The sequence below is a fragment of the Acinonyx jubatus genome, chromosome X (genome assembly GCF_027475565.1).
Source record: "Acinonyx jubatus isolate Ajub_Pintada_27869175 chromosome X, VMU_Ajub_asm_v1.0, whole genome shotgun sequence".
Lineage (NCBI taxonomy): Eukaryota > Metazoa > Chordata > Mammalia > Carnivora > Felidae > Acinonyx > Acinonyx jubatus.
The window spans coordinates 114770879-114842967 of record NC_069389.1 but is presented as its reverse complement, the minus strand read 5'-3'; the positions used below and the strand labels follow the sequence as shown (position 1 = coordinate 114842967).

Genomic DNA, 72089 nt, shown 5'->3' with positions numbered 1-72089 from the left:
GCATGACAGGAAGAGATAGCCAATAAAAAGCAGGTAAGAAGAACACAACTGAAATTTTAATGAATTCTTAAAGGTCTACTTTGGGCGAGTGATTGCTTTATACTACTTGAAAGACCTAGACAAAAGAGGAGTCTTCACTTAATTGCAGGCTCTCTTCCCAGGCCTCAACTGCTGCACACTAGAGAGATTGGAGGCACTGGCACCTGGGAGAGTTCCCTTTGTTCAACTGCAGGCATGCCTACTTCCCTGGACTCTTCTCTCATCCCAAACACAAGCCATCTGCCCCGGGGGGAAGGGGAGGAAACTCTCCTGCTCTCAGGACACAGGCAAAGTGGCACCGCTTCTGGAGGAGTGGGAGATCCAAACCCCATCTGCCTTTGGAGGAAGACTAGGAAACTTTCAGGCCCGGAAGATCAGCTCCCACTAGAAGAGGAGCCGAAAGCCCTCTTCTGTCCGATACACCAAGCAGATACATGACAGACCTTGACTGTCACCAGGAGAAGTAGGAACATGGTGAAATCCCTCCCCCTGAGGTCCAGGTGCACAGTGTCTGCCTGAGACTGGGGCTGGAATTGGAGAACCAAGGTCACCCTAGCCCACAGCACGAGCTCTCACTGAGTAACAGGGAGACTCCTCTGTTGTACAGGCACACGAGTTCCACCAAAAGCTGGGGGTAGAGCACTGAGAAAAGGCTCCCGATCCCCTAGAACCTGCAAGGAAGCGACCATCACCAAAGAAATGTGTCTGTGCCTTTAGGCATATGTAAACACTGAAGGTAACTATAGCAACAATAAAACCTAAACCGAGCCCAGGCCCTGACTAGATTGACTCACCTTCACGCTAACAGCCTGACAGAAGTGGCATGCACATTTTTGAGCATAAATACTGTTGTCTTATTAAGGAAATTCAAGTTAAAACCACAATTAGCTATCACGACATACCTACTAGAAAGGCTATCAATATGAGGCCCGACATGCCAAATGCTGCTGAAGATGCAAAGTGGGCAGATCTCTCATAGATTGCTGGTGGGAATGCAAAATGGTACAAGCTACTTTGGAGAACAGTTAGGCATCTTTCTTATAAAATGAAATATGTTATTATCGTATGACCCAACAATCCCACTCCCAGGCAAAGGAAGTGAAAAACATTCACACGAAAATGTCTATATTACTGGTTATAGTAGCTTTACTCATAATCACACACACACACACACACACACACACGCGCGCGCGCGCGCGCACACACAAAACCTGGAAGCGATCGAGATGTCCATCAGCTGGGGAAAGGATAAGGAAAATCTGGTATATTCATACAATGGAAAAATACTCAACATTGAAATAATACACTACTGACGTACTCAACAACATGGATGGATCTCAAAAGTATTATGCTAAGTGAAAGAAGCCAAACACAAAATACTACATAATGTATTATTCCAGGTATATGAAAATCTAGAAAAAAACAGAACAGTAGTTGATAGAAAGTATATCAGTGCTTGCCAGGGTCCAGAAGGCAAAAGAATGGAACCTGACTTCAGTGAGACATGAGGGACTCTGAGGGGTGGGGAGATGCCGGTGGTGGATATAATCTCTACCATAACTGTAGTGATTACATGACATTTGTCAAGACTCATCAAACTATATGCACTAAAATGAGGTGATTTTTACTGTAGGTGAACTATACCGCAATAAACCTAAGGATATTTTCAAAGGAAATAAGAAGGGAGTCAGGAGGAGAAAAGTAAAGAGTTGAGACGTAAAGAGATAAAGTTTTATGGGATTTACAGCAGACAGAAAAGAGTCTAGAAGAATGCCCTATACTGTAGTTCAGAGATTCGCAGCGGCTTTTTAGGTGGTACTATTGACTCCTGTAGAACCACACTAGGAGCAGTTACCAGGGCTGTCAGCAGGGTCAGTTAGAGCCACAATAACAATGAAGTACGGGGCGAACGTTTATGATCTCATCCATCCCCGAATCCCTGTCATGTATGTACATTTGTATGTGTCATTCATGGCATTCAGTTTATATGTATGGCCACGAGACATTCCCCAGTGCCCTGTCAATGTCATACACTTTTAGTTATTTTAATTGAGAGAACTCTATAAATGCACAAGAGAATCTAATTTTTATGCAGTCATACGAATTTTCCCATAAATAAATGCACAAATCTGAAAAAAGTCTTTTCTCATACACTGCCTCCTGATTTGTGGTTTGAGAAAACAGAGTCACAAGCTCCCATGCTCTCGTAATTCTCTTATGAGATCTTTCTTGATCTCCTCAATGAAATGGTAACTTGCTTGAATTTCAGTAGAGCTACCGTAAGGTTTACTAGGAGATTGACATGAACCATCTTATAATAATACTTTGAAGTATACTCACCTTTCAAATGAGGAAATAGAGGTTATTCAATATTAAATAACTTTTCAATGTTCATGTAGGGAGTAAGTGGTAAAGCCACGCTAGGCTTCCATTTTTATTTGCTACCTCAGCCCATGTTCTTTCTGCTTTGCCATTGAGCTCCCACATGAGGCAAGGAGGAGGCTAGCCACTTTAATAAACTGCTGTGATTCCCTCAGTAATGCCATGATATTTCGGGAGAGAAAAAAGACTTCATTCATCAACTGATCCAACTCCTTCTTTTGACAGATGAGATACTTAAGTTTGACAAGGGGTTGGCAACCTGGCCAAAGTCACGGGTCACATATCAGAACCACTCAATTAGAACCCAGATTTCATAACTCACAATCTACTACTCTTTCCAATTTCTGTCATTGGAAACCAATGACCACTCAACAAGGTGCTGGTTGGATCACGGGGAAAAGCTTGATTCCAGTGTAGCCATGGAGCTGCTCCCCTGGCAAAAAATATTGAAGGGATTCTGGTCACCAGGGGCACTAGGTCAGAAAATACAACCAGACAAATACATGTTGTAGAAAGAAGCTCTGTATTCATCCCCTGCTGAGCACAGGTCAGTGAAGCCATCTTCCCCATGGAACCACCTCTGGCTACCTAACAATTACACTTAAAAGAGACCTTTTGGCAGTAAGAACTCTAAAAAGGCCCAAAGAAGGGATGTAACTAGTGGCTCATAATGGTTACCTTCCTCCTAGCATGTTAAATAAAGAAACCACAGGAGAAGCCACTTGGTTGGCTTCTAATCTCTAGAAAGTAGGAGGCTTCTCTTTGTGAGAAGCAGCTCCCTAAGTTTTGAAGCAAGACAAGCGGCTCCATTGAAAACAATAATAATAATAATAATAATAATAATAATAATAATAGCTACATGTATTGACCTCTTATCATGAGTCATACACTGTTCTAAGGACTTTACATATATTAGTTCATTTTATCCTTTCCATGATTCTATGAAGCTGGCACCGTTACTACTCTAATTTTACTGTTGAGGAAATTGAGGCAAAAAGAATCCAAGTAGCTTACCCGAAGTCACACAGTGACAACAGATGGAGAGTCAGGCAGCGACTTCAGATTTCGCATTCTTAACCACCACACCCCACCTGAAACCCTTTGCCATAGCTGTAGTACATTTGAAGGGAGCTTCAGTTGAATTTCAGATCCATTCTGCTCATTGAAATCTGCTCAGATTTCTAGTTTCCCTGTGGATATGGCTAACAGGCTGTAGCTTATGTAACCAGCCTCAAGTAAAAGAAAGAGCCAATGTTTGAAAGTTAAAAAAAAAATTACTTTGGTTTGATTTCTAGCTCTGTCACTTGCTGATTGGAATCATGGTCAAGATTCGATTCTCCAGCAACAAAACCAACAGAATTCTATTGACCTTACAGAATTACTAGGTATCATTCAGAGTCCCTACTATGGTTCACCCTCAAAAGGAATGATGGGAGAGGTTCAATAAAGAGACTTTTTACAAGGTGTGGGCAGAGTCTAGGGGAGCTAGCAGGGGCTTCCAGCAATAGTGGGCAAACATTGTCACTCTTAGGCCTGAAGAATCAAAGTGAAGGAGGAGTTATAGGAACCAGAAGAAGTATCTGTGATTGCAGGTAAGATAAGGCTACCTGAGAGGATCTGGAAGCTTGAGTTGGTGGACACTTCCAGTTCTTGGTGACCATATGGGAGGAAGCCAGGGGAATAAATCAGCTGCCTTTTCACTCCTCCCTTGCTCCGATTTCTTATTCACTGAGCCCAACAGAAGCCAGAGGGCAAAGGACTCAAGTTGTAGCCCATTCAAGGGCAGATGTCTGGGGCACCAGGTAGAGAAGGGTGAAGAATGGATTCATAGGGCACACTGATAACATAACAGGATGGATGATATATATGAAAATGCCTGGCATGAAACATGGGCTTAATAATTACTAATTTGTTGTTTTCCTCTGGTGGTCATGTGTTGTTTTTGCCAGCTCACTGTTGCTTCTCTCTTCTGGAAACATTATTTTCGGTAAACACACGAACCCCAGGATAATAAGAGATGGGATGTGAAAATGTATCAGTGTTTGAAAAATCCATTTTTAGAGAGAGCTTCTGTAGCAGAGTGATTAAAAGCATGAACTTTAGAACAAGACTGCCAGGGTCTGAATCACAGTTCTTTCATTTACTAGCTGTGACCTTGGACAATTTTCTTAACCTGGATGATCTTCTGTTCTTATTTCTATGTAAAGGGGGTGTAATACTAATAGTCATTTAATTGGATGATTTTAAAGATTCAATCACTCAATAAATGTAAAGCACTTAGCACAGTGACTGGTACAGACTAAACGAGCCTGTGTGCTAGGCTTAGCTATTATTATTATTACACGTCGTCTTGTTAGTAGACAACCAGGGCACTTGCCCACTGCCTCCACTCGCATTGGGTAGGCCTGTAGCTCATGCTAGATCACTCTGACTTTTTCTCCTGAAAAGTTGAATTCTGTACTGAATGGTAACAAGATTTAAAAAAAAAAAAAAAAACACGTTGATGTTAAAGTCACTCTGAAAGCAAGATCCTTAAGAGATTGCCAAATACTTCTGGCTACCTAATCCCTGGAACTCCGTGGGTTCTATACTTCCAGATTGATCAAGTCTTCCTTTGATTTTTAACAGATTATTATTTTGTAAAAATTTTAACAGCTTTATTGAGATAACTGTCATATGGTACAATTCACCCATTAAAGGCATGCATTTCAATGGTTTTTATATATTCGCAGAATTGTGCAAACAACGCTACTGTCTACCTTTAGACCACTTTGGCTACCCGCCCCCCAGAGAAACACCCTACCCTTTAGCAGTCACTTCGCATTCCTCCAAACCCCTTCTCCTCAGCATCCGACAACCACCAATCCACTTTCTCTCTCTAAAGATTTTTGACAGGGGTGCCAAGAGAATTCACTGGGGAAAGGGTAGTCTTTTTATCATAAGGTGTTGAGACTACTGTATATCCAGATGCAAAAGAATGAAGTTGGAACCCTACCTCACCTACTATGCAAAAGGTAATTCCACATGGATCAAAGACCTAAGTAAAGGAAGTAAAACTATAAAACTCTTAGAAGAAAGCATAGATGTAAATTTTCTTCCTTTGATATTTGGAGCCACCCACTGTCCTTTCAACAATTTCCTTATGGAGCTTAGATTTGTCTGAAGTTTTGTTTTGGTTTGGTTTGTTTTGGTTGTTTGTTTGCTTGCTTACAAGCACAGAACTCTACCTGATAGCCCTTCTTCCCTGACCCTCTTGCAGTTAGAATAGAATATTCCTGATAAAAGCAATGGATCGTTTTCTTCCTTAATGCCCTCCTCCACATTCCCACACTCCCACTCAGGCCACCTAAATACAAATTTATGGCATGAGTTAGTTAGAATATGTTCTCCTACGATGCAGTTGGTTGTATTTGAGAAGACTATGGGTGGCTTTACCTACTAAATGGTAACTGACTAGGTCCTTTGGGTAAAAGACCACATTGCCAAGAATGTTCATCAAAGTTTTCATTTTACAATTTGACTGTCCTGTTCTTGCCTACTACTCTGAACAGGAACATTCTTCTGCCCTCTGGGGAAGCAGACCAATCTTTCAGAGTTGTTGGCTCTAGGTTATCACCCTTATTGACATGCTAAATTTAGGCTTAAACTGAAGGACAGTTTCGCTCTGGGTTTGACTGCCTCTACAATGCTAACCTCTGTGGTATTTAGCTAGCCAATCTCTGGCAGTGTTTCAGCATGTGTTTTTGCAGGGCTAAATTAAGTTGCAATGAAGTTAAAATAAAAAAAGAAATAAAAGTTAACGAGTTGTTCAATTGGCTCTGTGGCCATCAAACTCCATGTGAGGAAGCAGACAAGGCTGCTATGAATTATAGAATATTACTGAAGAATAGAATAAGAGAATTCATCACACACAACACTAGTGACTTGCCATTGAGTGATAGTCTGTTTCTCCGGCATTCTAGTTTTACCTCCGTGTGAATTTTAATTTTCCAAACAAACCAAATAAAAATATAAAAACCCTTTCGTAAAAAAGTAAACCAATGTGTGTGTGTGTGTGTGTGTGTGTGTGTGTGTGTGTGTCTGTTTGGTGGAGGGAGGAGGAAGGTTTGGAGGAGGAAAGCCATCTGTTACTCCCAGCAGTAATGTGACATTCTTACTTCAAGAGGGTCAAGGGAGAATACACACACACACACACACACACACACACACACACACACACACATAGATCTACAATGAACTGGACAAATGATGATGATGCTTGCTACTTTGCTCCTTTAATCATGAATGCTGACATTCTTTAACTTTACGCCTTTCCACAGTTCATTATATTAAATAAAAGAAAAGGCAAATTGCCATCCCCATAAAGTGAACGCAAGAGTGTCCTCAAGGTTAGACCATCTTGCTGAGAAAGTATACGACAACTGACGAATTGAAGTAATAAGAAAGTAACAGTCACGATGCCTTCTGTTGTATAGGGTGGAAGATGCAGTTTCAGCCATTTGCAGGGATCCTTTGTTTCTCTTAGCGAGCCAAGGATACTACCTGCCTCAGAAAACGTCTCTGTGATATTCCAGAGGAATGAATACAAAGTGTTCAAGTAAGAAAAATGCAGATGAAAAGGACAGCAATGAGTGCACCAATATCCATCTGAAACAGAGGACAAGCTTGTTGGCATTGAGTCCAGGCAGTAGGGTAGCTAAGGATGTCAGGTAATGCATCAACACATGTGGTAAAAGAGAAGTATGTAAAACTAAGAAGCAAACCAACCTTCCTCGTCTTCTAGATCTTCCTCAGATCCGTTGCTGCTCCTGCACTGATTCATTTTCTTCGACCTAAACACACAATGCTGCAATTCCTCATACCCAGTCCTAGATCCTCTTACTTTGAGTCTATGTGCTTCTTAGATCATTCATTCCACTCCTATGGCTTCACTTAGGATTCATACACAGCTAACATCCACATGTATGACTCCAGCTCAGATATTTCTTGTGAACTCCAGGAAGTCTCCATCCGTTGCCTGAATATCTCTACTTGGGAACCTCAAAGGGATATCGCATTCAGCATGCCCCAAACTAAACTCGTGATCTTCTTCCTCTAACCTGCCCCTCTAGCAACCCCGTCTCAGTAACTGACACCGCGACCCAGACATCTGCACCCTCAGGTTCCCCCTTGGTACTTCCCTCGCGTTCATTATCGACAGGTCATTACTGGCGGAAGCGCCATTTGAACCAATATGTTGACTTTAGGTCTAGCACCACTTCGCTGTTCCACAGAGCAATGAGAGCCCCAGAGTCTAAGAAGCAAACGTTTCATGAGTTTAAACTTATTAGACCTATTTTCTCTATATTTAGTCACCGGTATTTGTTCATAATATATTCCCAGGGGGAGGGGAAGGAAATATGTGCTGAAGTAAAAGTGTGAAAACTGGGCAGTATTCCCAGAGAGCTAATTAAAAAATGTACAAAGTTCCTAATTACCTCTCACCTCGAAACCAGATTTTTTATCATGATGTTAGAGGACATTGAGTGAGACTTTTCCTGTTACCCCAGAAAGACGACCCGGAACCTAGAGCTGAGGACAAAGAGGCACTAAGTACCCTGTCTTCTTAAGATACCTGCCAACAGCTGTGGCTGGACACTTCTGCAAGGGCTCATCAAATGGCAGCAAGTCTTGTCCTGGTGCCTCCAACCATCATCTCAAAACATATCCTGTCCCAAGCTTCCCAGAATGTTCATGAGGACTGGGAAAGGGAGAGCAAGGGAATCAGAATCAAGAATACCTGTGGCAAGGATGATTGGGCTTGTGTGCGGGCATCATCCAACCAGAATGGACTCTGGCCTTGATGGGGAATCAGGGTCCCGGGGAGACCCTGCTGTGCCAGACATTGTCCCGATACTTACTAGACTGTGGAGGATATGGGGCTGGGGGCTGAGTTGGCCACTGCAGAGGACCACTGAGGGGGCAGGGGGTGAGGGGGGAGATGTCAGGTTAGTGGTTATTTGCTAGTGAATAAAGAAGTACTTTAGTATTTCAACAGTGTTTCTCAACGTGGTGGAGGCACTGACATTGAGGTATCTCTATTCTCCAGGGAATGTTCATGCGCTGCACGCGTTGTTCTTGACTCCGATTTCTTTGCGCATTACATTCAATATCTTAGGTCCCAAGAACATAGACCCACAAAGGAACCAGCGATCCAGTGCCTTTCTTGCAGAGAATCTTGATGGCCAGGAGAAGATAACAGAGAAGTGGCAGTAACCAAAAAAAGAGAAAAAAAAGGGAATACAGTCACAGCAAGGAAAGGAGGAAAGAGAGATGTGTTCATGTGTCCATTTTCCCCACTTCCTATTCACTTCAACACCCTGGAAGAGTTAAACTTTGAAGAAGGAGGAAAGGAGGAGAGAAGAAGTATCTCCTTCAGACCCTGTCTTGCCACCCCTAAATTATCAGGGTCCCAGTTCAAGCCTATGCCAAAGGAGAAGGGAAGACAAATGCAAGTTAAATAGAGGTTGAGATTGAAACTGTAAACTGGGCTGAGTTTTAATAACCAAAAGTGACCAGATACTTATGGAATCTGTCCAAGACTTTATTAAAGGACAGGAAGGAGAGATTCAATAGAGCGTGGGTGAAGGCAGTGACTGGAGAAAAAAATAAATCCACTTCATGTTTATATCCCACTGAGTCCAGACTCCACAAAAACATGATTGCAATTGCAATGCATCTTTATCATTTCATGTATTCTAATTTTGTCCTTCTCCTTCATATTTGAGTACACATTTATTGAGTTGAAGTTTGATTGAAGTCAAAGATTTACAGCTGTGAGAGGCTACCAGGTTTTCTTTTCTCTCACTTACACTAAGTGTATGAGACCTATGCATCAGCGTATTTGATTTTCTATTTTCCCCTCGTTTTATTAGCTAATAAGGCCAAACTAAAAGAAATGTAAAACATCCAAATAACGATACAATAAACCCTGATGTTCGCTAAGAACTGCAACACTGCTCAAGTTGAACTGATATCTGGCTGGAAACACCTCTGTGCAATAGCTCAAAATATATCGTACAGTACTCATTTCTTGGCTGTTTTATAACAACTCAGAATTTGATATATGATGGACAGTTTAGGGACTTAAGAGTAGAATGTGTTCGCGTGTGAATGAGGCAAAAGTTGGGCCATGAAATATGAATGTCATATACTGTTATTAATGCGCCCGTGTGGTGCTTCGAGGGGAAGGAGCAGGGGCTCTGCTTCATCAGCTATCTGCACACAATTCGTTGAGTCCTAAAAATCCACCTGAAGGCCTTTATTCCTATAAATTAATATTTGAATCCCCTTATCATAGAATCCGCACCCTTCCAAGAGATGACATAGAATTATGAGTCACTTAAATCGTAAAGTTTTTAAAGTTTATGTTTTCTGACTGTTTCAAAAAACTTTGTTTATGTTGATTTTTGAGAGATGGCGTGTGAGCACGGGAGGGGGAGAGAGAGAGGGAGGCACAGAATCGGAGGCAGGCTCCAGGCCCCGAGCTGTCAGCACAGAGCCCGACGCGGGGCTCGAACTCACGAGCAGTGAGATCATGACCTGAGCCGAAGTCGGACGCTCAACCGGCTGAGCCACCCAGGGGCTCCTGTGTTTTTTGACCTTTTGGCAAATGGACACCATTATGAATCTGATCAAAACTACAGACCCTCTCCTCAAAATAATGAACACATATTCAATTTTGACCACAGTTGCAGTTCATGAATTAGCTCCCAGATTATTCAGTGACCCCAGTTAGGACAGGCTGTACTCTACAAATAATGCTGCGTGCTCTTCTTTTGATGTGTGGTTGATGCTCTGCCATTGGGAGACTGGGGCTGTGTTCCCTCCCTTTAAACCTGGGCAGACCGTTGTAATGGCCTTAAGGAGCAAAAGATGAATCTGGAAACCTACCTTTCTGTATATACAAAATTAACAGAAAATAAATCAAAGACCTACAGGCAATAGCCAAAGCTATAAAACTTTTAGAAAAAAAGCATAGCTGTAAATATATGTGACCTTGGGTTAGGCAGTAGTTTCTTAACAACTAAAGCACAAGTAACCAAAGAACATAAATGGGCCTTCATCAAAATTTAAAGATTTTGTGCTTTAGGGACACCTGGGTGGCTCAGTCGGTTTAGCGGCCGACTTCGGCTCAGGTCATGATCTCGTGGTTCATGGGTTTGAGCCCCATGTAGGGCTCCGTGCTGACAGCTCAGAGCCTGGAGCCTGCTTCGGAGTCTGTGTCTCCCTCTCTCTCTGTCCCTCACTTGCTCCTGCTCTAGTGCTCTCTCTCTCTCTTTCTCTCTCTCTCACTATCAAAAATAAAATAAACATTAAAAACTTTAAAAAAAAAAAAAAAGACTTTGTGCTTTAAAGGACACCATCAAGAATGTGAAAAGACAACCCAAAGAATGGGAGAAAAATTTGGCAAATCATGTGTCTTCTAAGGGACTATTATCTAGAATAATTAGAAAATTCTTACAGCTCAGTAATAAAAAGACGAATAGCCCAATTTTTAAAGCTGGGCAAAGAATTTGAATAGATATTTCTCCGAAGATGATATATAGGTAAATGACCAATGAGAACACGAAAAATGTGTTAAAATATAAAAAATACAGATAATAATAAGAATTGGTGAGGATGTGGAGAAATTGGAACCCTTCTGCATTGCTGCTGGGAATGCAAAATGTTACAGCTACTTTGGAAAATAGTTTGTAAGAAAAAAGGACAGCAAAATAAACTCAAGGAAAGTGAGCATAAAGTATAATAATAATAATAATAATAATAATAAATGTTACAAGCAGACATAAGTGAAATTAAAAATTTATTATAGAGAGGATCAACACAATCAAGTTTGTTTTTAGAAAACAAACAATAAAATTGACAAATTTCTGGTGAGATTCATTAAAGAAAAAACGTCAGGAAGAAGAAGGGGACAAATTCTATAGATAAAGCAATATTTTGATTAATCTCATGCCAGTATCTTTTTTGAAAAGTAGATCAAATTTTTACATTCCTAGAAGAACACAAAACATAATATGGACTCAGACAAGAATAGAAAACCTGAATTTTTCTTAAATAATCGAAAATATTGAATTTGCAGCCCACTAAAGAGTAAAGGAAGAAATAATTCTAATCTTCCACAAACTCTTCTAGAAAACAGATAGTAAAAGGAGCACATCCCAACTCTTTTTTATGTGAGTAGCATATAACAGTTACCAAATCCTAACGAGGAGAGGCGAAAGAAAAAAATTTTGTCAGTTTCACTCGTTAACATAATATAAAAATCATAAGCAAGATATCAGCAAAGTGAATAAAGCAATATCTACAAAGGATAATACATCACATCTAAGTTGCATTTATCACAGAAACTCACATAATGTAAAGCAACATATTAACACATGAACAGATGAAAACTGAACTTATGACCCTTTCGGTAGATGAAGAAATAACGTCTGGTAAGATGTAACATCCATTCATGATTTCAAAAATAATAATAAACTCGGCAAATCAGGAATATAAGAAAATCCTCTTCGTCTGACAAAGGGATGTTCAAACAACCGAAGGAAACATATACTTGTTAGTAAAAGTTGAACTGCTTCCTCTTGGAGGACAGGATTAAGATACCCATGCATAATATGGGTATTATCACCCATATTCAAGATTGTATTGGATGTTCTAGCCAGTACAGGATGCGATCAAAAAGAAAGATTTGATGAGGAGTGTAGAAAAAGGAACTAATATTGGGTTTAGAGAATTGGGTTTAGAGAATCCTAATGATTGGGTTTAGAGAATCCTAATGAATCTCCAGATAAATTATTAGAATGAATGGGAGTGTTGCAAGGTTGTGGGGAAAAAAAATAAATATTCCAAAATTAATTGTATCGGGGCACCTGGGTGGCTCAGTCAGTTAAGCCTCTGACTGTTGCTATCAGATCAAGGCATGACGTCACAGTTGGTGAGTTCGAACCCCTCATCGGGCTCTGCGCTGACAGCACGGAGCTTGCTTGGGATTCTGTCTCCCTCTCTCTCTGCCCCTCCCTGCTCACTCGCTCTCTCTCCGAATAAAGAAATCAACATCAGAAAAACTTTTTTAAATTAATTGTATCCTTCCCTCTCCCCTTCTCCCGTCTTCCCTCCCCATTTCGTCCCTATGTGCAGAGTAGAATACTACACAGACTGCAGCCACACATCAAAGTTAATGAATCATTTCACATACCAAATGGAGGGTGAAAAAAGTAAGACAATTTATGCACCACTCCATTTAAATAAGCGCAAAAAACTAGCAAAACTAAACCATATATTTAGAAGCACAAACATAGGAAGTTAGACCATAAACAAAAACAAAAAATCATATCTATATAATATTTATGCTTCTCTCTAAGTGTACATTATATTACAATAAAAGCAAAAAGTCTCGAAACAATTTATGCATGAGACAGGGTGGCAATGGTGACGAGGCTCTTTTGCATGCGGCTCTGTATATTTCTATGTTGTTTGAGCCTATTACAAAGAGAATACAGTTTCCATGTATCATATGTGTAATTTATTTTTATTTATTTTTTACATATATTTTAAAGTTTATTTATTTGGACAGAGAGAGCGAGCATGAGCATGAGCATGGGAGGGGCAGAGAGGGAGACAGAGAATCCCAAACAGGCTCTGCATCGACTGTGCGGAGCCCTATGTGGGGCCTGAACTCACGAACAGTGAGATCATGACCTGAGCCGAAATCAAGAGTCGGCCGCCTAACCAACAGAGCCACCCAGGCGCCCTTATTTTTAAATATCAATAGGGATTTTTTGAAACTGCAAAAATCTCAAAACGTATGTGCATGGATTTTAGGTGGAAAGAGTGCTTCTCTCGCGCGGAGGCAAAGCAAACGAAGAGCTGAAACATCGAGGGCCTTCCGGTAGTTTGCTTTGGCTGGGCAACAGGTGCACGTGTGGGAATGAATCCGAGCTCTACTAGAATCTGATCTCTGAAGAGCTAGGGCTGTAACCGTTTAAATGTGGCTTGAGGTCACGCATTGAATCACATGACCGTATTCTTTTTACTTTGACCCTGGTGCACAGACGATGACCCAGTCCCCATCAGAGCTGGTAATAAATTCCACGATTATTAGCAAGTCTAACTACGGAGAGCCACAGAATTGATGAGGCCTGGGAGGAAAGGTCTGCCCTTTAACCAGAAGCTATACATTCGAGTGACCTTCAAGGCAATTTTCTGGGGCCAACCACTGCCCATGCATTTATATGTGGTTAATGAGTAGTGAAAAACCCTTTTGAATGTTCAGAGACCCTTTTCATTTGCACACAATTAGGATAAAAATGAAATGTGCAGATTAACATTGAATGACATTCTTCTGTTATCTTTTTTCTATCACATCATGCATGAAAACCAAAGGTCTCTTTGTCATAATAGGGTCTAATTTGCTTAATGCCCAAATTTATAAACTTGAATGTTTTTTCCCTGCCGAGAATTTGCCATGGTTTCTGAGCTCTTGAATATCTCAGAAATTGTTCATGCGAAGAATCGCACATATAAAGTCGGAATTCAGAGCAGAAGACTGGTAGGGAAATCTCTGTTCGGAGGAGGAAGTTTGAAAGGTAAGTGGTAAATGTTTAATGTGGCAATTGAACTTTAGAAGATATGTGTTTCCCGAGGGTATAGGCAGTGGACAAACTTTCTAAGCACATTTTAGCCTTACGTCAGCTTGCAAATTACTGTGGATAGATGATGGTATGTAAAGCCATCTCGCCCAGGAAAGATATGGAAGCACACAGGTGGTGAGCTTGTTCGTAGAAGGTAAATTCTAGCAACTCTGATAGCACATCTCCATTCCCTTCTGTATGAGCAGCCCGCATCATTAGTGTTTGCACACCTATTGTGACACATAGAAGGAAGTAAGTTTTAAGTCACAAGAAGATAGAGTTCTTTTTAAAACTGTTTCTTCAGCACGGTTTCACATGTGGTTCCAGTTAATGGAGTGTTAAATGATTTGCTTCCCTAACCGTCTGTTCTGCATCCGCCCTTTTAAGTGCTTCCGGGTCACCCACGCTGAGGCCAGGAGCTGCACATAAAAAGTTTCATGAATCCCTCATGGAATTCCTCCTCTATCCGTCTGCACTTTTTGAACCACTCCGCGCAGTCTCAGCCTGTCTCTGCATCTTTGACGGTGGAGCTGGCCTGCAGACCTCTCGGATGCTGCCTTTGCCAGCAACGTCCTCTCAACACCCCAGGACTCAAAAGAAGGCTGCGGTGCCCCTAACCCACAACCCTGCCCGGGCTTCCGAGGGAACAACACTGCCAGTCAGACCCACAGCCTCACTGGTCCCCGCTCTGCCATTCCCACCCGCAATGGTCCGCCATGACTTCAAACCACTGTCTTCTCAAATGGAGGTCCTCCGACTAGGCCCCAAGGCCAAAACCCAGCCCTTTGCGTGTTTTTGTATGGTGCTTGAGATGACAATGGTTGTAACCTCTTCAAAAGAGTTGTAAAGGGAGGAGGAGGAGGAGATACAAGAGAAGGAAGGAGAGGAAAAGGAGGAGAAGGAGAAAAAAGAGGAAAAAGAAAAAGAATACGCACCAGGGACCGTAGATGGCCCTCAAAGCCTAAAATGTTGATCATCTGGCCTTTTACAGAAAACAGTTTCCTGACCCCCGTTCTAAAGCCCGTATGTCATCTTTTCAAGCCTTTGCTGAAAATCCTTTGGTGGTTCCCCGTCACTCTCAAGATGAAGTCGTATTCCATCGCCCGACCCTGCCCTTACGAACTTGGCCTCTACATGCACTCTCCATCCAAGGAGCCCTAAACTCCTTAACTTTCCTGAATACCCCATCCATTGTCATTCCCCATTGACGGGCACCTGGGTGGCTCAGTCGGTTAAGCGTCTGACTTCATGATCTCTGACTTCCGTCATGATCTCACGGTCCATGAGTTCGAGCCCCACGTCGGGCTCTGTGCTGTCAATTCGGAGCCTGGAGCCTGGAGCCGGCTTCGGATTCTGTGTCTCCCTCTCTCTCTGTGCCCCTCCCCCACTCGTGCCCTGTCTCTCAAAAAATGAATAAATGTTAAAAAAAAAAAAAAAAAGAAAGAAACATCGTCAAGAATGTAATCCAGGTCCAGAAAATGATTTGAGAAATAATTGAAACATTACATGCGGTTCTAAGACACCTTAAAAGATATTCTTGGGAGAAAATGAGCCTTCATCTTACAGATATATGAGGCCCTCCAGTCCAAGAAAAATGATGCTGTTTGAGAGAGTCTCCTCCCTGGAGTTCTTATATGATTTAAGGGATAAAGGGGAAATGGACAAAGATAAAAATAAGTGGCTAGTGAATGGAGGGAAATGAAAAACTCCACATGAATGGCTATAATGCTCTAAATGACATGATTATTCATTCTTAAAGATCAATTAATTAAATAAATTACAGTACATGCGTACTATTCACTTCTGTGGAAAATTAAATAGGATGAGATATTAATATAGGAAAAGGTTTATAGGGGAAAATATGCTGAAAGTCTATATACACTATGACTTATGTCATTTACGCCTAATACAAGACAACACACCCCTTTGTGTGTGTATTTGTGTGTGTAAATGTATTTAAAAATGTGCAGAGTGGGGCGCCTGGGTGGCTATCGGTTAAGCGTCCGACTTGGGCTCAGGTCATGATCTCACGGTTCGGGGGTTTGAGTCCCGCATCGGACTCTGTGCTGACAGCTCGGAGCCTGGGGCCTGCTTCAAATTCTGTCTCCTCTCTCTCTGCCCCTCTCCAGCTCGCACTCTCTCTCTCTCTCTCTCTCTCTTTCTCAAAAATAAATAAACATTTAAAAAAAATTTTTAATGTGCAAGGTATGTCTGATTAGTAAAACAATTTCCTCTGTGAGAAAGGGAGGGGCAGGGAAATGATGTGGTACTGGGAATCCAGGACAATCAAAGGGCACTTTAATTACCACCTCTATTTGTGAATTGCTTGGATTTTCTAAATTAACAAGCACATTTGCCTCTTGTCAATTTATTTATTTATTTATTTATTTATTTAATTTTTAAGAATTAAAAAAAAATTTGTTAACGTTTATTTATTTTTGAGCAAGAGCATGAGTGGGGGAGGGGCAGGGAGAGCGGGAGACCCAGAATCCGAAGCAGGCTCCAGGCTCCCAGCTGTCAGCACAGAGCCCCACGCGGGGTTCGAACCCACAAACTGTAAGATCATGACCTGAGCTGAAGTCGGACACTCAACCAACGGAGCCACCCCTCCTTTTGCCAATTTAAATTGGCAAACTACTAAAATATCCATTCAAATCACATCCGGCTCCTGCAATGGATAACATCTCGATACGGCCTAGAAATATAGGTGACAAACTCTAATTCGGTTATCTAAAAAAGTAATCCAAAAAAAATTGTTCAAGTTAAAAATGAAAGAAAATTGTAAGTGTGGAAATGGGGAGTCTGGGTCTCAAAGACAAGTTGAGCGAATCAGAATTAAACCAGACAGACTAAAGCAATGTCTATGAAAGTTGCATGTGAAAGGCAGGTGTCCATGGAAGCAATAGAAATGAACACACGGACAGAAAGAGGCGGGGGGTGTTATGATTGGCCACAACTAGAGATACCAGCTTAGACTGAATCGGCAGAACTATCCTATTTTTTATCTCTGAGAATTACTAAAGCTGTATGGTTCACTTCAGTGCCGCCTAAATTGAAACACAAAGCGATTTTCTCCTCTGTGATTCATTCATTCACCTATTCATCCATTCATCAAAACTGTGCTGAATGTCTATGATGGGCCAGGACTCAGGGAAGAAGTGACTTGTGCTCTTTCTTGCACTTACAAAGTCCAGAGTCTAGTCATGGCCTTATGTTGAGCCTCTACGGGAGGTCGACGTCGGTCTCGATCATTCCTCTAAGAGTTGCTAGAGATCCCCCTAAATATACCAGAGAGCTAATTCCTCTCATGTAGCAAAGACTGGCGATGTGGAATGAAGCTGTTCACGACCTGTCTACCAGCTCAGCTCTCTTAAGTTCTGGCACGGGGAGCAAACTTTGCCTGTAAAGGACCAGATGGAAGATATGTTAGCTTTTGTAAGCTAAGAGGTAAAACATGGGCGTTACGTAACCATTTGAAATGTCAAAACCATCCTCAGCTTGTGGGCCATACGAAAACATGGCAGGACTTGATCCATAAATTTCCAGCCCCTGTTCTAGCAGAAACATCGGGATGGCAGAGGGGGACTCTGGCCGCTCTTCCTCTCACTTAAGGCCAGGTGGTTGGCTCAAGCTTTGATTATACAGTGGAGAGAGAGCAAAACAGTCATGGCCCTGGCCTTTACAAAGTTTACAGACTAGACACATTGCCCGCCCCATAAGGGTGGTCCTTGTAGGTCGTAGCAACTCCAGTGCCTTGCAAAGCATTTCTTATACTTCTCCCATCATACCAAATGAACTGTTGTCATGCCTGCGTTCCCAATAGGTGCAAACCTGTGATGAGCCAAGAAGCATGGTTTATTCATCTCTGTATTCTTAGCGCCTTGCCTTACCTGCCCCTCGTCCATGTCACGCACTCGATAAATGCTTGTCAGGATGAATGGAATTTAACTGCTTTTTATCACGTTATTTGGGCGCCTTTTGAGGTGACCATTTTTCCTTTGCTACATTTAACTGTGTTGTAAGAAAGGCTTTGAATTCAAAGCTTTCATGTTTGAGAATGGAAGGGGGCGTATTTTCACTGCAGTTGACATCATCATAAGGTCTAAAAAAAATCCTTGTGACATCCTATATTTTCAGCTGGAGTTTGCAGCAAACTATTGTTTTCCTCTTCTCTGACAAAAACTCTACCAAAACCACAATGTTCTCGCTGGTTTCACCAGGAGGCTGTTTGTTTGCACACCCCTCTTGTGAGATCAATCGTGTCTTACGTCTTTTTTATCCTTTATTATTTCATAAAGAGAAGGGACAGCTTTTTCTGATGTTGGCTGTTCTGCCTTTGTGTCCTGTGGGTAGAACTGAAGACACAGACGGTGACTACTCGGATGCCCATCTGGATGGCTGAAGCTGACACTTGTCGTCTCTACGAGCAGGTGCGAGGCTGAACGTGTGTCCCAGTCAGCATGAAAGATGCGAAAGCTTTTAAAAGCATACTCTATTTTTACCAGTATAAAAGGGAGGCATGTTTATAATAGAAAATTTGAAAATCTAGAAAAATGGAAAATAAGAGAGTATCCCCACCATCTAAATGCATCTGTTATATATAACCTTTTATGCCGGTGTTTCTTCGCCTACAGAATGGACTTGTAACAATACCCACGGAAGGGTAGCAGAATATGCCACCCCAAAATACGCCACTTTGACATATTGATTCTTTTGGGCTGCAGGCACTTGAGAACAGCAAGTGCAAGAAGAGGCTTTCCCTGACCTTCCCTTACGTGCCTAAAGACAAGATCATCCGAAAGGAACTCAGTTGTCATAGACCCTCTCCCTGGGAGTTTCATCAACCAGGGAAGATCGGCTCTGATCACAGGAGAGGAGACTAGAAGTCAACGCTACACCCAGATAAACTTTGTCACAGACTGTCATACCTTCCATCTATTCTTCTTCTTCTGTTTTTTAATAAGAAAGTCCTATTTTTTTAATTTTTTTTAATGTTTTATTTATTTTGGAAACAGAGAGAGAACATGAGCAGGGGAGGGGCAGAGAGAGAGGGAGACACAGAATCCGAAACAGGCTCCAGGCTCCGAGCTGTCAGCACAGAACCCGACGTGGGGCTCGATCTCACACACCATGAGATCATGACCTGAGCCAGTCAGAGGCTTAACCGACTGAGCCACCCAGGCGCCCCGCCATCCATTCTTCTTCTGAGGACCTAGCCAGCTTTCCTAAATATTATTTACCCTCTTCTGAAAGGCCTATATTCCCCCCTCCTCTTTCCCTGTTAAGATGGTATTAATCCTGAATTCTAAAGGCATCCCTTTGACCTACTCATTTTTCCTGGATATCTATCTCTCCTGTATGCCTGAAGTATACATGCTAATAAATTTGTTTGTTTTTCTCTGTAAATCTGTCTCTTTTTTTTATAATGTTTAGTTGTTTTTGAGACAGAGAGAGACAGAGACAGAACACGAGTGGGGCAGGGGCAGAGAGAGAGGGAGACACAGAATCCGAAGCAGGCTCCAGGCTCTGAGCTGTCAGCAGAGAGCCCGATGTGGGGCTCGAACCCATGAACGCGAGATCATGACCTGAGTCGAAGTCGGACACTCAACCGACTGAGCCACCCAAGTGCCCCAAATCTGTCTTTTACTATAGGGAATCTCAGCCCATAACTGAAAAGGGTAGAGGGAAAATTATTTGCCCCCCCCCAACACTACTTTGTAGCGCTGGGATGAGTATTAAAAAAATTAACACATGCACAATGCCTAGTGCTCATCACACTGGATATTATCTTTAAGCATCTTAACTTGTTTACATATCATTATAATACATATTTTATATGTAATTCCATTTTTTTAGTTAACATAATCATGACCCAATGCCTCCGACATATTATTACTCTTAGTAGTAGTATAAGATATTCTGTAGAAAAGAATCCCCAACTCTTACACATTTTATAAAGTAACCTGAAGTCAGTCTACAAAATCCACGAATATTAACGTTATTTGAAATCTTAACTGGCCCTATCCAACCACAATTGCCAAGACAGCCACGAAAAGTCTGTTCATGAAATATTCGCAGCCAACATCCGTGCTTTCAATTATACCTACATGACTCTAAAAACACTTACAGAGGGCATGCTTTGAAATTGTCCAAAGAAATCTTCATTTGAGCTAAGCTTCAAATAAGTAATTGAATATTTGAATGTTTCCGGAAACTGAATCTGAATATTCAGCTCTACAGCGGTCCATCCCAGTTGCTATAGTAACGTCATAATTATTTACACTGTTGCCATAATATCCCTTTGTTTTCTTGAATCACAAAAGGTCGGTGATTACTGTTCCTCACTTATTAACTTCCTTAATGATGGCGTTTTTTTTTAAGTCTACACCCTTCTACTTCTTTCCTTTCCGCAAATGACTTGCTTAATGGGCAACAGTAGCCAGTGGAGAATAGACATGCATCAAACCGTGTCTGTGAATGCAAAGTATACTGGATAACTGTGGTAACTACCCAGACGAGAGCCATATGGATGAAGACAGGTAGGCAGTGACCCCCAAATCTCAGGCCAATAAATTATCAATTGACCTGAAGGGTCAGTTCTCACAAGAAATACAAAAAGCAAATATACGTAAAATGTAAGTTCAACTTGGCTAAGGAGTTAGAGAAATGCAAACTTTAGGGGCGCCTGGGTGGCTACGTCAGTTAAGCATCTGACTTCAGCTCAGGTCATGATCGCGTGGTTCGTGAGTTTGAGCCGCATGTCGGGCTCTGTGCTGACAGCTCGGAGCCTGGGGCCTCCTTCAAATTCTGTGTCTCTCTCTCTCTCAAAAATAAATAAACATTTAAAAAAAAGAAATGCAAACTTTAACCAAATGAGACTCACATATAATAAAAAAGGAAATCCATGATATTTTTGATCTAATAAAAAAGGAAACATAAATATAATGATAAATCCCAGCACTGGGCAGGCTGTGAGAAGTGTGCTCATTTATGGCCAGCACCATGTGAATGCGGCCCTTTCAGTGGAGAATGTGTGGCGCCTGTCAAGAGACACAGAATATTCCTACCCGTTTGCCCAACGATTCGGCATGTGGAAATTTATTCTAAGCGACTAATCAGAAAAACAAAGTTGTAGAAGTTTGTTTTATTAAAATGTCTATGGTCACCTTTTTTATTAATGGAACAAAACCCGTAAACAACTTAAATGTTCAGCCAGAGATTTCAGCATATGGCAAGAATTGTATTGGTATGGCATAAGATTAAGCACTTATCATAAGGAATACATCTGAGAATGATGTGAAAGCTTGGAAAATAACTTGAAGTTAATATTTGGTGAGACACAGAGGGACACAAAATTGGGTTACAATGGACCTTTGTACATTTCGGAGGCATCAGGTCTAAGACTTAGTGTATTCCAACTATGCGAGAAGCCATTATTGTAAATACTTTCCCTCTTAACATGCTGTAAAACATCTAGCTGGAAGTTAAATGCTATTTTTAAAATTTTCACTGAATTGTTAATGGGGTGCCGATGAGTAGTTCTTTGAATTACTTTTTCTTGTTCCCGTCTTGAGCATTCACTGGGCCTATTTATGCCATAAGTTCAAACGGCTACTAAATTCTACATACCATTAATTATTTTTGCTCACAATTTCTGTTTTTGGACTAAGGAACTTGACTTGACTGGATCCTACACTTCCCTCAACAGCTCTAGCATTTGACTTTCTTTTCCAGCCTTTTTCTTTTCCATAAAGAAACTTTATTTTTACCACTCTTTGGCAGCTATTATGTTAAGTAACAGTGAGTAGGGAACCACCAGTGGGGCGTGGAGAGGCTGGACAGCCGCCTAGGCTCGCTCACTAGCTGAGTGGTTTGCTTTGGTTCATCAGCCCCAGGGGGTATGGTTTTCAGGTGCATGCCTCTGCACATCCCCTTCACTATACACGATGAACCAAATTTTTGCCGTTCCTAAAATAAGCCAAGCACTCCCGTTCTAGAGATCTTTCTTTATACATACCGCTCCCTCTGGTGGGCTATTCTCATCCCTACCCCTCACATCAAATTGCTAGTCACCTTATAAGTCAAAGTTTAAGCGTAACTTTACTTACGAAGCCTTCTCTTACTCCTCCAGGAATAGCTAATCCTGGTGTCGTCTCCATGATGTTGAACGTGAAGCGGGTACACAGTCAAGTCCTAAACCCATGCGTGCTTGTGGGAGTTTTTAATGGTGTTGACTACGAAATGCCACGATAGCAAAATCAGGGATCTGTTTCCAGTTTCGGTTGAAATTAAGGGAGACTCTTCATGTAAGAGAACCACACGTTGTGTGTGATGAGTACTAAAATAAGTAATACACGTATAATGCCTAGAAGAGATTCTCACACATAGTTCATACCCAACAAATGTTAGACTGCTCTTTCCACTATTGTAGCTTTCAAAGAAAAGGGCCACCAATCCCGAGGTCTTCAGGTCAGAGACATGAAGACCCATGACATTAGGTAGCCATCCCTGGTGTTGGTGAGCAAAGATTAAGAACCGTCCGAGATCAGTAATTAAGGTAGCCCAAATAAGATATAGATATTCCAACACAAACCGGGATTCATGGGCCAGAAGAATCCATTTAGAAAGGATGAGAGCTCTTCTCCTCGCCATTCTGGAAACAGGATCAGAGCCCTCTGCAGTCCCCGCAGAGTTTATTATACATAACTATGTAGACATGAGATTCTAATTCCAGAGTGTGGGCACAGTCCCAACGGGCATTCTTGTTCTCATGAAGCCTCAAGTTCAAGCCCCCCTTGAGTGGTGTTACAAATAGCTACCTGGGTTGAGGAGACCCTCCTGGTTACATCCAAGAATAAATCGGGTACCGAAGAGCACCAAGCTACGTGAACACGCCCACCCACGAGTACTGACGACTACAGACAATAAAAGCCTATCTAGGTGAGGCCTATTTCTGTCTGGGGGTGTTACGTAGCTCCCTTGTTCCTTCACGTGCTTTGGCAATATCCTGTGCCAGCCTCTACCTGGGCACTTCTCAGACTCCATTATAGTAAGTTCTGTGCATGCTCATTGACCCAACTGTCTGCCCATTTTAGAAAATATTTTATGTCATGGAAAAGGACTGTTTTCCCTTAGCACACAGGACCCTTTGCACTGTCTCCCCGCTACTTTGAGGCAGACAAATCCCCGTGTGTGAAGCTGTCTCTAAGGCACCTTGTGTCTAAACATACCCCAAACCATTCATTCTCTTTGGAGTGTGGCACCTCCCCAGAGCTCTCTACCTGGGAAGCGGAATATCGACATCCTTCGCTGGGAGCTGCAAATGCCTCGCTCCTCTCTACCCATGGAGATCTATTTTAGCCTCTGAGAAAAACCTGTTTCCTCAGCTCCCTTGCTCATACAATGCTATTTTTCCCTCATGTATCTTTTTTTTTTTTTTTTTCCTATGTCAGTAGTCACAGCCATTCTTTAGGAGTATAAGATTTTGGAAACCAAGACTAAGAAAACCATTTCCCCTGCTTTGTGCCTTGGCAGATGGCTCTCCTGAATGGTGAATACAAAAAGGTTTAGCTACTTGCATTTGGGATTGGAGGTAGAAAGAAAAACAAAGTATCGAGAAGGGGAAAAAACGGTTGATTGTATCTTGCCACATTCCCAAAGACTCGTCCAGCCCCAGAGGGCTGGTACAACTTCGTAAGCCCCTGGTTGGCCTCTTTCCCTTCCTCGTGATGTCGGATGAGGAGTTAAATTAAAAAATTCTCTCTTTTGGGCAACGCTGCTGTGAATCCTTGTGTAGAATGGCTTTTGAAAATAAAATGAGTAATTGCCTTCTATTTTTTTTCTTAATACTGGGCAGTTTTCTTCACGTGAAGCATATCTTTGCCTTTATTTGTACTGGTGTGAGGTTTTATCATGGATAAGCAGGGTCACAAATCATAATAGAATTGAGAAAATAGATTTTTTTTTTTACCTCCGTCTTACAAGACCAGGTCACTAACGAAATCAATGCCTTAAGTGAAGAAAGTATAATTTTAGATAATTATGCTCAGCTATTTGAAATCAGTTAAAATTTTATTTGTGAGCTCTTTGCGAGGACAAAGGTCTACGCTAAAGTTCCTCAGGTCTCCAGGTAGCATGCTCATGACTGTCAAATTGAGTAGCATGTGGGTTTTTGCTGATTGAATTCATGGTAAGTCCACTATCATTATTTTTTGTTAGATATGTAAGACTTGCTATAATTTCTCTCTTCAGGATACATTTTGATTATACATTTTAATTGTATATTTCAGCAACAAAGCACATGCCACCTGGTGGCTGAAAGAAATATATAACATAATAGATTTTGGAACTACTCTGAGGAAAGCCAAAGGTTCCAGAATTATCACGTTGAATGTGCTTCTAAATCAGTAGCAAACACGTATTTGGGGGCAAGGCACACACCGTAGGAAATCCCACAGGTTCAAAACTACACATTCGGTGGACGCTGTCTCCAATGGAGACAGGTAATGACGACGCTCCATTTTTTTATCTCTTTCCAGAATTTTGTCTTTTGAAATATTTTAGCGCCATTATGTCAGGTGCACTTTATTAAGCAGCAGCCATATTCTTTACATACAGAATTGCTTGGTCTGGTACCTTTCCAGAAGACCGAGGAAAATATTTTCTTTTCCCTCAGCTACCAAAGGAGGGAAGCGATTAGGTCATGTGGGAGGCATTCATCTCTTCCAGAATTTTTACTAGAGGAGTCCCTGTGTGCCAGGTGCCACGCTAGCAGAGGGTAAGGTGGGAGAGAGAAACTCCAGAGGAAAACCCTTTGGATCCATAATCAGGTCTGGCTTCCAGCTCACAGCTAACTGGTTGTGTGACCTTTGGATAGTGTGAAGCAACCTGGTTCACACAGAGCACATATGCAAGCCCTTCTTTTTTTGAGGCTTTACTATCGATTTTGTTTGCTATAGTCATAACTGCAGCCACAGAGGCTTGGAACAATGAACCCGTCAAACAATTCTTCGTTTTCTCTTCCCCCAGCCCCTGACAACCAACATTCTACTTTCTGTTTCCAAGGTGTTGACCAGTCTGGATAGCTCATATATAAGTGGAATCATATAGTATTTGTCTTCTTGCAACTGGTTTATTTCATTCATCAAAATGTCCCCAAGGTTCATCCATGTTGTAGCATATGACAGGATTGCCTTCCCTTTTTTTTTTTTTTAATTTATTTTTGAGAGAGAGGGAGAGACAGAGCATGAGTGGGGAAGGGGCAGAGAGAGAGGGAGACACAGAATCCGAAGCAGGCACCAATCTCTGAGCTGTCAGCACAGAGCCCGACACGGGCCTTGAACCCACGAACCATGAGATCATGACCTGAGCCGAAGTCAGACACTTAACCGACTGAGTCACCCAGCCATTCCAGGATTTCATTCCTTTTTAAAGGCTAATATTCCATTGTATGTATATTCCTTTTCTTCATCCATTCACCAGACAATGGACATTTGGACTGCTTCTACCTCTCGGATGTTGTGAATACTGCAGTGAAATGGGTGTACGAATATCTATTTGAGATCTTGATTTCAATTCTCTGGATATATATCCAGATGTGGGATTGCTAGATCATACGATAACTCTATTTCTAACTTTTTAAGGAACCCCCATACTATTTTCATTGTGGCGACACCATTGTACATTCCCACCAGCAACGTACAAGGTTCCGTTTTCTCCACATCCTTGCCGGCACTCGTTATTTCCTGGTTTTTCCATAGTGGCCATCCTAATGGGTGTGAGGTAATATCTCACCGTGGTTTTGATTTGCCTTTCTCTCATGATTGTGATGTTGGCCATATCTTCATACGCTTGTTGATCATGTGTATGTTTTCTTTGGAGAAATTCCTATTCAGGTCCTTTGCTCATTTCTAAAATCAGGTTACTTGTTTTTCCTTGTTGGATTGTGGGAGTTCTTTATATATTCTGGATTTAAACCACTTATCAGATACACTATCTTCTGTCATTCCATAGGTTGCCTTTCCACTCTGTTGTTTCCTTTAATGTGCAGAAGTTTTTAAGTCCAATGAAGTCTCATTTATCTGTTTCTGCTTTTGTCACTTATGCTCTTGGTATCATACCCAAGAAACTATTCCAACACCAGTGCCATGAAGATTTTCCCCTCTGTTGTCTTCTACGAGTGTTAGAGATTTAGGTCTTATGTTTAGTTTAGCTCTTTAATTCATTGCGAGTTAATTTTTGTATATGGTGTAAGGTAAGGGTCCACCTTCACTCTTTGGTGTGTGGATATCCAGTGTTCCCCACACCGTTTGTTGAAGAGACTGTTCTTTTCCCATTTGTGTGGTCTTAGTACCCTTGTTGAAGATAATTTTATTATATATGTGAGAGTTTATTTTTAGGGTTTTTATTCCACTGATCTACGCGTCTGTCTTGATTTTAGCACCACACCGCTTTGATTATCTTAGCTTTGTAATATGTTTTAAAATCAGGACGCGTGAGGCCTCCACCTTTGTTCTTTTTTGAGATTGGTTGGCAATTCAAGGTCCCTTGAGATTCCATATGAATTTTTGGATTTTTTTTCTATTCCAGCAAGGGGCCCAGAACAATATGACGTAAATACCTATGTTTTGATGTGTTGCAGTAAGTGTTCCTTCACCCACATCCCTCACTTGGACTCCTACCTGACCAGAGCAGATTCACCTCTCACTTCAAAAAGATCTCTAGCACTGATCATTCATAGTTAATCGTCCCATTTGTAGCCATGGGATTTCCCTACAGTGGCTTATACCCTAGGAGCACTGTCCCGTTTTATTTTCTACGTGTGCCTTTTATTCTGATTAGCCACCCAGTTCCTTCTCCATGAGCTGGCCTTGTGCCTTATCTTCTATGCCCCTAGGCAATCACTAATCTTTCACTAACTAACAAACCAGTCTCTAACCCACTAAAGCTTTCTTCATGGGGATTATGCCTCATCACCCTGGCTTTGGCCCTAAGGCAACTGGACACTCCCTCTCTGAGAGCGTCACAAAGTTGGCCCCTACCAAATATAATATCTGAGAGAGTCACTGTACTACGCAGTGCAGTCTTCAAATGTATGGTCCCCTGAACTGAGTGAACATTGGCCCCTTCCTCAGAACTCAGTCAAGTCTGCTGCATCTGCCTGCAGCAGGGTCCGAAGGCTGATTGAGCCTTATTCTTCCATCGCGTTCATTGGTAAATGCCTTGAGGTTACTTGAGAGGATGCATCTGCAGAACGCAGCGATGTAATGATTTCCAGATGTGATCAAGACACTTTGCAAGTTCCATTTGTTGTGCCTTATGAGACCAACCCGTGAATAGCAGAAATGACATCCATTTTATCTAAAAACTTAACTTGGTTGAGTGTTCCCTGGCTGTTCTGTTACGTTTGAGGAGCTTAATAAACTAGACCCGCCATGTAAACGTGAGGATGTGTTAACAAAAGTAAACAAGTTGTGATAATGCTTCCTTTTGGGTGGTGAGATCACTGGCTGGCAAATAGTATACCGACTAACAAGAAAGAGATTCTCTAAAAAAAAAAAAAAATGGCGGTGACCAGGGGTGAAGGGGTGGGGGAAATAGGGAGATACTTCCCAAAGGGTACAATGTTGCAGTTATGTAGGAGGAATACGTTTGTAGATCTAGTGTGCAGCATGGTGACTACAGTTAATAACACTACACTGAATATTGGAAATTTGCTAGGAAAGTAGATTTCGGGTGCCCTCATCACAAACACAATAATGCCAACTATGTGAGGAGACACGTTCATTGGCTTGACGGTAGCAATCATTTCGCTGTGTATATGGATAGCCAATCATCGGGTTGTACACTTGAAATATACACGACTTTCACCTCTTAAAAAAACTTTAATCTTTAAAAACCAACGAAGCGATTCTGAACAACAGAACTGCATCAGGTTTTGAAGCACGTACATAGATTTTAAAGTGATTGTGGAAAACAAAACAATGCTACTGAGATAAAGGTTCATGGGCTTGCGTGAGAGACTCTCACAGCCGCTCACGCAAGACGTTTTGTGGTAAGCGGGCGCGAGGAAACTGGCATGCGTTGGACAATGATAACGTGAGAGGTGCTTTACGTACGTGACTTCACTTAATGATCGCCATAAGCCTGTGGTATGGATGATATGTTGCCCTATTTCATACGTGAAGCTGTTGAACCCCAAAGAGATTACGTGTAGCTGCGTGGCCAAGGCCACACAGCAAGTAAAATGAAGGGCCGTGATTAAAACCCACGTCTGTGAGCGCTCTACCAAAGGTTACCGGATAGCTTTCGGGGGAAAAAGACACTGGGACACCCATGTAGCTGCAAGATGACTGAGGAGTCCTGTATCAAGCCGATGGTGAATGTTTTCAAAATTTGTTTCTGGAAGCTATATGTGAAAGATTTCCAGCATGAATGTTCTTATTACAAGTATCTGCATATAGAAAACTCATTTTTCGAACACTATATTTTTTGTCACTTTAGCCAAATATACCTTTTTAAGGGCAGGGTCCCCACTCGATACACAGCTGACTTGATCTCTGGCTTACGTAAAATGTATGCAAGCCGCCCAAACGTTCATGTTTCCCAGGGGATAGAGAAAAAGGCACGTAAACACTTAGCATCTATGTACCCTACCCCCGCTCTGGACAGATCTCGGACCCCTAGAGACCCATTCGCTCACTCAGCAAACCTTATCTGACTACCTGTTATGGGCAATGAACTGTGCTAAGGGCAGTAGGAAGTAGACAAAGATAAAAAATTAAGTTAAAAATGTGGCCTCTTTATACTATTGGACCTATTGATCTTGCTTGAAAATTTCCTAGCTGTCCTAGGCTCGTCAAATTCATCCCAGGTAACTGGTTAGGGTGGTTAAATATTATAGTCATTCATTTCTCCCGAAAAGGTTGTGAGGCCCATCCCACCGCCATTGCTGTAAGAATATAAGAATCTAACTTCAACTCATTTATAATTATTATTACTGTGACAAGAACATTTAAAAATCTCCCAGTGAATTACCAGTGGTAGCAGTTTTACTGTTTAACACTAAGCAGCAGTTAAGAAATCATATTAGGTATTCTGGCAATCTGTTTTAATACTAATTAGCTAATAAAGTAATTACCAAAAGTAAGAAATATATTACTACTATGCTGTACTATGATTTAGCTGAAATTGCATATCCAGATGCATAATGTGGAATTTCTAAAAATTCCATTTAGAAAATTTAGCAGTGTATTTAAATATTTCTCATTCACAGGCAACCAGCTGTGATAGAGGAAGCTGTATTGAAATAGTCAGAATTGAAGGCGCCAGCAGATTTCACACAGAACACGTGAAAAGGAACTTTTTATAAACTTTGTTTACCTTCTTGGCGTGGACTATCGCAACATACCAAGACTGAGGCGTTGGGTTTATTTTAACCATCTAAGTACATTGACGAGCTATGTGATGTGCGTCTTTTCTAAGTGCCCGATAACATTCACTGTCGGTGTGAGCGGTCATGACCTTAGTGTACATAGTGCGATACACTTGGAACACAGCTTTCGCTAACATCGGAGCGCGCTCAACGATAATACGTTCTTTGACCTGACCATATACATCTTTGGTCTAGGATACGGTTCTACGACTAAAGGGGAAGCAAGCTTCCTAATATTGAGTCAGCCATAGAACAAACGATGCAAGAAACCTATGAAGACATTTTCCTTTCCCTTTCTTCTCTTTTCTGGAAACACATCATAACAAGTCATAACAGGACAAATACTAATCCAGTCAAATCCCTTACAGCACAATGAAGCAAACCTAGCCAGCAATCGATATTAAATGGAAAGAACCACAGTTCTTGTTTGCCTTTTAAAAGGGAGCATTCATCATTAAAAATTATTGGGAGCCTAATTTTGCACAGCCTTATACAAAGTGAATCACGCAGATGGTTTCTTGGAACCTCGCAACCTTTATCAGACAATAAAAAAAAGAATTAAAAACCCAAACATGGAATCAAATCATCAAACCAAGACGTGTCCAGAGAAAAATGATCACAAAGAAAACACCGTCCAATAGCATTTGAGAAAACTACACGAGTAGGTGGATTGTGAAGCATGTGAAGAAGCCGTATGACCCCACAGGGCTGGAAGAGCGAAAGGTTGGCTCTTCCATGAGCAATCTGGGTAAACTCAGCAGAAATTGTGGAACTTCGGGGGTGTTTAGTGGGCTAGGGTGGCCAAAAACATTTAATGTAAAAAAAGCCTGGATAAGGGAAAATAGAGACAGAGAATAAAGAATGAAATGAGATCTGTTGCAAATACGAAAAAAGAGTATTTTGTGCTTCGTGGTAGAACTGATTATTGCAAAAACAAAACAAAACAAAACAAAACAAAAAACCTTTGCCAAATTAAGTTGTGATTTTACATGCCTAAATGAAAGTAAATACAAATGAATATGCAGTAGTAATTCGTGGACTTAACTCTACCTACAACAGTTGCTAATCTCCGCAACTGGTCTTGCCTAGATGCCTATCATAAGCTCGAAACAGATGAAAAACAAAAGCGCTGGGATTTAACAGAAAAACTCAAAGCCAGACATAGATTTTTAAATTGCTGAAACATAAAGATTCCTCAGCCACCATCTATGAGATTTTTAATTGCATGCAAGATTGTATAATGTTGGCTGATTAAAAATTATTTAAAGAAAAGATGACTCAACTACTTTGAATTTACCACCAGAAACCTTCTACGATAATTTGCATGGAACTACAATGGGATGTATTTTGAGGGGCTACAAAAATCATTTAAAATTCTGATGCTGTCATCACCATAATTCACTGATAAGTATTAGAAGTTATCTAGGAAACAGTGGTTTAGCCTGCTCTTATGAGATACCTTGATTTAGTACAGAGCATGGAAGCTGTAATTATTCACTGAGAGGCAAAGGGAATAAGAGAAAAACTCCCTGCAGGTCACAGCCACTGGCAAAGAAATCCAAGTGAAGACAAACAAGCCCGTGCTTCTAGGTGTGAGCAGTTTGGGTGTAAAAACCTAAACTGGCTCCGACTTGTTTTTCTTTATTTTTCCAGTTCTTTTACTGGACCTTTATGTGTGTACCTGGAGATGGATTTTCCAGAGAAAGGTCCCCAAATGTCTATCAGCTGCTCACCCCGAATGAGGCTCAGTCTTAGGACTTCTGACCAGTTACCACTGAGTCAGGTCCACATCTTTTCGTATTAACCTTTTCACCCGATGACCTATCATTCCATTCCATTCACCCAACATGCACTGAGCACCCCGACTGCGCCTGGTACTGGGATATATAACCTATATGCTGCCGGGCGGGGAGAAGAGGAGGAGCCAAATACGACCATGGATTAAGACAACGGTCCCATGAGAAGTCTACGAGTTGATGGGGGAAAGACTTAGGTACGATCGACTCTAAAAGGTAGTGACTACTTACACTGTTTTGAGGAAGCACGGTCGGTTAAACAGCTCAGGGAAAGGCTTTTGTTGAGGTGATGACATGTGGGATCCAGCTCGAAGCATTTTCGCGTGATTTCCAAAGGCATGGATGGGACTAGGTAAGGCTTCCAGGCAAAGGGAGCATCAGAGGCAAATACCTAGAGATGCAGAAAAACAAAACAAAACAAAAGAAAAAGGTAAGAAGTGGTAGGTTTGGTCAAAGGGTAAGGAAAGGTTCAGGCAGTGAGTAAAGACGAGAACTGTCAATCTGCCTTCTGGAAAGAGTGGGCATGAACGGTGCATTTGTTGTGTGCCCATATGCTAGGTATTTATCATATATCAATGCATTTCATTAGACATGACTAATTCAATACTGGATCTCTTCTTCAATGTTCCCCAAAAGTGATGTCTCAGCCGACTGAATCCTGCAACAAACAGGTCTACCTCAATGTGAGTTCAAACACATTCTTCTCTCTGGCACGCCTTTACGGTGAATAGTTCTCCCCTCTGTAAATGTACAGAAATTGAATCCCTTTCCTATAAGATATGCCTCCAAATGACTCTAGACAACTACCCTTCCAGATTTACAGGTGAGACGCCGTCAGTCTCCTCAGTGGCTTCTCATCTGATGTGCTTTCCAAACTTAAAGGTTTCCTCCTAGATATTTTCTAGTTTTAATATCCCTCGGGAAATATAGTAGTCAGAGTGGCACGTCCAACAGAGAACAGAACAAAATGATCGCCTTCTTTATTACAAGCACCGCTTGTCACGAACGAAGCCTATTTGTATCTGTGGCAACCACATGTACTGTTGACTCACATGGCTCTTGTACCCAGCTAAATTTTACAAAGAATCCATATACTACAGCTGTGGGTTATCTCACAAGATGGAAGGAGCAAGACCTTGAAAACAAAAATACACCAGCCACTAGGATCACCTAGAGCAGCTCGTCTCACCTTCTCTGGACCTCAGTTCCCTCTTCTATAAAATGGAGATAGTAAAATCACCTTCCTCATCAGGTTGTTATGAGGATAAGGTAGAATTACACATCAGACAAAAACCCCTAAAACGGTGCCTGATACAAAGCAAGTTCAATGATAATTAATGCACAAGAGGCATAGAGAGATCAAGACAATGGATGAAGGTCCATTAACCTAGAACAAGAAGCGAAAGAAGTCGCAGTTTGCTTGAATACAGAACCAGTCTTAAAATATGGTTACCTAATGTTTTTTGGGGAAAAATTATTCATTTAGTGTAGAGGCCAGAAACAGGAAAGAGAGTAAGACTTCTTGGATTTGGAGACTTCCCAGAGAGATGAAAGAAACGTAGGCAGGCAGGAAGCCACTTGCCTTAAGCAAGGAGATCATAAAAGCAAACTTTAGGTGGCAGACAGGGACATACTCTGAGATTACGAAAATGATCCTGGAAAGACAGAGAAATTTCCACAAACTCAAAATTATAACCAAATTCCCCAAGTATAATGATGGCGCAAACCTGAATCTACCACTTTGGACTGGAGTCTAAGCAGTTAAGCCCGACAGCCAATGACAATAGGTTACAATTCTTTCGAGACAGTTCTGATTTCAAATGATCTTTTAATATCAAGCTGGGTGGTGGTGATTTACATAGATAGTATCGTAATCTTGCAGGAGAGCAAGAAATTACAGAACAGGGACAATGACGATAATAGCTGAAAGATATCTGAGATCTATCTAACCACCATCATGTGATTTCCCAAAGCTGTAATCTCCATGAGGGCCTGGACTGTTTGGTTCTACTGCTAAAATCCTAGTGTTTAGCATAGTGCCTGGCACGAAGCAAGTGTTCGAAAATGATTAAACGAATTGAAGCGATGGTACTTCGATTTACGTCAATCTTTTCTCTCTAGTAATTCACAGGAAAGCACTTTAATTAAGAGGGATATTCAAGGGGACAAAAAGGAGAGAAACTGCTAAATCCTCTTCTGCAGCTAGTCTTATAGTGACGAGGACCTTCGTGGGCTACAGGGGACGGCAGACATAAAAGAGATGAGAGAAACGCAACGTAGTGCGTGAAGCCTCTGTAAGGGAAAAGAGAGGAAGGTTCAGACAGCCTGCATGGGCCAAAGGTATTTAACTTGTGGAAAGCCAGCGTGGTTTTCCCTAAACCGACCCATTATTTAATTGTCAAATCTACCTGCTGTCCTGTAATCGACTAGACATAGTCTTAGTGTCTTATTATCACAAATGAGAGGTGAATGTAGTCTTGGAAATCACTACAATTATTTTCAATCTTTACCAAAAAAAAGTCTAACCAACATCAATCTGCTGAGCTACCCACATCTTTCACCAGGGTGCCCAGGGCAGCGTGTGCTACTCGTCTCCAGGATACAGTTCATGTTGCCTCCTGTGGCCATAACAGGCCAGGAGATCTGGAACGCTGGATCAAAAACAGCCGTGATTTCATTAGCTGATACTATGGAACGACACGCCAGTGAAAGTCACCTGACGCTTACACCTTCTCCCTTGCAGAAGATTAATCCTGATTACCGAGGATCATTTTGATTGCCGTAACACAACATAAGTAGAAAGCCTTATGTTTGGACCTGCCTTCCTAGTACTACCATGTTGCCTCTTAAGACTTTCATGACCAATAGAAAAGATCGATGGAGGGGCGGCTGCATGGCTCAGTTAAGCGTCTGACTTCAGCTCAGGTCATGATCTCTCGGTTCGTGAGTTTGAGCCCTTTGTCGGGCTCTCTGCTGTCAGTGCAGAGCCCGCTTCAGATTCTGTCTCTGTCTCTGTCTCTGTCTCTCTCTCTCTCTCCCTCTCTCAAAAATAAATAAACATTAAAAAGAAAGAAAAGCTTAATGGAAAACTAATGTCTTTAAAAAAGGAGAGGGACAGGACTAAGAATTCAGAGTTTTCAAGAGCGAAGGTTTGGGACACCGTATCAGGGAAGTAACAACTAGTTGAGTCCTGACTTAGCGCAAAGGAAACCTGGAAGGGGTGGTGTAGAAAGTACTTATATTATTTACAGCCTCATGAAAGAAAAAAAACTGCAGCAGCTTTCATAACAACCTTGCTTGTTGTGTGTGTGTGTATAAACGCACACACAAATATATATTGCATAGTAACAATTGTACATAGATTCACACACACAATTTTTCGCCCTCTCCTCTTCTCCCCTTGTTGTTTTATATAAGGATGGGCGCTGGAAATTAATTACAATTAGTCTTTAGATTGTATCATGTTTAGGTGCAATTAGAAGAGTATTTGATGGGGGCGCCTGGGTGGCGCAGTCGGTTAAGCGTCCGACTTCAGCCAGGTCACAATCTCGCGGTCCAGGAGTTCGAGCCCCGCGTCAGGCTCTGGGCTGATGGCTCGGAGCCTGGAGCCTGTTTCCGATTCTGTGTCTCCCTCTCTCTCTGCCCCTCCCCCGTTCATGCTCTGTCTCTGTCTGTCCCAAAAAGAAATAAACGTTGAAAAAAAAAAAAAAAAAGAAGAGTATTTGATGGCAGCTAGAGATGGACAACATGACTGTTGGAACTTTGCACTGACGAAAGGAAGAAGCAACTTCATTTGAGGAAGGACAGAAAGCATAGAGTGTTGTTGTATGGAAGGTAAACAGGTATAGAAGGATGGATGTGGATACTAAGTATCCACCCAAGAGTGGGTGGTCCAAATGCACACGCTCTCTGACCCTGGCCCAGGGACTCTGCGAATTCCATTTCTCCTTTGCTAGCTGGCACCCTCTTAAGTTTCGCCAAGGGGTTGAATTGCAGAGAGACTGCAAGTTGGGAGGAGATAGGAGGGACGTAGGATCGCTGAACCTGTCAGCAGTGCCCAATGACCGCTCTTGACCCTGACAGTAGCAACTGATTCCAAAGCCACCTGCTCTCAGCATCCCAAGACCCTTCTTCTGTTCGTCCATGATGACAGTATTACAGGTGCCTGCCTTACAGAGTCACAGAAGAACATCATAGCACATCAGACTGAGAGAACCAGGACACCCAGGATTTTTTGTTTGTTTGTTTATTTCTGTTCTTTCCTAGCTCCTGACTTATCAATCAGTGTCGCCTTAATCAAGTTTGCTTTAGTCTGTTTCTTATATTATAAACTGTGTTATTGCAGTGTATTTTATTATGATCTACAAGAGTACTAGGAGCATTGATAAGAAAGTATCTGTGAAGCTTCTTAGCTATGAAAAAAGATACAAGTTTTGGCTAAGGTTTAATATGGCCAGAGAAATAACTTTCCATATTAAACCTTTGGGAAAATACACAGGCACCAATCCAGATGAATGACTAATAAACTGAAAATCAGTCAAATAATAATACAGCAGAACAGCAGGGAAATGTGTTGTTTTTCTTCCCAAATGATTTCATGAAGAAAAACTTAAACCTCAAGTAGATTGAATAGCAAAACAGGATTTCAGTGTAAGATGCCAATGACTGCCTTTCTGGCTTTCCTTCTATCTTTCTTCTTTTCTGGAAGAGGGAGCAAGTAGGGGTGGGGTGGGGGCTGTTTATGCCATGAAGCATCGGAAAGGAGAGGAGTAATGGCTCTTCAGTAATCCTGACTCTCGGAGTTCTAATGAATCTCTGCTCAAATCCAAATGCAACATCCCCTCAAGAATTCTTTATTGGTGGTGGACTGAGCAAAAGCACAGATTAAATACCACGTTAGAAAAGAGAATCAGAGCAAACCAAAAATAAAAACAAAAGAAGAAAGGTGTAAAGTCCCGTGACATCCATAAACAACAATTAGAAGGCATCACTGTCAGATTGCTGTAGGAGTCCCAAGGCTAAACAGCTCTCTAAGAAGCAAATTTACATGAGGCTCCTGGGTGGCTCAGTTGGTTAAGCCTCTGACTTTGGCTCAGGTCATGATCCCAATAGTTTGTGAGTTCAAGCCCTGCATCTGACTCCGCTGTCAGCGTGGAGCCTGCTTCGGATCCTCTTTCTCCTTGCCCCTCCCCTGCTCTATTTCTCTCTCTATCTCTCAAAAAATTCCTGCCCCTCCCCTGCCCTATTTCTCTCTCTCTCAAAAATAAGTATTTTTTTTAAAAGTCAATTTACAATGTGTTTTGACCTACTAAAATGGTCCAAAAATATAAACGAACCCACTTTTCAGCCTTGGTAAAACAATTTCAGTAAGATTCTTCTCTTTCTTGAAATGTTTTTCAAATGACCCATTGAAATATTGAAATAGTGTGGCAATTTGTGTATATCAGTAAAAAATAATACTAAGAGTAATAACGTAAAACCAGACATGCTTATATCTAGGATATTATTTCCAGCACCTCTTAGTTCCCAAGAAGAAGTTGAGGGTTTTTTGGTGGTTGTGTCCTGATCAGTCCCTCTATATATATATTAAGTAGAGATGACAGTTATATTGTGTTCTCTGTTCCACTTGAGAAGCCAAACAACATGAGCTTCTCTTCTTTTGTGTGTCATTCTTCTTGCAGCTTTCACGGTTTGGACATCAAATTTGAAAAGATTCTTATTGTTTTGGTGTCTTCTTTCATTTTGTTTTTTTTGGTTATATTGGGTGTTTCAATTTCTGGCCCTTCCAAATGATTTAATTTCTTATTTTATAGAACATTTCCTGTTAATGTCCTCTCCAAATATGTCTGGCACACCGTAAATTTTGACTCTGTATTCTGGAGGAATACCAAGGTTTTGGACTATGTCATCTCCAGAAGGACATACAAGTTGTTGACCTTGCCATTGGATGGAAGGCAATGTTCCGATTTTCTTAATTTCCTTGAATATGCGCCATGGAAGCCTACCACGACTGCCTTCAACTATAGGATTTCAGTGCTAATGAAAGTGAGAACTTTGGTAAAGTTTAAAAATGAGCATTTGGTGGTTCAAGGGCATTTCCCTTCAATACATTCAAGAATATTATTTATTACAATGTGGTCTCATCTGCTTTATCGCTAAACTAAGAGATCTGGGAGCACAGAGGCAGTGCCTTTCACCTTGGTATTCAGAGCCTCGATGTGTAACAGATAGTCAATAAGGATTTAAAATGAACTAAACTTTACGGTTGAGCAGATTACTTGCAGTCGGGCTATCTCATATCTTAACTCAACTTCATATGTTCCTGAATTCACAGAGTTCTTGGAATCTGAAAGGAAAGGCAGTGTTCTATTCCCAGGACAGATTGAGTAAAATATGTTAATTTATTTTTCAATACACATTTTGACCCTTTCAATGTGCAGCTACCAAGTCAACAATTGGGATGGGGATGGGAAGAGGGAGTGGTGTTGGTTTGTTTTAATTTTGGAGAGTTTCTGTCTGTGCGGTATTAGATGAAAAGTGGCTCTCTAGGAACCCTGAAGATTAAGCCTGCCTTTTTCCAGAAAAGCTCTGAGGGTAAGTGTTTCACAGTCAGTGGGAAAGAGGGGGAAATGCATGGTTAAAAAGAACGGAATTACTTGAAGTGGGTAATGATTTGAATGAGGAAAAAACCTACCTGAGGGTCGGTCATGTGTAATTTATATGTTATATGCATAGCTATGCTAGTTTCTCTTCATCCATTCTTCCCCCCTAGGCCAATCTGTTCTTGCCACTAGTCTCCATAAATGACAAAAGCCGAGTCTCTAATGGAATGAAGACATCTTATATAATAATATTTAATAATGAGCTGAAAAAGAGACCCCAAAATATTTACCTTTGGAGCTAAAATCCACTTTCCAGTTCTTGCCAGTCCTTTGTTACTATGGAATTAATGTATGAAATTATTTCCTTGTGGTTTCCAATATGTTCACCAAATTCAACTTCTTTTATTTGCAGGACATCTTTTAGAAATCTCTCTTTTATAAAATCCTTCAACTTTTTACACACACGTATTAACAAAATGGAAGCTTTCGTCAATATCTTTCATTTCAGGTTGAAATGTTAGCGCTTAGAGAGATTCAACCCATTGGTACAGGTCTCTGGGTTTGCACGACACAACTGGCCAACTGACCAATGCAAGTCGGACCATTCACCAAATTTTAAACTGGAGAATGACTTTAAGTGGCCACAGAGGGGTAGGAATGGAAGATCAGGCTCCCCGGGCCGCTACTCCAACACAGGCGAGCCCTGCTACTTGTCACCCAGGACAGAGTCTCAAGGAGAAGTGGGAGTGTCTATCGGTGAGCCTCCTCTCCCTTCAAGGTTCAGGAAACTCACATCTCTGGAAACGCAAGCAGAGAAATGAGAGGAGTCATCATTATACGGTCCGTTTGTACTTTTTTTCTCATTGCCCTGAGTACTTGGATCCTGTAGATTTGGTTTTCTGGATATTCTTTCATCCATAAAGATACTAAAAATGAAATTTTATTGAGTAGCTTCAGCTATAAGAAGTAAAATGCCCAAGAACTTTTACTCAGTGAAAAAGCTGGAGGTCCTATGTTGAACTTTTTTTTTTTTTCTACATTAGAATATTTTACCACGGGGATATACAAACAGAATCCAGATAATATAAGTTAGAGTTCAACATTTCCAACAATGAGTATCCTAAGAAAGGTCAATTAGCAGTAGTGCAGATACGTGCCTGTAGTATCTGTCTGAATGGTTATTGGATGATTGGGATTGAATTAATTTATACATAATTTATCCTTCGATTGTGATCTTAGATATAATTGCATCACATCCTGTCAGATCTGAATTTCTTTTCTCTAAACACAACACATGCCACTCTCATGACAAAATAATCTTATGGACAGAAGAATGCTAGTTCTGTAAATCACTACGTTTCTAAAAATAGATGTTTTCTGCAGATAAAATGGTAAAGTTAGTGCCCCTCAGTCACTTGAACTTTTTTTGCACATATGGTACAAATAATGCTACAGATAACATTGTACAAATAACAGCCGCATACACTATGGTTCCTTTTCCCCCTTTTTCTCTCTCCCTCTCTGTTTTCCCAAAAAGGTATTCAGTAACAGGATTCAGGAAAATATATTGTTAATATTCTCTCCTGGGCCATTATGAGGAACCTCACTGAAACAATGCTATTTCCCACTTCTTGTGGCTCTGGAGTGCAGAAGATGAAATTCTAGACTGGAATCTCATCTAGCAAGCAAGACCCTTTTAAAAAACAATGATGGTGTTTGTCATGCTCAGCTCTGTAGAGGTTGTTAATTGAAATTAGTGGTTAAAAACCGGATAATTGATGAAAATAGAAAAGTAACTAAAAGATACCAGGAAGTATAAGCACCCATGGATTCATTTTAACATAATGGTTCCTAGCTTTTGCAAGAATTAAAAATAAGCAAAACAAGCAAATAATCCCATCATCCTCTTCTAATCATCATCCTTATAGAGACTTAGGTAGAAAATGCATATACAATCTGCATTTTTGTTTTTATATCTCGAAGTTTCTTTGACTTATGAGCAAAAGGAAGTAATAATTGTGCCAGAAAGGCACCCTTCTAGGTGTTTTGTAAACATTATCTTAGTTAATCCTCATAAAACTCAGGGAGATTGAGTTTGTCATATACCCATTTCACAGAGGAGGCAATGAATACTCAGAAATGTTAACTGCGGGGTGCCTGGATGGCTCAGTCCATTAAGCATCCAACTCGGTTTTGGCTCAGGTCATGATCTCATGGTTCATGAGTCCGAGCTCCCCCTCATGCTCTGTGCTGATGGCATGGAGCCTGCTTGGGATTCTCTCTCTCACTTTCTCTGCCTCTCCCTCTCACTTTCTCTGCCTCTCCCTCCCTCCCTCTCTCTCTCCTCTCTCTCTCCTCTCTCTCTCTCTCTCTCTCTCTCAAAAATAAATAAACATTTTTTTAAAAAGTTAACTGCCCTAAATCATAGAGCTATTAAATAGTTTACCAAGAATCCCACCCCAAGTCCTTCTGGTTCCAAATTTCGTATTCTTTAAAATCCTCATATGTCTAATTTTATGTTTCTTTCACATTTACACATCAGTAAAGATTTCAAAAATTCCATAATTAATTTTCTAGGTGATTCACTGGAGCTTCTACTCTCCGTGAGCTCCCCATCATTGAGTCTATTCCAGCATTGGGTGTTTATCGATGAATATTTCAGCTTTGACTGGAAGTGGTTAAACCATAAGAATTGTAAGGTCCCTTTAAACACCAAAATTCTGTGATTAACAACAATGCTATGCACATACAACAGCTATACAGGGGATCCTCTGTGATGACAGTTGTTCCTATACTGTGATCCCCTGGCACAAGACTGAGGCCAGTTTTCTCATGAAGACCTTATGTGAGTAGACATTACTCAATTTGAGTCAGATCAGGGAAATAGAGCTCCAAATTTGAACTGAAAAAGAAGATAGTCAATCACAGATCCATGACACTGGCTTATACAGATGTCCTGCTTTCCTCTGACTCACCCTTGGAGCTTCAGAAAGAGATAAATTGTATTTTTGATATAGTAATCGGGATACAGTCACACCATAACTCATATCTTCAGATTATGCCTTTTCAGCCTTGCTTTATGTCCCTGATTTTGACCCACGTTTTGAACTGTCCAAAGGGAATCTCTACAACAAAAGATGTGGGGCTGGAAACAAGAACAATTTTGAAGGAAAGTTTTAAGTTTAAATTTCTCAGGAAAAATGGTACTCTTATAAAAGCATGGGACAAAAAAGACCCTCAATATTTTTGCAAAATAAAAAAAAAAAAAAAGGTTTGCCGGCTGGGGATAGGACTCTGGCTCCTCAGATAGAATTGAGCATGGTAAAAATGGAAGGATTCTCATCCCCTTTCTGTCTTTCTGACAAAGCTTTGGTTGGTGTTTTGGAACTTGTACAGCCCATGGGAGTAATTCTCACAGTAGATTGTTTGGCTATTAACTTCCTATTTTTTATTTCACGATCTTTATTATCTTTGAGTTGTCCGAGGGCAATGGAGCTTGTTTCCGGGCTCTAATCTTTGACAGAGAGTGAGAAAGATGATATTTTTTTCAAGTTAGAGAATGCTCAGAAAGAGAATGAGGAAACAAAACACATGCTATTATATCAGCATCGGCTTAGAAAAATGTGAGTCTAGAGAATATAGGTGGTATGAGTGAGCTGTGTGAACGGGTACTCGTTAGGAGCCAAAATTACAAAGAGCCTCTGAAACAACATACTCTTCTTTATTAATCCTCCAGAAATAATTTGTGAAAAATCAGCCAATGCCTGGAGCACTCAGACTTTAATACATTAATAGCTGACACCTTAGATTCTGGGGGATTAAAAAAAAAACACGTTACCTGCTGTAATATAAAGAAGTACCCCGGAAAAATGGAATATCGGGTTGGCTGGGTATGATCTAATCAATTAATCAACTAATCTCACCTTCTCCAATTCCTCGGTGCCCTACTGGATGACGGAATAAGTTTACAGGTGAACACTACCGCTTTGCATGGCTCCATTTAGCAGCAGCAAAGGCAACTGTCTCTAGTAAGAGACAACTGAGACATATCACGCGTTCAGAATCAACTCAAGTATGATAGTCAAAAGAGCAAGACGAATGGAAGAAGCCCACCATTGGCAAAGGGGGAAACCAGCTGATTTAAGAGACCCTGTCATATATAATTGATGTGAACTGTTTTCCATGTCCTTTATTGGTTTAACCAAAGGTTGAGTATCAGTACTTTACCACTTGCAAACATTTATGTCCCAAGTGTTCATCTTTGGGGGGAAAATCTATTATGCTTCCAAAATTACCAGTGCCTTAATGCCTTTGTGGACAAGGACCTATGGAGTACCTGGAAAACCTCAAGGACCTGAGATCAAATCTTGACTGTCGCTTACTACCTTGTGACCTTGGGCAAATCACTTATTTCCCTGAACCTTGACTTTTAAAGAAGAATCTCTCCCTTGTGGTATTGTTCAGAGAACTAAATGAAATAACGTTTGGAGTCAATATGGCTAAGAAGGGGCACTCAGTAGATGGAAGCTACTATGGTATGGATTAGATTATGATCTGAAAGCTACCGATTTCCACAAAATTTGCAAAAGTGAGCAATTAGTACAAGGTTTCTCAAAGTGTATATGATACCAAAAAAAAAAAAAAAAGGTGTCCATTGTCAAATAAGTTTGGGAAAGACTACGTGCTATATCCCTTTCCCCCTTGTAAGTCAGAATTCATTTTTAACATAACTGAATTTGCGGGAAAATCCCAAAGTTTAAAAACCTGTTTAGCTTTGGAACACCTGGGTGGCTCAGCGGGTTGAGCAGCCACTTGGGCTCAGGTCCTGACCTCACAGCTCAGCTCCTGAGTTCGAGCCCCACATAGGGCTCTCTGCTGTCAGGGCAGAGCCCCTTTCAGGTCCTCTGTCCCCCTCTCTCTCTCTGCCCCTACCCCGCGCACGCTCTCTTTCTGAAAAATAAACAGTAACAAAAATACCGTTTAGCTTTATGGAAGCAAAGGTCTTCTAAACTTATTTGATCTTAGAAATGTCTCTTCCCAGAAGATATGTTAACATCCTCAGAAGTTTCCTGCATTCCACTTTAGAGAGATGCCATATTCGTAATTTCTCTAAATACCAGGGTATAAATACATTTTCAAAATTAAGACACGCTGAAAGATCTGTGTGCGGTACCTGGATACCAAAATTAAGGCTAATCTGATTTTAAATAGCAACAAGACAAGGGGCACCTGGCTGGCTCAGTTGGTGGAGCATGCGACTCTTGATCTGGAGCTCTCAGGGTTGTGAGTCTGAGCCCCACGTTGGGTGTAGAGATTACTTATGGAAGTTAAAAAAAAAAACAAAACAAAACCAGCAAGGCAGGGCAAATGAGGAATATGAGAGTGCGAGACCCCTGATGAGGGCCGAGTTCCATTCGCGTTTTATTCATTTGCGATTGGTAGGGTTTGCCTGACTAAAAGTGCCTCGGGAATGAAGGCTCTCCAGGAGGTTGGTGACATGCCTTGGTGCAGTTGTTTATTTGCACATCGGTTTGGTCCTATGGCTTCACTTGTCCATTTGTAGAAAAACCATGAGGCTATTGCCAAATCTGTCTCACAATATTTGCATTCGTGTATTTTAGGAAGAACATCAACTTTGTGTTTCTTTCCATTGCCATAAATAGTGCTGGAGTTTTCTTAACGCTTTTATTTATTTATTTATATATTTACTTCCCTTTTTTAAGCTAGCAACTTCCTTTAGTTTACTATTGTTCTATATGGATATCACGTGTCATTCTAGGCGCTGCAAGAGAGACGGCAGGACTAAAGGGTTGGGTTTTTAAATTACTTTGAAAGCTAAAGAGACAGAAGGCATGGAAGCTGTTACTTCTGTTATTTTTAGGAGTATCCGCTTGGTCATTTTTAAGCAGCAAAATATTCTGTATCAAAGCATTCATTCTCATGACTTGGATTTTAATCACCGATAAGTTTTTAGCAGTATTGTTACTTGTAGTTTATTCACATTGTAGCCGTACTTGTTTTCAGATTTCTGCCTCCATACCCATACGAAAAAGAACGTTTCACAGTTATTGCAGTCAAATATAGTCAACTCTCAGAACAGTTTCTAAAGTTGAACAAAGGTAGGCATTTAAATCGTCTGATATTTACTGTCCAAATCTGGCCTTTTCAGCTATCACAGTACTTGGAATGTGCATTATATTTTCAGGTAAAAATTTTTGGCTCATTCTATTGAATCTTGTTAACATTTATAGTAAAGGACAAACAATTCCTCTATCCTGATAAAATATATTGTAGCTTCCCGAATCCTCTGCATCTAGAATAAATGCCAACTTGTTTTGGTATCCATTACCACTTTCAAATTGCATTACACAATGTAATGCAAATGTGAGTTCTTAATTAGCAGGATCTGTTTTGTTGAAATGTACAACAGTAGAGGGATTTTTCAACATACTGCAGCTGTTTACCTAAGGAGGAAACAAATTTCACCCCACTAAGAGGAGCTGAATAAGTGCATGTGTTGTTATGGACAAATCCTTTAGTGTTTCCTTAAGTGATGCTTTTTCATAATGGATTTCACATGGAATATATAGCAAAATTTGCCATTGCTGCCCACTCAATTTCTGCGTCTAGGTTTTTAAAAGAGAAGGAGACGAAAGTTGTAAGGGCAATGAGGAGTGGGGGTAGAGAAAGGATTCTTGATGAAAGATGCAGTATTTACCAAGGTCATAAGAAATATGCCTATATACACATATCTACTTAAATATTCATTTAAATACCGTACATGCATCTGTATATACATGACATGCTGCACCGAGCAAACAGTCGCATCAATATAACCTGAAGGCAGCCTCATGAAATGACAAGAATGAAAAAATCTGAACTTCTATAGGAACACATACTAGAGATAATATCGAAAATAGGACGGTGTCCACAAATAATGTAATAACTCCTTTGCTCATCGGATTTTTTGCCTAGATTTGAGGCCTTTAAACATCCACCAATTATGGTAAATGTTTAACTGTAGGAGTTCAGGCAGACGGCCAAACTCTGGTTTCAAAGCTATTGCTAGCTTTAGTTTAAAGAGTTTTTCATTTTTAAGTACAAGCATTGCTGGGTACTGGCTATACCCTATTGTGGCCAGAGCCACTGGAATTTGAATAAGTGGATTAGGCAGGACATAGGTCCCAAAGAAATGGGCCCTGCAGCACTACCTGAAGTGTGGCAAAGAATTGGCTAGGGAAATCCCTGCCATTTATAACTTAGCTCTATTTACCTACAGCCAGTTTATCCCCACCGAGACAAAGTAAAGAGAGAGCCTGGTTTTGCTTACAAAAACAGCAAGGTTGGGGGGAGGGGTGTAAAATGACCGTTTGAGCCTCTCCTCCTTCGAAAAGCTCGGTATGTGAAATACACAGCGGATAGCCAAACTCCCCCGCCCCACAGGTACGTCTGCTTTCTTGCCAAGCTTATTAACTCAACTCCCAGTCTGCACGACACTGGTTTGAACATTAGCTTTTCCTCGGGATATTCCCACTCTCTTGTGCAAGCGCTAGCAAAAGGGTACAAGAAAGGGGCCCAGACAATCCCCGCGCTGGATTTGCAGCCTCTGGATATTTGAGATTCCATTGCTAAAGCCTCTGTGGTATAGACAAGACGCTGAGGGGGCTACTGAAGTGACTTCCCGTAGTCCCTTCCGTTGTCTCCTTTTCTGACTCCCCAAGGTATCCCGTGGGTGTCTTCCCGCACAGCCCCAGAGCGCCAAACCTTGTCCCCCTTCCCTAAAGCCTCTCATTCACCAACACCCTCCCCGACCAAAGTCCCCTCCCGGTCACCACCAAAGCCCGGAGAAGTGGAACGCACACAATGCCTCTCTTATAGGGCTCGAGCTGGGAACTGGGCATGCTCAGTAGCCAAAGCAGATTTTTTTTTTTCCCCTTCTTTTGGTCGCAAGTGCGGCATCTCTCCCAGTCCCACACCTCTCTTTCCTCTATCCCTATCCCCCTCTCCCCACCCCCAGCTCTTTAATCGTCCTGCTTAACCCGTTCTACACCGAAGGCATGCAGAGTTCTAAGATGCGGGGGATTAACCCGTCTCCTCCTAAAGCCACTAAATAAGTCTCACTCTGGGCTAAAGCTTTACACTTTTGCCTTAAAGCCCCCAGCCCCTTACGCGCAGACAGGTAGGGGGAGTGAGGCTACTACTGGATCCCGGGAAACTGGTCCCAAGAAGGCTCCATCCAGGATTGCCCGCTACCGAAGAAGTATTCCCGGAGCCCTCCGTTCTGCGAGGTGACAATTAGCCAAAGGTACCGTACCCGTTATACAAAGCCCAAGTGCGATTGTTGCCTTTGAATGTCATTGTTGTTGACTCACCCCCCTCGGTCCTGGAATTATTCAATCCCGCGTAGACTCGACGCCCCTATCTACCTCCCTCGGCCTCCCCCACCCCCTCCGACGTTTCTTTGGCTTTGCCTGGGTTCTCGGTTGCTCTCTCAAAGGAATGCCCCGGTTGTGTGTGTGTCTGTGTGTGTGTCTGTGTGTGCCTTCGTTCTTGGGGGGCTGAAGGAGGAGAAAGGACTCGAGTGTGCGTGTATGTGGTGGGAGGATGGAGGTTGGCGCGCTCGCGTTTGGGGACTGGGGTCTCTACGCGTGAGGAAAGGGGTCGCTCCTCCCCAGGGGGTGTTTTAGGCATAAAGAGGGGGCGGGTGCGGGAGGAAAGTGCTTTTCTCGGCGTGTGGGCAGCAGAGGAATCAAGTGGAGGTGTCTGGATGGGGGACAGGGGGCCTCGGCAGTGTGCGGGGGTCGAGGTGCCTGAGTGCTGGGAGGGAGGCTGCGTGTGTGCGGGGGGTGGGGGGGGGGCGGGGGCGGGGATTCGGCGCGTGTATGTAAAGGTGCAGCCCGTGTGCGAGGGGCTGGGTGCGCGCGCGGTGTCTGGCCGGGTGCGCGCGCGCGCGCGCCGCTGCCCGCCTGCTTGCCTGCGAGGGCTGCTCGCTGGGTTTGACGGGCGAGCTGGCGCGGAGGAGCTGGATCCGGGATCACGTAGAGCCCATCGCGGAAACTGCAGAGCGGATCGCGGCGCCGCGGGCCCTGCGAGAGCTGCGGGGCTCCGGAGGTGGGTGAATTACCAGCGGGGCTGCGCGAGCTGCACCGACACTCGCTGCCTCTTCCCGCTTGGCTCGGCAGCGCGCGCGCGCGCGTGTGTGTGTGTGTGCGCGCGCGCGTGCGCGCGGAGGGGGGCAGGTAGCTTATTATTTTTAGTTTGGGTCGTGTTGGTTTGGGGCCGGCGGAGTGGCCAAAGCGACCACAGTGGCTACTCCAGCACCACCCTGCTTGCCTGCCCACGGCGCGGTCGCGGGTCCCCGAGGACCCAAAGAATCCGGTGTCCTTAACATCGCTGCCTCCCCGGCGGGGAAAGTGTCCTGGTCTAGGGCGGCTCGGGCTGTCGAGGCCGCTGCGCTGGCTTTGTTTTCTGCGCCCCCCTCGCAAGCACTCTAGGCGGACGTGGGTCTGGGGCTCCGGGCAGTGGCCCGGGGGCTGGCCCGAGACTGCTGGCACCCTGCAACACTGGGAATACGAGAGAAGCCGGTAGCTAACTCTAAAAGCCCTGCAAAGCCGGGCAAGTGCTGGCAGCGCGACTTTGCAAGATGCCCAAATGTTGAGCTGATTTCTGGCGTGGTGAGAGCAGCATTTTGTGCCTGGGCAGCGGGGGGGGGGGGGGGGGGAGGGGGGAAGGGGAATGTGGGAGGGTAGGGGGGGCAGGGGGGTGCCCGGACCGCCGCTCTCGGCCACGGAGCCACCGGGTCACTCTGCCTGTGTGACAAGCGGGCCAGGGACGCCCCAGTGGCCCGCGGCCTCGTGGCTTGGGCTGGCGGTCTCTTACCCCTCAACCGCCGCACGCCCGGGTCTAGAGGCCGACGGAAACTCCAATAGCTGCCCCTTGTGGGACGGGAGCGCGCGGAGAGATGTGTGCGCAGCGGGGCTGAAGGCCCCCCGCGACCTCCCGAGCGGTCCCCGCCTCCGCTGCCCGACCCACGAGGCCGCTGCTTGGGCCCGGGACCCGGGAGGGGGCTGCGTGTCGGCTCCGGGATGCGGCAAAACATTGCGGTACGCGCCACCGCCGGCAGCCCCTCCGGCCGCGTCCCCGCCGGCCCGAGGTAGCGCACAGGGGGCGGCAGTGACCGCGTCTCTCCGCGGAGCCCCTCACCCCCGCCTAGGCGGGCGGCCGGAGGTCTCTCCTGCCCGCGCCCGGGGAGCCACCCCGGCCCATCCTCGGCAGGCGTCCGTCCCCCGCAGGCCCTCCGAGCGCCGGTGGACGCCGGATCCGTGGTAAGGCTCGCTGGCTTTGTGCGGTCCTGCCGGCCGCGGGAGCCGAGCGGCTTGCGGGGCGCGGAGATCCGGAGACCGAGAGGGAGATGGGGACACGGGCCGCTTTGGGCAGACGCGCCGCTCTCGGCAGCCCGAGACATGGCTTTTGGTACCCAACTCATACTTTCTGGGTTTGGTTTTTTTTTTATTATTTCCTTTTTTTTTTTTTTATCCCTGATTTTAAAATGTGCGTGTTTTAGTGGTGCCCTGTGTGAGGTTTCTTTCGCTTGCGTTCAGCGCCCCTTCCCCTCTTTCTAGCTCCCTTCTAGCTCTCTTTCCTCCTCTCTCCACGGTCTCTTGCCCCTTCGGTCCCTCTTCCTGGGCGATCGACTCCCCTCTCCCTTGCTTGCCGGTCCAGCTGCCCGCGGCTTTCTGTTTCACAGGAGATGCATTGGGGAACTTCCTAGGTCGTCCTTGCGCCTTTTTTCTCCCATGCTACTTAAAGTAGAAATTACGAGGAGGAGGGCAGCTCCTTATGCAATTTCAGATCTGCTGATGCTCCCTGTTCTTGTTTTTGTACTGAATTCAGGTTATTCGGGGTTCTTATTGTTTTGTTTTGTTTTTAGTTCGGTTGATTTTTGGTTGGGGGGTGTAGTAACAAGAAATGACTCAACTGAACCAGAATAGCTGTTGAAAACCACATCTATAGGAAGGCAAAACGATCATGTGAAATTTTGATTTTACAATGAAAGTTGGCTTGGATGATGTCATACTTAAGAATTTATGACTTCTTTTTGCACTGCCTGTCAAACTCTCAGGGTGAATAGGGGAAATGCGTGTCTATATGGCAAGCGAGGATCATCTCGGCGGTGCTGGCTGTATCCTGAACCAAACTATTTAAAATGCACATCTTTCTGGGTCGTGGCTAATGGATTGCCTACCTTGAGACATGCTTGGTTTTACCACTAGCTGATTCCTCGTGGGCAAAATAAACAAAGGAGTTTCTGTGTGACACTTTTTTGTATCATTCCCTCATGGTGGGTTCCTGGGTAATTTATTTATTTTATTAATATTTGGTGGTAACCATATTGAAATTACAGCCAGCTTCCCATGCAAGATGGAAAAGACACACACGGCTAAAATTGCATCAATAAAATACACGGTGCTTGTTTTTCCTTTCACTCTTTTCCATGAAGCATTGCATATGTGTGTACATGCATGCAGTATTTCAGGAATTGGCTACAACGGGTTAATTTGCGAAGCATTAAACTCCACTAAGCGATTCGTGATTTGTTTATAGACAGAGACATGGAGTGGTGAGACTGGGAGGGGATGTTGGGAAGTGATGATTTGAGGAGAAACATTTACTGGACTAAATGTATCTGGTGCTGCAGATAAACCCACTCAAGGATTGTAGCCTGTAAACTCTTCTTCCTCAGCAGTGCTAGTCGGTGGTCAAAGGGAAGGAGATAAGCATCTGAGCCAAGTGTCAGTCGGACCTGGGTTCAAAATGGCGTGTAAAGGAGTAGAAGTGGGCCAGGTAGGCAGGAGAGCCTGTTCTTGGGGTGGGAGAGCTGTCTAGACATCAGCTAGGCAGTGCAGGAGCAGGCAGGTTTCTCTCCTATTTTCAGGGACCCAGGGACAAAAGCCCCCCCCCCCCCGTCCCCAGTTTGGGAGATGACTGACAAAAGACTAGATACGGTGTATTTACTTGAAATAAAAATTTCGGTCATTTCCTACTGGGTTATTTTTCTAGAACCTCACTGGGTCATCCGTGTTTTTTAAGGCAGCCATGTACAAGAGTGAACTGATTCATGGCAGGGTGCTTACCTGTGGGCCGAAGCTCAGGCAGATCTCTTCCTAGGGCTCCTTCTACCTTGATCTTGTGACTGTCCCCTCTACTGCAACCCAATCCTGGCTTGGCCATCCTCCACCGAACCCAGGGGTCTAATATCTCCTCTGTTTGGCCTCTTATCTAACTGAAGCCCAGAGAGTAGACTTCTACAGGTGGAAATGCCTTTGTGGTGCAAACTTCAAAAGGCGCAGTGGATGGTCTGGGATAGGTCAGTAGAGTTGCTACAGGTCTGTGTTCCGGGGGGGGGGGGGGGCAGAATGTGACGGTCCACGTAGAGAAAAGATTTTCAGATTGTTAAGGTTTACGTACGATCGAGGCTTTTTTTCCTGTTGTTTGTTGTGTGTTCTGCACACGTAAAATGTGTATAAACCCCACGTATGGAAATAAAACGTGTGGCATTTCTGCTGATTATTGTTCAACTGAGCGAGAGTACTTGCAGAAAAATACAAAGCTGATGATTACAGCCATGTGTTCACTATGGTATGATGTAGACACAAATAATCTTTCAAGTAATGATCATTGAAAAAATGTTTTCTTTTTATTTTTTAGATTGTTTCTCTTTATTCAGAAGCATAAAGTTGTTTGCTGATTGCCAGAAGATGTTTCTTTGGCTCTTTCTGATTTTGTCAGCCCTGATTTCTTCGACAAACGCAGATTCTGACATACCGGTGGAAATTTGCAATGTGTGCTCCTGCGTGTCAGTCGAGAACGTGCTCTATGTCAACTGTGAGAAGGTTTCAGTCTACAGACCAAATCAGCTGAAACCACCCTGGTCTAATTTTTATCACCTCAACTTCCAAAACAATTTTTTAAATATCCTCTATCCGAATACATTCTTGAATTTTTCACACGCAGTATCCCTGCAGCTGGGAAATAATAAACTGCAGAACATTGAGGGAGGAGCCTTTCTTGGGCTCAGTGCATTAAAGCAGTTGCACTTGAACAACAATGAACTCAAGATTCTCCGAGCTGACACTTTCCTTGGCATAGAGAACTTGGAGTATCTCCAGGCTGACTACAATTTAATCAAGTATATTGAACGAGGAGCCTTCAATAAACTCCACAAACTGAAAGTTCTCATTCTTAATGACAATCTGATTTCATTCCTTCCTGATAATATTTTCCGATTCGCATCTTTGACCCACCTGGATATACGAGGGAACAGGATCCAGAAGCTCCCCTATATCGGGGTTCTGGAACACATAGGCCGCGTTGTCGAACTGCAACTGGAAGACAATCCTTGGAACTGCAGCTGTGATTTGTTGCCTTTAAAAGCCTGGCTGGAGAACATGCCATATAACATTTACATAGGAGAAGCTATCTGCGAAACGCCCAGTGACTTATATGGAAGGCTTTTAAAAGAAACCAACAAACAAGAATTATGCCCCATGGGCACGGGCAGTGATTTTGATGTACGAATCCTGCCTCCGTCTCAGCTGGAGAATGGCTTCACCACTCCCAATGGCCACACTACCCAAACGTCCTTACACAGATTAGTGACCAAACCGCCGAAAACGACAAACCCTTCCAAGATCTCTGGCATCGTGGCAGGCAAATCCCTCTCCAACCGCAATCTCAGTCAGATCGTGTCTTACCAAACGAGGGTGCCTCCTCTTACGCCTTGCCCAGCACCTTGCTTTTGCAAAACCCACCCTTCGGACTTGGGACTGAGCGTCAACTGCCAAGAGAAAAATATACAGTCCATGTCTGAACTGGTCCCGAAACCTTTAAATGCCAAGAAGTTGCACGTCAACGGCAATAGCATCAGAGACGTGGACGTCTCAGACTTCGCCGAGTTTGAAGGACTGGATTTGCTCCATTTAGGCAGCAATCAGATTACGGTGATCAAGGGCGACGTATTCCACAATCTCACTAATTTACGCAGGCTGTATCTCAACGGCAATCAGATTGAGAGACTCTACCCCGAAATATTTTCGGGCCTTCGTAACCTGCAGTATCTGTATTTGGAATACAATCTGATTAAGGAGATCTTAGCAGGCACCTTCGACTCCATGCCCAATTTGCAATTGCTGTATTTAAACAACAATCTCTTAAAGAGCCTGCCTGTTTACATTTTTTCTGGAGCGCCCCTGGCTAGACTGAACCTGCGGAACAACAAGTTCATGTACTTGCCCGTCAGCGGGGTCCTCGATCAGCTGCAGTCTCTGACGCAGATTGACTTGGAGGGCAACCCTTGGGACTGCACTTGTGACTTGGTGGCATTAAAGCTGTGGCTGGAGAAGCTGAATGACGGCATCGTGGTGAAGGAACTGAAGTGTGAGACACCCGTCCAGTTTGCCAACATTGAACTGAAGTCCCTCAAAAATGAAATCTTATGTCCCAAGCTCTTAAACAAGCCATCGGCGCCGTTCACGAGCCCCGCACCTGCCATTACGTTCACCACCCCACTGGGTCCCATTCGAAGTCCTCCCGGTGGCCCAGTGCCTCTGTCTATTTTAATCTTGAGCATCTTGGTGGTCCTCATTTTAACAGTGTTTGTTGCTTTTTGCCTTCTTGTTTTTGTGCTGCGACGAAACAAGAAGCCCACCGTGAAGCACGAAGGCCTGGGGAACCCGGAGTGTGGCTCCATGCAGCTGCAGCTCAGGAAACACGATCACAAGACCAACCAAAAAGACGGACTGAGCACAGAAGCTTTCATTCCACAAACCATAGAACAGATGAGCAAGAGCCACACCTGTGGTTTGAAAGAGTCCGAAACCGGGTTCATGTTCTCGGACCCGCCGGGACAGAAAGTCACTATGAGGAACGTGGCCGACAAGGAGAAAGATTTGTTACATGCAGACAGTAGGAAGAGACTGAGCACCATCGACGAGCTGGATGAATTATTCCCGAGCAGGGATTCCAATGTGTTTATCCAGAATTTTCTTGAAAGCAAAAAGGAGTACAACAGCATAGGTGTCAGCGGCTTCGAGATCCGCTATCCGGAAAAACAACAAGACAAAAAAAACAAGAAGTCGCTGATAGGCGGCAACCACAGTAAAATTGTTGTGGAACAAAGGAAGACCAGCGAGTATTTTGAACTGAAGGCAAAACTCCAGAGTTCCCCCGACTACCTACAGGTCCTTGAGGAGCAGACAGCTTTGAACAAGATCTAGGTCATGCAGTCTTACTTCATACAGAGGACATTTATTTAATGATGAAAGTGCCTTTTGTTGACTCCTGACTTCCAAATACTATATTATCAATAGGCATAGAGGCAGGTGTTTCCAAGGGTGTCTCATTAACTGTAGCTGCAAAAGATGTGTCCGGTAGAAGAGAATTTCCTTAATAGATTTTACTACATAAAACCCATACTGTGGAGTCCTGTGGGGATACTGCAAACTCTATTGCCAAAGGGATGCTTTATATACATAAAACACTGAATTTAACCTCAAGAGGCAAATCTGTTTTGTACCCCAATGCAAAACCTTCGTCTCTTTGTGCTTTGCAGAGCAGACTCAAGAAAACTGGTACCAGTGTTTGTACCTCAGCTGGGTCTTTCATTTTGCACGTAGATTAAGTCGGTGGAACTGGAATAATCCTTTCGATTCGTGGCATTGTAACAATTCTGCGTAAAGATGATCTGAAAAGTAAAAACACAAAAAAACCAAAAAAACGAAAAAACAACAAAAAAAGACAAAAACAAAACAAAACAAACAAACAAACAAAAAGCATGCAAAGAGAGAACATTCGATAGTATTTGTAAAATTGGTAAACTTTATGGCCTGCATCTTGAAACCGCTGGATTTATAATGTTAAATTGTGCAAATATTTGTTTAAAATATACCATGCATCACATAACTATAAAATAAATGTGAACACTTTAAGCATTACCTGTCTATACATAAAACCTAAAAGAAAAAAAAATCAACGTGAGTTCCGTAGCGTTTGTGGTGATCTGAAGAAATACATGATGTTTATGAGAATTAAACAAGGCTCAAATTAAACTAACATTAGAGTTTGTTCTCGGTTCTGTGAAATACCCACAATCCTTAAAGTGCTTACCGTGTGAGCGCACCCAAAGCTATTTTTGTAACATAATTCATATTTATGAAGTACTTTGTATACTAAATAGGAAAATATGTACTCCTTAATATGTATTTAATATGCCTGACTTGTTTTCCTGATCACAGGGAATTTATCAGTAAGTATAAATCTAGACAGAAAAAAACATACCAAACTGAAACCGAAGCTTATGTGTACAGAAATATTCTGGACATTGTGATCAGGTATCATTTAGAAACGAAACAAAAAACACAAAGACACAAAAAGACAAAAAAATAAAACTAAAAACCAGTTCTGTGCTATTCTTGAGAATTCAGCATATTATCTGCAGATTTGTTACCAACTGTGCATTTTAAAATAGGTTCCTTAGTTTTATAGTATCGTGTCTGGGGCAGTTGTTAGTTGCCATCAGTTGTCTTGCTTTTCAGGATTCTACGAGCTTACATCAAATAGTTTTCACTACAAATATTGACAGAATTAATGAGTAAGGTTAATCGCGATATCCTGTCCGCATCAGTATCCTGTCCTGCCATCATTCGACTACGATCAGATAATCCAGTAGAGCCGTGAACATCATGGTAGTGTCGGCTATCAGAGCCACACTGGAAAATGCTTTCCTTGGTCTCCGATGGGTTCACAGTCTGCAACTACAAACGATATGCCACTGTGTTTGCTTGTGCAAACTTGCGTTAACTTGCCTGTTAACTTCGAAGTCAAAATTGGTCAAAGGAACGGAGGAGGACTTGGTAATGGGAGACATCTGAACATTTGTGGGAGCTCCCAATTAGCAAAGTGACATCCCGAAATGCATTACCTTCTTGGCCTGCCTGCATATGTATAATTACTGTGTTAATCAGTAAGATGACCAAGAAGGTAAACATAGACATTCTTCTTCGCGAACTTCAAGTGGCAGATGTTTTGGTGCAGCTTCCAAAATGATACTGTGGTTAAAGTTGTAACAGTAGTCCCTTTATTAAGTACTAATTTCAGGGCTTTATATGTTTGTTCCGAGATAAAACAAACAAACAACTTGGCATTCTTAGACGGTGTGTGTGTGCGCGCGCGCGCGTGTGTGTATTTGAGTGTATGTGCGTACATATAGATAATTTGGAGATTTTTTTTTTTTAAATAGCAAAAAAATCGTCTCCATATGTATGTGCTGGTGCTCTTAAAACTTTAATGTGTAATTTTAATTTTCATGACGATGTCTGTGAAAACTTTATATGAATATTAAAAAAATACAAATACTTGCTTTCTGATCTTGAAAGAAAAGACACGAAGATATGTGCCCAACAGCGTGTTTTCATCTAGTTTCATAAGGACTTTTAATATGCCATTACCATGCTTGCAGGCATCCATGGATTAAAGGGCTCCTAATGCATACTGACAGGATAAAGATGCAAAAGCTTCAAAGAAAGTGTTTTAGTTTATCCTGTCAATAAAGTATGGATTGAGGAATCTTAAGTAGACACTTACAGGAGGAACCGGAAGCTCAATCCATGATCTGGGGATAATAGGTCATTGGGACGATGCCTTTTATTCGGTGTGGCGAGGCTTTGAAGATGTTTCAAGGTTTCTGCAATTGTCAATGGCGAGAGGACCTGCCGCCATCTTAAAGCTTGCTGTAGCATATTGGCTATCTCAAACTCTTCCGCTGAGAGGTATAAATGTTCCACTTTCTTTCAAGAGTAATTTAAATGTGTGTGATTATTTGGAGGTTTTAATTGTAAGTGAATGACAGTAACAAATCCTTGGTTAAGGCTGATCTATTTTCCTTAACTGAAGTCATTGTGCCTACATTATACAGTGTATACTATTTTGCACCTGCCTCTCATTAGTTCTACTTGTACATTTTATGATAATGTAGTTAGGCATAAGTTTTGAGTTGAGTACAAGAGCAGTTAAAATACCGTATCTACGTTTTGTTGGCTTCAACTATAACCTTGATGTTAGTTTAACCCCTTGAGGAGTGATATATACGTCAGTACAGCATCTTTAGTAGAATTCAATTCTGATCTAGAAAATCCAAGAAGTGCTCACTTCTAATGTGGTCTGACACATCATGGGCTTCTTGGCATCGTATCATGTGCTCGGACTCTGTTAGAACGGTTGCAGAGAAGATTAGATCCTGTGAAATTAGTGGAGGGGTTGAGATAATATATTATGTCTGTGTAATATAAATCAAGTTTTAAATTATTTTTTTATGAAATCAATAAAGATGATTCAATTCTTGAAAAGTAAATCTTTGTGTAATTTTATGAGAAAGCAGCTATTAAAATACAGTGATTCAAGTCTATAAGGCGATTTATATTCTATATTTAGTTTTCCGTTCTGAATAAATATATTAATTAGAAGATCATTTAAGACCGGCTTTCTTTTGTTGCTTTTTAAAAATGTTTCATTTCTTTAAGCCATAAGGATGCATAAATTACACAGGGCATGGCCTCATGAGTAACGTCAGTGGGTACTGCAGAAATAACAGAACACATCTAGAAATGTATGGCAGTAATATTAATCTATGATATCTTTTGCATGATTTGTACTTTGACATTGTATGAAATGAGCACAGTGAGTTTTTGTTTTTGTTTTTGTTTTTGTTTTTGTTTTTGTTTTTTGTTGTCGCATCCAAAGAGCTGGGGAGAAAATATATCAAGAATGTATTTATCATCACTATTTTGAAATAAAGTAAAGAAAACACATTGTATTGTTTTTACCCTGATTTGGTTAGTAGTATTTTAGGTTAGTTTATAAGATGAAAATCAAGCAGTTCTATAAAAGCTAATGTAAATCACAGAAAGAAACTGTTTTAATGACTTTTGCTTGCTTTTAATAGCATCAAGGTATTAGACAGAATTTATTAAATGCCATTTTTATGGAAGTATTAATAAAATTGTTTGCTAGAATGGTATTTCTGAAGCCACAGTTTGTGAAATATATTTATCTTTCCGTTATCTTTCAGAGGAAATAAAATAGTAACCAAATTGGTCTTTTCACCTAGATTTGAGGGTAAGATACAGAGCTTTAGAAAACTGTTTGTATTAAACTTAATTGACAAATCTATGTTAAGAGATGCTTTCCCCCCCCAAACATCTTTGCAATCTGTCTTCCTTTCTCCTGACAGCCCATTCCCATGAATCAGTTGGAATCTGACATAACTGCAGATAAGCAGATACTAATATTCAGTCTTAACTATTAAAATATGTTTAGAAAAACTTTAGAACCTCTATAATCCACGGCCAGCCTGGTAGGTTACAAGTTAGTTGCCCATTTATGGGGTGGATTGTGATTTTTATTTGGTTCTTTCAAAGATGATCAAAATCACCAATCCATCACTTTACCAGAGTTTTATGGTCGAGAAAAAATGAACTGAGTGCATTATGGTTAATTTGAGGCCAATCATGTCCAGCAAAGATTATAAACAGACCAATAAAGTGAACTGGAGGCACGTTTCCTTAGGGGAAGAGACGCAAAGAGAGAGGGAAACAGAGAATATAAACGAAGAGTATTGTGGCCTTAAGCCTATACCTAGCTATGCTGAAGAAGTCAACAGCATGGATAGCACATACAAGTGCTTTCGGGCGAAATGTTTTCCGTGTCACAGGCTATACATCCCGTGATTGTGTGACTTTTTAGTTCTTTGTGAGTTACTGAGCATAGGGCTTTGGGTCCCAGCCACTCAGTTATGTGGATAAGCCGTATCAGATGAAGGTTTGGCTTCATTTCCAGTGCTCATTCAATTAGTCACTATGGTCAGATGGGCTGAACTAAAATATCCTGTTTGTGGCTTCACTTACCGGGAATAACTGGCAACACATATCAAATTCACCCGATAATTGCTAACCCTCGATTTTGGATATGCTGAGGCTCTGTCCTTTGTTAAATTAAAAGCAAACGGGAGGTTAAGTGAGTTTTAAAACCTCATTTTTGGACAAAGCTGCCCTTAATCTAATTTTGAATTTTGTTTTGTCTTAGTTTCCACTGGTTGTTAAGATTGCACTTTAGAAGGGGAATCAAGGAAGGCAAACTGTGCTGTCTCCCTTATTTATATGAAAGGACCAAATACTGGCTATCGAGAATAAAAAGATTCAGGTTTTTCATTAAATCGTAATAATTATCAGATCCATTGACTGTAGCGCCGAGATCCAGGGAAGAATTTCACATTAGCTATAGAAAGGAAATAGTCGTCGTCCAAAGTTTCTGAACAACGCATTTCTCTTGGTTGGCAAATACTGGATCGTGTCCTAGGCCGCTGGTTAACAACCCAAGGAAGCCATGTTGTGCAGTGGCTACTGCTCGTGGAAGCCTTTGAAAATCCTAGTAAGCTCAATTCTCCCGACTAAGAATTGCAATGTATATTTCCATTATTGTTTCATGTAAACCGAACCGTTGTGGTAAAATTCTGGAGTTGCTATTCAGTTATTTTAATGCTGTTTTCACTAATAAAAGTCTTTTCTTAATAGGTCATATTTGTAGCCATTTAGTGTGTTTTTTAGTGCGAAATTGGCAAAGCTCAACATCAAGAAGAAATGCAAATGATTTGGTTTTTAGCCAATGCCGTTGTTTTGTTAGTTTATACAATAGGCCAGGTCGACAAGAAAAACAAAGCAAAGCAAAACAAAACAATAGGCGGGGTCTAAGTCCCTCCCTCACCACCACCCGCCCACAACACACACAGGAATCACGCACAGGAATACACACAAATAGTGAATTATGCCCTAAGGGAATTACTTAGGTGATATAAACAAATAAAAGGTCTCTGCCTTGACTACCTAGATGCACCAAATCCAAGTAGGTACTGCAGCCCAAACGATAAGTGTCTTGCTCTTCTCTTCACTTTTTTTTTTTTCTTCTTCTCTTCACTTTAAACGGAAACTTGGGATTTCAGTAGTATCCAGTGTCTTGAGATTTGGTTTTGATTTTCCTTGTTAACTTTATCCTCATTATCATCCTTTAATCTGTTAAGTAGGTAATTCCCAGGTAGCCAACCAAGGTACATATCGATGCTGCCGCTAATATGATTATCCACAAATATTATTCAGAGAACTGTGTAGAGACATCTAGATCCAAAATAACCCCGGGGTAAGGATTTGATTAGAAACATGGGAGTTAAAAAAAAAAAAAAACAAAAAAAACAAGTCCGTTGCAAATTATTGACCAAAGAGGCCTGTGCCTGGGTTAAGATCCGGGAGCATAAGGCCAAAGGAGTATTCAGAGAAAAAAACGAGACGATGTCTGCTTATCAGAACTCAGAATCCGAGTACTGAACAAGAATCACGGCAATATATATGAAATCTGAGACTTCTTTCTCCTTATTCTCTGTCTCCGCTTTATTTCTTGTAAATATATGTGAAATCCGGGACGTATCAACACAACGCTAGGAATTCATGTTTTCAAGGAATTCACTGGCCAGCCAGTGAACAACTGCTTTACCTTCTCCACTCCCATGGAATAGTTTGCTGGGATAACTGACATCACGGGGTAACCGGTATCAGGGCCTCCTGGTAGAGCTCTAGCTGTAGAAAACAAAAAGCAGTATCTGTGTTTAATAAGAACAAGAAGGGAAACACGCGTGGTACATATAATGAATTTTGATAGGGAGCAAAATAAATCGATACAGACATTTGGGTTCCTAAAGCTGCTAAGCCGTTTGGTTTGTTTTCAGCAATTGGATTTCAATACAAATTACCAAGTGCATATTTCAAAAGCCATTTCCTGCAAGAACCCCCCGGGAAGCCATGTCTCTGCCATGGGTCTCCTTGTTCCATAGCAGGATGTATCACATTTGCCAACTCCTCCCTGCTGGAAATTCTTCTCTTCTGCTGCTATGAACAGCCAGCATCATCTATGGCACAGGCTAGCTCAGGGAAATGTTTTTCTCACTGCTGTTTGGTCGTTAGTGGCAATACACAGAATAATCTAGGATCCTATGTCCAAGCATATATTTGCCATTGTAGGATTACCACACCCAGGGAGCTTTTCAATTGAATATATTTGCCACGTTGCTCTCTTTTGTTTTTCTTTACAAGTCGTCTCCCAGCCCACAACAGCTACTAGTTGTTTTATGCCTAGCTCCCCTTCAGAGTGGAATATCATTCCATCCTGGAAACTCACAGTTATTTATAGAAAGAATCATCACACTTCTATCTGCTCATTTCCTTCTATAACTTCCAGAAATATAGAAAATTTAGTACAGTAACTGATGGATTTAAAAGGAAGTCCTGCTGACACAAAAATAATTATAAGGAGATGAGAGTGAATTATCTGGGGCGGGGGGAGCCAACTTTAGGAAGATATGTCTTGCGTTTTGGATCGCCTTTGCATTGGAATCGGAGAACCGTGTTTTAACTCCTGAGCTGGACTCAAAGAAATCAGCTTGCACTCTGGGGTCCCCGCAATAACTAAAGAAGTTCATTATTGCTGACATGTGGGCAGGTTTGCCATGTGTTGCCGTAAACATGGCTGTTTTTTTTTTTCTCCTGCACTATTTCAGCAAATAGTCGTTTGCTCAGATTTGGCACAGCTGCTGAAACGCTGCTGTATCAATTCTCACCATGAAAATTCACAAAGCATTTTTTTTTTCTATATGTAACTAAGCAGTTACACAGAGATGTGTATTGGAAACTGGATAAAACCATCAGGATTAAGAAGAGAAGTAGTCTGTCCTCTGGAAAAGAGGGTTTGTGAGAGAACCAAAATGCAGGCATTTTATTAAAATGACATCAAGGTAGATTACCTTCCTTTGAACCTGTCGGCTTTTTGTAGGTTTCAGTATGTGCATTACAAGGGAAGTGGGACTCAGTTCCTAAACAACATTTCCGTTCTCTGCACAATCATCTTGGTCGCTTAGATGGGGTTGCAGTGTAGAATGTGTGAGCACTCACTTGGTTATTTGATCTCAAATGCGTATCTGATTTCAGCTGCTCATTTGAATATAAACATACTAGAGAAGGCCAGTTTCTACCGCAGCGTTCTTGCTGTAGAATGAACCGGTCTTTATTTGTCTTAGAGGTTATTAGAATGGGGTTAAAGCAAAAGCCTGTAGGTAAATAGTCATCTCCAAAGTTTAAGAACCATCACAGGAAGGCTGGTGTATACCTACTCCTCGAATTTGCAAATCAGATCATTTCATCCCGATTCCTTTTCTTTTGGAAGAGCAACTAGGGCTGGAGAGGGCAGGTGACTTGTCCAAGGTCAAGTAACATACAAAGACCAGTCTGGTCTACAGCCTGATTCTCCTGACTCACAGGATCATGCTATTTCCATTATGCTGTTCTATTTGGAAGTTCCAAAGAGGAGAATGAGGATCTGTGGGTGAGGTTCAGGGAGACGTTCCAACGTAGCATAAGGATATTTTCCATAAGGTTTTACAGCAGCCCATAACTGGAATGAGCTAGATTTCAAAATACAGAGTTCTTTATCCGTACAAGCATCCAAAGTGAGAATGGTTTTGACAAGGAGGATGGATGTTATTCAAGAAAATGTATTTGAACGCAAGCTTGGACTAGATGATCTTGGAGGAAGATACTTCTTCTCCGGTTTATATACTAAAAGTCATTTGCCAAGCGAGTCAAAACCATCAAGTATGTATTCTGTCCCCAACATTCACATCCTTGACCCATCGTAGCTTAATTACAAATAGATGATATCTGCCAGATATTAGAATAACAAATCAATAACCCCAATTACTGGTTAGGGATGAAGCATCATTTTAGAAGAGACATATGTGTCCCCCTCATTTTTAGTGTTTTCATTTTGTGTCAGCATTCCAAAAAGCATAGTCCCTGCTATTTGATTTTTTTCCCAAAGGGAAAAGCAGCCTCCTTTGTACATCGCACTGAAGACGGCACTGTAGTAACAACCTCACAGCAGCAATGATAAGATGTGCTTGTATTTATTATTTCAGTCCTCCATTTCAATTTTGAGCTTATTTCTTGAGCCTGCCAAGTGCAACACAAGGGTTACTTTTTTGTGACATCATCTTCTCTGATTAGGGTTGGGTCTATTTTTTTACTCTTTACCCTCAATTAGATAGAATTGAAAAGTATTTAAAAGCATTTTAATTCAGGTTACAGCTCAACAGACTATATAAAGAATAGCAATTACAAATTACCTGAATTACAAAAGAAAATACTCTCAGAAATACTCATTTCAATTTCATTCCATAGAGACAAAGTTTTCTTTAAAAAGAAGAAGAAGAAGAAGAAGAAGAAGAAGAAGAAGAAGAAGAAGAAAGAGAGGCACCTGGGTGGCTGTTGGTTAAGTGTCTGGCTCTTGATTTCAGCTCAGGTCATGATCTCATGGTTTGTGAGTTCGAGCCCCGCATCGGGCTCCGCGCTGACAGTGCAGAGCCTGCTTGGGATTCTCTCTCTTTCTCTGCCCCTCCCCTGATTGCTTGCTCTCTCTCAAAAATAAAGAAGTAAACATTTAAGAAAGAAAGTAAGAAGAAAGAAAGAAAGCTCCAAACCTCAAGGGTTTTGGTTGTTTATTGGGTGCTATTAGTTTTTAGAGATTTCAAATACATCCAAGATCACTCTGAAATGCAACTCAGATTTGGTACCATAAGCCAGGGTCCCCTTAAAAGTGGCACGGTGCATTTGCTGACCACTTTAATCACAAAGAGTATTCTTTCAGGTACTGCTTAGCAATCCGTTCAAAATTAGCAGTTTTACACTTTGGAATCGTACTTCACTTCTAAAAAATTTTTTTAATGTTTATTTTATTTTTGACAGAGAGAGACGGAGCATGAGCAGGGGAGGGGCAGAGAGAGAGGGAGACACAGAATCCGAAGGAGGTTCCAGGCTCTGCACAGAGCCCGACATGGGGCTCAAACTCACGAGATCACGACCTGATCCCAAGTCGGTTGCTCAACCGACTGAGCCACCCAGGGGCCCCAAGAATCCTACTTCACTTCTAAATGGCCACATTGTTAAATGTATAAACCACCTCTGCCTAATTAATGTTTAAGTAGAGAAGAATAGAAGAGAATAAAAACATTTAGTTTGATTTGTTGCTGGCACGTTACGTTGACCTTCTCTGGCCTCCCCCTGTCTCTTCCCCCCATGCCCATCGATGCCCCCACTTCACCCTGTGCAGCCCTATGGCTCCTTATCCAAACATCCTCTTTTGTGCCGGTGGTCAAGTGCTCCAAGAGGAACCTCCCCACCCCTAGTAAAATTCTGATGCTGTTTAATGCTTTTCTTTCCAGCTGATTCACATTCACATACCAAATCCACATTGCAGCTAATTCACATGTATATTAGTATGTTAATACTCTTGTAAGAGAAGATACTGAGGAGCAGAGGAGGAGACCATGTTACTGGAACAAACGGTGGCGTTTCAGGCCTGTAACTAACAATGGACTGAGACCTCCTTTTGTATCAGTCAGACGCGTAGCTCAGATCAATTGGAACTGGCAGACTGGTTTAAACCTACTCTCCTAAAGACCCATGGATGTCCCGCAAGTGGCTTTCATTCATTCAAGCGTATTCATACCAAAGTGGGGAGGAGAGGGAATCAGTTAAGGCCGTCCTGTGGAAAGGATATTAAAATTAAAGACCTAAAGAGCGAGTTCAAATGAGTCACTGAAGATTGGGGTTGGGGCAGAGCATTTACAATGGAGGGAGCGGGTTAACCCGGTGGCTCAGTCGTTTAGTTGCTGACTTTGTGGCTCAGGTCATGATTTCGCAGCTTGTGGGTTTGAGCCCCACATCGGGCTTACTGCTGTCGGCCTGTGAGTGCAGACCCTGCTGTTAGATCCTCTGTCCCCCCCTCTCTGCCTCTCCCCTGCTTACGTTCTCCCAAAGACAAATATTTAAAACTGAGTGAGCAACGCAGGCTAAGACCCTAAATGTGGGAATTAGCTCATTATATGGTGCCGGTGAGGTAGGCAGAGACCAGACCAGGGCTGGGCAGACTCATCGCGCAGAGGGCCGGAGAGCGAATACGTGAGGCTTCGAGGGCCACACGTGGTCTTTGCTCTAGCTGGTCCACCCTGCCGCTGTCGCGTGGAGGCGGCTGTAGCCAATAAGGATTCTAACAGGGGATTTGGAAAGTAAGTGGAGGTTCATAAAGCATCGAGGTCAGTGGGTTGTGGGCTGGATTCTGAATGTAGACTCTGCAGGCCTCACCAATACGCTGGATATGTGAGTCGAGGGTGACAGGGGAGGCAAGGAGGATTCCCAGAGTCCTCTGCCACGAGCAGCTGGGGCGAGGAAGACGCCATTCACTGCGATGCGGAACTCTGGGGGACTCTGCAATGGCTGCAGCCTTCCGGTTGCCAGGTAGGTGGGTCCCTCGGGCCCACAGGGGCTCTGAGGAGAAGCTTAAGCCAGAGACAGCCTTGAGCATTGCTGTCATTGACACCGAAGGTCACAGAAGGGGGTCAGAGGATGAAAGAACCAGCCCTCCCCCGACCAAAAATAGTAATCATAAAGGAAAGCAAAAACAAGGCCCAGCAATGATTGTGCATCAACTGTGTCCAAATCACCTGAGCTTCTTGTAAAAATTCAGACTCTCAGACCCCTTCTGAACCAGAATATCTGTGGGCAGGGCCCGCTGAGAACGTGCATTTTACACTTTCCGGGCTATTCTTATTTATGTTAAATGGTGAGACCCTCTCCTGTTGTGGCAACTTGGAAGAGAAAGACAAGACAAAAAGAGAAATTGGAACCAGACAGCTAGAGGGAAAACCAGGAGGCTGTGGGGCCCCGGGAGCGCAGAGAAGAGTGTTTCAAGAAGGGTGGGGTGACCGGCCGCATCCGGTGTTGCCGAGAGACATCAGTGCTATCTCACCAGGCTTCGCTGGTACCAGTCCCACTTGGATCGCATCCAAGGCAGATGTCGGAACAGCTGTGGGACTCCATGCCCCGACAGAACACAGAATCCACAGATGGAGATAGTCTGAGAAATGAGACGAGAACGAGGGCCAGGACGCTGGGCAAAGTGGTGGCAAAAGGTCAGTGCAAGGAAGACTTCGGGGTTCCGGGGGGAAGGTATGCGAAGAGCAAGGCCAGCAGCAAGGTCATATCCGGGGCAGGAGGTCAAACTGAGTACCTAGAGACAGCACCAGAGGGCACGAGGGGTGGGCTGTCACGGAAGGTCACCAAACGCCGGCCATTTTTGAGAGGCCTTATGCCCAGTGGTGCTGCCCCCCAGGGATGAGGAACCACTGTGGGGATCTTGGCGCTTCAGCTGTTTGCTGTGGGCTTTGAATTGGAGCGGATTCCACCAGGAAAACTCTACTCCCGCCAGGGCAACATTGCCTCGGTAGAGTGTATTCTTTAAATTCAAGTAGGAGCTCCTGGGTGGCTCAGTCGGTTAAGCGTCCGACTTCGGCTCAGGTCGTGATCTCGAGGTCCAGGAGTTCGAGCCCCGTGTCGGGCTCTGTGCTGACGTGACAGCTCGGAGCCCGGAGCCTGCTTCGGACCCCGCCACGCTTGCCAGTAAGTTCTCCAATAGGTGGACGCGAGGGTGAATAAACACTGCGTGCCAGGTGCTGAGGTACATGCTTGGAAAGTGAACGGACGAGAGCTCGTCCTTCCTTCAAAGATCTTGCCGCTCAGATGGTTCGTGGCAGCAACGTTTCCCTTAATGCAGAAGTTTGGCACGGTTGGGGCGAAAGTCTCACCTTGTGGTGATGCCGCAGAGTGAGACTAAACCATGCACTGGCGTGCATTCCTGGCTGTTGATCTCCAATCTGAATTAGAAAGGAAGGAAGTCAAGGTGTTTTCTCAATTAGGTGCAAGAGTTCGCATTTCCTTGTAGCTCAGCAGAGCCCTTGAGGGAGTTTGGGGTTATTTCTGTTGGCGATCGCACCCTCCTAAAGCTCAGACGCAGCTTTTGTGGCTGAGACCCGTGCTGTTCTCATTCTTTTCAGGCATCCCAAGGATGAAAGAACTGGGTACTGCAGGTTTGTAAAAACAGCTGTCAACCATTCCATTCCAGGCGAAGTCTCTGCACCCTCCTAGCAATTTCTACATGAGGTCTTTATGGATTCCAGTTCGCCCCAGCCGCAGGTTTCAGGCGCCAGGGACGGTGTCATTTCATTTCTTTCTTTGCCTCCCTTGCCCAGTTTTCTTCTTTCTCTATAAGGAACAGTCCGTTTCCGTGTCGCTTTGTGTGCGTGTCTGCTCTGCCATCTGAGGAAGGAGACTCTTGGCGAACTGTCACCTTTCCGTGAACAGAGCTCATGCTTGGAGCGTGGCTCTGTTCATCTTGGAAATAAAGCGACAGGCTGGGTGGTCCAGTCGGTTGCACTTGGGTCTCAGTGATTACAACCCTGTGGATGAAATAGCGACAGAGTGAAGAGAAGGAGCGTACTCTCTCTGACTTAAAACTGGGTTTCTATTTCAGCCTCCACTGGTATCAAAATAAAAACGGGCAAAAAAAAAAAAAAAAGCCACTCTTACTAAGGAAAATTCACTGTCTACCCCATCCTTCTTGCCATGGTGCTTCTACTCATAGAGGTAGAGTTGACTGTGCCCCACTCAATGAGGATGCAGCAAAGAAAGGCAGGAAGCCCAGTCTTCTTTCTTTCTTTCTTTCTTTCTTTCTTTCTTTCTTTCTTTCTTTTTTTCTTTCTCTTTTGGAATAGAGGGAGAAGAAGTCATTGCTACACTCTTTGCCATGTAAATTTCAAAAGAATCGCTTCAATGTTCAAAGCATTCCGGCATTTGTCATGTTATGGTCGGCCGCGGTTATCCTTCCTTCTTACTTTCTTGTGTGGCAGGACTCAAAATTATTTTACAGTCATGATGATCTCCTACATAGCAGCCCACGATGAGGCTGAAAACTTTTGGGAGCAGGTAGAAAGAAGAAACCTAATAGCATTTGCCAGCATGAAACATCATTACCCACTTACACAGCAAAAATTGAGACATTTCACAGGGCGCTGAATTTAGTTTTTCCTCACAGGGGAAAGGTCAGAAAAGAGGAGCAAAATTAATTTGGAAAGAGACTGACTATAAATGACTTGAATTAAACAGAGTCAAAGGACTCATCATCCTAGAAAAGTTGAATAAAAATTTTAAAAGAGGACCTTTCCTGTGTTATGTTTTCATTAAAAAAATGGAACTGGATTTTTTTTTCTACTCTCACCTTCCCCACGTCTGCCCTCACCTTCCATATGAATACACCAAAAACACACTTCAGACTTCGCTTCACGACCCTATATGTTCAGACACTGTTGCTTCTTTGTTTCAGTTTCCTGATAGGTTTCATTACGGAACACATGCAGTCGGTCTCCACCCGGAGCTGCAGTCATCTGCCCAACAGAGACAGCCCGTCATGCGGCCTAGAAGACAGGAATATAACACTTGAAAGGTCAAGTCTGGCTAACGCTTTTCTCCATCTGGTGACGTAGCTGTCCATTGTTGTGATTAAGTACATTACGCTGTCCAACTCAAGGGCATCCCAGCACATCGAAGAGGCTAACACCTTCTTGGCAAATCCCCACGTCTGAGCAAAGTAAGCCACTTTATCGGCACTGGTAGGTCAAGGTGGGAAAAAGTGTCAGCAGCTCTAGAAAAGTCTAGTCTGTTGGGATGCTGTGCAAAGGCCACATAGCTCTGGCACCAAGGATTCTAAAAATTCAGTGACACTGCTCTGTCAGACTGTAGGTCTGTCTGTATGCCACTGCCATACTGTTTGCATCGTTGTAGCTTTGTAATATGTTTCGAAGTAAGGAACCGTCATGCTTCCAGCTTTGTTCTCCTTTCTCAAGATTGTTTTGGCATTTGGGGTCCTTTGCGGTGCTGTACAAAATTTGAAAATTGCTTTTTCTATTTCTGTAAAAAATGCCCTTGGGATTTTGATAGAGCTTGCATTAAATTCATTGATTGGTTTGGGTCGTACAGACATCTTAACGGTGTTAATTCTTTCAATCCGTGAACACAGGGTATCTTTCCATTTGTGTCTTTTTAAGCTTTCTTTTCATCAGCGTTTTGTAGTGTTCAGTATATAAGTCTCTTTATCTCCTTAGCTAAGTTTACTCCTAAGTGTTTTATCCTTTGGAATAAAATTGGAAATGGGATTGTTCTCCTAATTTCCTCTTCAAATAATTCCTTGTCAGTGTATAGAAATGCAGATTCCTGTATGTGGATTTTGTAGCCTGCAACTTTACTGGATTTGTTAATTAGTTCTAACAGTGTTTGGGTAGAGTCTTTAGGGCTTTCTGTACACGCTTCTCCTCCTTCCTTTCCTATTTGGATGCCTTTTATTTCTTTTTTATTGCCTAATCGTTCTGGCGAGGACTTCCAGTACTCTGTTGAATGGAAGTGGCTGTCGTAAGAGCGGCATACTTTCGTTTTTCCTGATCTTAGCGGAGAAACTTTCAGCTTTTCACTATTGAACGTGGCATTAGCTGTGGACCTGTCGTATATGGTTTTATCATGTTGAAGTGATTTCCTTGTCTCTTTTTTTAAATGTTTGTTTATTTTTGAGAGAGAGAGAGAGAGAGAGAGAATGAGTGGGGGAGGGGCAGAGAGCGAGAGAGGAAGACAGAGGATCTGAAGCAGGCTCTGTGCTAAGAGCACAGAGCCCGATGCGGGGCTCCACCTCACAAACCCTGAGATCATGACCTGAGCTGAAGTCCGATGCTCAACCGACTGAGCCACCCAGGAGCCCCGAAGTGATTTCCTTCTATTCCTAGTTTATTGAGAATTTTTATCATGGAAGTTTGTTAAATGTAATCAAATGCTTTTTCTACATTTATTGAGATGATCACGTGATTTTTACCCTTCATTCTCTTAATGTGGTTTACCACATTAATTGATTTTCATATGCTGAACCATGTTTGTGTCTCTGGAATTAATCCCAGACATATATGATGGGTGTGTAGGAACCATCCTTCTAACGTGCTGTTGAATTCAGTTTGCTAGTATTACAAAGGAATTCTAAACAAAATATTTAATTCAAAACATATACAATGTTTAAAAAGGTAAAAAGATTAACAATGAAACTGAAGTCTCTTTCTTATCTGTGACCCACAGAGTCTCTGAGGGTCAGGGATAAGAGGGATCAGAAAGCTGAAAGAAACAGATGAGGATTGTGCTTCTTACTCATCTATTAATTACCTCCTTGAACTCAGTGGGTCCCTTCCCTTCTTTGTTCCCAGTCTCCCAATCTATGCAATGAGGATATTAGTTTCTTTTATTTTTACCCTTAAAGGCTAATTGCTTTTGTAGTTATCAATGAAACGGCATTCAGGCAAAAGATAAAGACCAAACAAACAAACAAACAAGAGCAAAGAGATGCTTTTGACCCAGAGCAAGTCTTCCCCCATCTGGAGCCTCAGCCCCCCGCCCCACAGTCAATGGCTGCTAAGACTTTCTTGGATATCTTTCCAGGACCTTTTTCAGTCATTTCCAGGCATGTGTACATATTCTCTGTTGTGTTTTCCTCCAGTGGACGAATACAGAGGCCTCTTTGCAGGAAGAGGCAGAAAAGCATAGCACTTCATATAGTGCAGTCTTGGGAAGCCAGACCACCTGGGTTTACATCAGGATTCTGTCACGTACCAGCTGTTTGAACATGGCCCTGCCGCTTAACCTTCTGTGTATCTCCACTTCCTTATCTGTCATATCGGGATGATAACAGAGCTTACCTCGCACGGGTTGATGTAAAGACTAAATGAATTAATAAATAAGGAGCCAGTTCCAGTAGCTCGGTAAGTAATCATTAAATGCGAGTCAGTTTACCTCTTTATTGCTTTGCATCTAACGTATACAGAGCAGCTTGCCCATGAGCAGTCTCCCTATCCGCCGCCATTCTTTTTAGTGTCCTTACATATACATTTTTGCCCTTATATTAGTTGAACCAAAATTTATATAACCAGTCACCTACCGATGAACCTTGAAGTAGTTTCCAGGTTTTTGCTGTTAAAAACGTTACCGCAGGGGAATTCCTTGCAAATACTGCGTTTGCACACACAGGCAAATGTATTGTTGGGATAATGTTTGAGAGGAGGAATGGCTGGGTTTAAGTGGCTATGCACTTAAAATGTTGATCTGTAATGCCTGACTTCCAGCAAGTTATACCAATTTATTCTCCCATCAACATTGTATGGGAGTGTTAGTTTCCCAACAGCCACAAAAACCTTTGTGAACTATTAATTTTATTTTATATATTTACCATTCCAATATGTGAAAAATAGTATCGCATTACTATTTTAATTTGCATATCTTTAATTATGATTAAAGCTAAGCATCTTTTCTTATGTTTATAAGCTATTTGTACTTCCTTTTATATTAACTGCTTGTGTATGTTCTTGACAATTGAGCGGTTTTTAAAGCTATCGGTTTTTTAAATTATCTTAAATCAATCCCATTGTATGGAAGTTTCTAGAACTTTGATGCCAAATTAAAGAAAAAAAAAACCCCAAACACCTTCTGCACTACCCATTTTACAGAGGAGGTAACCAAGTCTCAAAAAATTTAAATTCCTAACATAATATTAGAGCTAGGTAATGACAGAGCTGGAATGTTAACACCTCCTTGTTTTTCTTTTTCTTTTTCTAATGGGAACAGCTGCACTGCTTTTTAAACAATACCACTTTCCATCTTTGCTTTGCTAATACCACACTCTGCTTCCCTGTAAGGCAGCCATATGCGTCAGTATGTGGAATGTCCTGTGGACTTGGCTTTCCTATAAATGTGTAGTGTCGATGAGTAAGTAATCCCACCACAGTCACCACGAAATATTTCCAAGAAAAGTCTTCTCACAAACCGCACTGGTTCCTATAATAGCATTTTCAACACCTCCCCATATTCCCACAAAATTTATTTTGTTTCAGTGTTTCTTTATCTATCAGGTCTTCTGGGGAGATTAATATGCTCACGTTGTATATCATTTCTTGGTATTCTGACAATAACATATTAGGGACTAATAGGGTCAATGGAATTGTTTTTATGCAAACAAAATTTATCAGGATGATAATTTCAGACTGATATGAACCTGTACAGGTCACACAAACCTGGAGGGAAAGCACTGAGGAAAGGAGAAGATTTGTATATGGGCAGGGTGCGTCGGGGCGACCACAAGACAGCATTTCCTTCCCCCAGTATTGAAATAAGCACTCCCTTTGCATTCTCATCTGTAAATAAAATGAATACTGCTATTTTTGGAGTGCTTACTGTGTTCCCGGCACTGTGCTCAGCTTTTCACGTGCATTATCTCATTTAATTCTCACAACACTTGGTGAGATGAGTAGCATTTTGTATATGAGAAAAATCATGTTCAGGAAGACTAAATAGTACCCAAGGCCAAATAATTACTAGTTGGTAGAGCCAAGATTCAAGCCCAGGACTTCTGACGGTAAATTTCACGTGCGTTTCACTGTGTTACGTGGCCTCTAGATACAAAGCATGTGGCCTGGAGTTAGGTTATCAGAGAGATAGAAGACAAGATGCTGATCCATGTGTGAACCATTAGAGATGTCAGAAATAGAATTATCAGCCTCCCATTTTAGTGGGTTCCTGCCAGAACGTTGGATAGGACATTCATGCATCAGATAAGCAATGCCCTAGATCGCTGTTTTCAAAATTGTTCCATGGAACACTGATCCTTTAGGCTGAGGGGTGATTTTTGTAAATAGGTTCTGTGCTCAAATAGTTTTGGGGAAATATTGACTTGAGATTCAATTAGTCAAGATTTCCCAGAGTGTGTTCTATGGCACATGAGACTGTTAAAAAGAGAAGTGACATGCACATTAGCACAACAAATCCTCTGACAAGTGCTGCAGCTAATAAACCTGTTTAACTTTAATAAAATCACTCTGGGAAATCTTGACTAATTGAATCTCAAGTCTCTTCTTAGCTCTCAGTGTATATCACTCCATGATTCTGTTACAGGCTGTCAAGATCCAAGAGAAGGCTGCTACGTATATGCATCCTAATCCTATGTTCTTGGCTTAAGTAATATTGTTCAAGTGTCCTACTGTGTAAGTTCGTCACTGAGCTCGAGGTGATATTTCCCGTAAAGCTTTTTGGAAACGTTATTGGTA

The 72089-nt window shown here is 42.3% G+C and overlaps 2 protein-coding genes and 1 long non-coding RNA gene across 5 annotated transcripts in view; 1 reads left to right on the top strand and 2 right to left on the bottom strand.

The window, feature by feature from the left end:
* LOC128311464 (uncharacterized) overlaps window positions 1-31861 on the bottom strand; it is a 293321-nt gene extending 261460 nt beyond the window's left edge. The window contains exon 1 of the long non-coding RNA XR_008289881.1: window positions 31557-31861. This is a non-coding gene — a long non-coding RNA (uncharacterized LOC128311464). The remainder of the gene's footprint in view (window positions 1-31556) is intronic.
* A 14002-nt stretch (window positions 31862-45863) lies between these two features.
* Window positions 45864-53757, top strand: SLITRK4 (SLIT and NTRK like family member 4). 3 transcript variants are annotated; one of them, XM_015074161.3, is made up of 2 exons: window positions 45864-46232; window positions 50636-53757. In XM_015074161.3, the coding sequence occupies exon 2, from the start codon at window positions 50686-50688 to the stop codon at window positions 53200-53202; it is 2517 nt and encodes an 838-aa protein (XP_014929647.2). In that variant the 5' UTR covers window positions 45864-46232; window positions 50636-50685; the 3' UTR covers window positions 53203-53757. The 3 variants fall into 3 exon arrangements, with proteins under 3 accessions (XP_014929647.2, XP_026910536.1, XP_026910535.1); XM_027054735.2 differs by lacking the exon at window positions 45864-46232 and adding an exon at window positions 46792-47038; XM_027054734.2 differs by lacking the exon at window positions 45864-46232 and adding an exon at window positions 47143-47601.
* LOC128311450 (proline-rich protein 2-like) lies at window positions 47418-48392 on the bottom strand. Its single transcript, XM_053201662.1, has one exon. It carries the CDS (start codon window positions 48390-48392, stop codon window positions 47418-47420), a length of 975 nt encoding a protein of 324 aa, XP_053057637.1.
* Window positions 53758-72089: the final 18332 nt, after the last annotated feature.

What these genes read in the sequence shown, in the direction of transcription:
- LOC128311450 (XM_053201662.1), bottom strand. Translation starts at nt 48,392, where the DNA reads ATGTCTCGGGCTGCCGAGAGCGGCGCGTCTGCCCAAAGCGGCCCGTGT.
- SLITRK4 (XM_015074161.3), top strand. Translation starts at nt 50,686, where the DNA reads ATGTTTCTTTGGCTCTTTCTGATTTTGTCAGCCCTGATTTCTTCGACA.